The sequence below is a fragment of the Adiantum capillus-veneris genome, chromosome 7 (genome assembly GCF_014529385.1).
Source record: "Adiantum capillus-veneris isolate H3 chromosome 7, ASM1452938v2, whole genome shotgun sequence".
NCBI lineage: Eukaryota > Viridiplantae > Streptophyta > Polypodiopsida > Polypodiales > Pteridaceae > Adiantum > Adiantum capillus-veneris.
Window position 1 is genome coordinate 20,981,466 of NC_140937.1, and position 72,089 is coordinate 21,053,554.

General features: G+C 43.0%; 1 protein-coding gene across 1 annotated transcript; it reads left to right on the forward strand.

The window, feature by feature from the left end:
• Nucleotides 1-17,873: 17,873 nt before the first annotated feature.
• Nucleotides 17,874-31,475, forward strand: LOC147453533 (ent-kaurenoic acid oxidase 1-like). Its single transcript, XM_086517163.1, has 9 exons — nt 17,874-18,166; nt 21,368-21,695; nt 21,853-22,002; nt 26,204-26,458; nt 26,628-26,705; nt 26,789-26,867; nt 26,962-27,068; nt 30,976-31,097; nt 31,193-31,475. Exons 1-9 carry the CDS (start codon nt 17,925-17,927, stop codon nt 31,281-31,283), a joined length of 1,452 nt encoding a protein of 483 aa, XP_086373289.1. The 5' UTR covers nt 17,874-17,924; the 3' UTR covers nt 31,284-31,475.
• Nucleotides 31,476-72,089: the final 40,614 nt, after the last annotated feature.

Below are 72,089 nucleotides of genomic sequence, written 5' to 3' on the forward strand. Positions count from 1 at the left end.
AAAATATGGAGGAGTTATGGATATGGAAAGATATTGGAATCATATGATATGGTCCCTCCTTGAATTATTTTGGGTAAAAGAGGAAAAGGTATGCAAGTAAATAATATAATAAACGTAACCAATGAGCAGAAATCAATTTTTTGTTTTCACGAGGGTGAGGGTGAAAATGTGGGAGTGATTTGTATAAAGGAAAAATATGAGGTTAGAGTATGTACATATTGGCAAAAAATATAATTATGGTGTAAGAGGATGAAAGAAGGTGTACATAGGTTTAATAAAACACACACCTAAGTAGAAATATTTAAATAAAATACCAAAATAATAATAAAAAATCCCTATATTTAGGCCATATATACAATGAAATATTTACACACAAAGAGGCCATAAAATACTTTTTTTTTTTTTTTTGGCTCAACTAGCCCAGTGACTAGCTAGCTGAGGGTTTTTAAGAAGATATGGGAAAAGCCCCCTAACTCACACACGCCTATGTACAGTGAAATGGTAGGGATAGCCATAGCGTTTGGGTGAATTTGGTAGGGTGGAGTAACTTACTATGGCAATTATGGAGAGCCGAAAAACGGCTATCACTATAACAACTTGGAACAACTGGTTTCAAAGAGTGACTACATCATTTCAAACGGTATGATCTACCCAAGGAAGGGGGGAGTGTTTGCAGACAGTCGTCATTCACTCACTCCCCTCTCAACCTTCTTTCCCTGACATCTCAATCACCAATCTTAGGGAATGTATATATAAAGTCTTATACTCACAAAAAACAAAAATAATAAAGAGCAAGAGCAATTAGCAAACGTGTATGCACAATAAAAGTCAAAACATTGACCCAGACCTATACATTCACATCCGGTACACTAAAACAAAGACCTATGTCATTAAACACCTTTGATCCTCATCACTTGAGTGATGGAGGGTAGGTAAGATTAGTACGATAGGAATGTCTCTGTTTTAAAGTTGAGTGATTAGCAAAGTTTCTTTTTTCCCATTGATGTGCCTCCTAGAGGTATTGATTGTGTTTCCTAGTGTGTACATGAGCGTGTTGCTGTTGTTAGAATTTGGACCTTCATGGAATCTTTATCTCGACTCACTCTTCAAATCGAGGGCGACCATCGACACAAAGAGGTGTTTCTTGTCCATTAGCATTGCCCCTTATCTTTTTGCATCCATGTTTGTCTGCTTTGATTGTGATTGGTAGCATAATATTCAATGCATTTGCTTAGTACCAAACATTAAATTCAATGAATTTTTTGTCATAATCACTTGTCTAGATTTAAAAATCAAGCAGTCCGACTAAGCTAGTTTGACCAAGTTAGGTGTTAGAGATCTTCTTTTAATACCATGAGGAATGCCTTCCTAATAATCAATGGTCATTTAGGTTCTTAATCCGATTTAGGCAGCATTTTGTGAAATGTACTAGGGCTTTCTAGTGGGCTTGACCATATTGACCTTTAGCTTAAGTATTATAAAGGGAATTTACTTGTGTGATGAGCTTCGGGAGGTGTATCAGTGTTATATGACCCCCCAAAGTTACAAAATTAAAATGCTGAAAATGAACAAACAAAAAATCAAAGTGCCACAATGTAAAATCTTAAGCTAGAAGAGAAATCTCATCTTGATTGGGTACTTCACTCACATGTATCGCCTATGGTACTAGAGCCCTAGAGATTCCCAGTGTGGGCGCTTTTCCTTGAAAAGCAAAAAACCCAAGGCATACGAAATAAGCACACACATAAAAATTGAATCACTGTGAAAAGACTTTGGGGGGTCAAAGAAAAGGTTATCAGTCAGGCGATGATTTCATGAGAAATTCCTTTTATCGTAGCTTAACTACAAGGTCTTCTAGGTATAGAACATGAAATACTTGGCTCTCGCGAGTAAACAACTTAATTGACCAGAGAAAATTAAGAAGCTTACCCATGGTATTAATAGTCGATCTCTAGTGCCTTTCGACCGTTAAATTAGCGATCCCGGACTTGTTTAATTTTTTACCTTTACATCTGTTTATGCATTTGATTATATTGCAATTTAATGTTTATTGCTGACAAATTGTTTAAAATTTTGTTACCAATCAATTTGTCTGCCTAAAACTACATATGCTTTTTAATCACTTATGAGAATGCAATTACTGTGCCAATGTTGTTTGATTTTGCAGTGACTGAAGAAGGCTAAGGACATTCATCTCAAATGCTCTTCCACCTCGACGAACGAGCTTCAACTCAATAGCTTTCGAGGACGGAATCTACATCAGGAAGGGGGGCATGTTAACCCTCACGGCTCACGGACACCCTATCACCTACGACGGACGTTTTAACCTACGACGGACATTGTATTATTTATTTGGTAGAGTCAGGTACCGGGCTTGTCGGTCCAATAGGAAAAGGGTAAGAGTGATCACCAATGAGAGGCGCACTCTAACTCGAACATTCAAGGGATTAGTTGGCTAAGCATGGGCGCCCAAGTGTGAATGGGGCAAGCTCATATAAAAGTCAACTAAACCTAAAATTCACTCATTCTCTCATTTGTGCAATAGAAGAGTGCTCTTGCTCCATCTCCATCTTCTTCTTCTTCATCTCCTTGTGTGTGTGTGTATGCGTGAGAGAGAGAGAGAGAGAGAGAGAGAGAGAGAGAGAGATCGAGATCGAGCATTGCGACTACGGCACAGCGGCGGCTCCTTCTTCTTCGCGGTGAGGAATCCTCCACGAAGCAAGCGTAGAGCGGTGAGTGACACACCATCGCCTTCTTTAATTTACTAGTTTAGGCTTGTTGTGTGCTTGGAGCCATTTGTGGCTCGCACACGGTGTATCGGCAAGTTCCTTGCATTGACACATGCGACATACGCGCACAATGGCCGTCTCTCTCTCTCTCTCTCTCTCTCTTATTTGGATGAGAAATTACCAAGTATTTAAAGTAAGGGATTTGATTGTTGTATATAGATATTGATGATTCATTGACTGCTCATGAGTGCATCTCTTATCATAGAACTCCATTATGTCTTACAAAACCAATGGATCTCCATATCCCATTCCAATTTCTTCTCTAAGTAACACCTAGCGGGCCCGATCGGGGCCCTATATATATAATTCTACGGCCCCTAAATCCTAAACCCTAGACCCTAAACCCTAAACCCTAAAACCAACGGACTTTTAGTGGGTTTCCAGGTTACCCTAGACCGGATTCTTTGTGATCATGTTAAGTGTGAAAATGTAAATGTGTCAATAAGACCTTGTGGTCACACAAGATCTCCCATCAGACATTCCCTTCTATGGAAACCTGCATCTGGTTGCTTTGGACAAAGAACTGACTCCCACAGTTGTGTGACACCTTTGAACGTGTAACATGAAGCCTCACAACCCATGCTAATGTTGTTACCCATAGCACAAGTACTGCATACACAGTTGCAACCTGCTTCATGCATACCAAAATCATGAGAGCGCATCACCATTGATAACAGGCTTCATCCGTGATTTGATAACAGGCTTCATCCGTGATTTTTCCTTGTGCAACGAGCAACAGCCGACTTTAAGGACCCTTGAGATTTTTGCAATAGGCATGTTATCCTTTGAATTCAACATCATCTGCAACACTGCATTCTTTAAAAAAAACTCCTCGTTACAACCTGGTTGCTTGAAGGTAGCCAATGTGTTGCGGACATTGGAGACGATTTAGCTCTGTACAGCAGCCTCCTCTACTGAGGAATGTTCCTGGATTGCCTGAACACCAGGATGTTCAGCAACTAGATTCCAGATTTTCCGCTATACTTCTGTCCCAAAACCTTCAGTCCTCCTCTTGAAATCTATCACAATCTTGGAGGAGTTTTTCTTTTCCTCCTCATCATTGAGGGCATGATGTCCTTGCTCACCCTGCATCTGTCTATGGTCCCTCTGTTTTCTATTTCTTTCTCTCTCGTATTTCCTAATCACAGAAAGAGCTAGATCTTGGGAGTTGTGATTCATTACCTGTAATGGCTCCCTTCGCAAGTTTCTCTTGAGCACGGCAAACATACATAAAATATTAATTACTTGAAATCACTTAAATGTCATATATGCCTGCATCATAAGTTAACATTGGCAATTTACTGAGCAACATTGAACACGTTGTGTACATATCCAACATTGGAGCTAGTGGATTATTTTTTTCTAGTTCTCCATAGCTCTATGGAGATGGAAGGAGAAGGGAAAAAACTGATAGGAGGGTAGCTCAGGGCCAGAGAGAGAGAGAGAGAGAGAGAGAGAGAGAGAGAGAGAGAGAGAGATCAACTTTGATGTTAGCTTGGACATCTCATCGGCTTCGACAAAGCGCAGTCCAGGTTCAGAATGCCTGCACGAGAGAGAGAGAGAGAGAGAGAGAGAGAGAGAGAGAGAGAGAGAGAGAGAGAGAGAGAGAGAGAGAGAGAGAGAGAGAGAGAGAGAGAGAGAGAGAGAGAGATCTTAGTATGCCTGCGAGAGAGATCCACACAGAGAGAGAGAGAGAGAGAGAGAGAGAGAGAGAGAGAGAGAGAGAGAGAGAGAGAGAGAGAGCAGGAGCTAAGCATGCATGCGATTCCATGACCCCACGACTCTAGTAACCGAATAAGAGGCCTCATGTGAATGGATAATAATTGTTTATGAACATTTGAATTTGAAAATGGACATTGTCTTGGCTTTTCAACATATGCTAACAAGCACTACTACCTAGCATTGTCCCGGATAACATTAACATGCTTACACCCACCCTTCTATATGTGAAAATGTAAGAAAATATAGAATAAAATAATCCCTACTATTGAATCCATGCTACAGGAATTATTTTCATTGTAATGACCCCCCCCCCCCCCCCCCCCCCCCCCCCCCCCCCCCCCCTTTACAACAAAAAAAAAGTTCCATTGCCAGATACTACCAGCATTGCGAACACCTTAAACTATTACAACTAGTAATGTTATCACCAAGATTTCTAACATAATATTAGCCTCATGCCTAGCCGTACAAATTTTTGACAAAAAGATGTAGTAGAACAAAAAGGTTAAAACCTGGGAAGAAGAAGTAGCTTGATCCAACTCCATTTTGGCAATGAATTCAAACCACTTACCCTCACACTTAATCTCCCTCAACTGCACTGCACCATGACTATGTGAAAGTGCCCTTTTTCTAACAAGTGAAAACAAAACAGATGCCAAGGCTAAGTGGGAGAGAGAGATCCCTCACTTTAAATAATGCCAAGGAGTTCTGTGTTGGCATCCACCTCCTCTTCATGCAAAACCAAAATCATGACTAGTGATGGCCAATCCTCCTAGCTAGTAATGGACAAAATGATGAGAAACCAGCCAGAGCATGCATGGGTAGAAAAAGGCATGTATTAATTAATCAACTTTCCGGGATATAGCATCCATAAACCATTAGCTCTAGACACTAGTTGAGGTAGGAAAGTAATATCATGTCAACATAGAAGGAGTATGTAGTTACCAAGCAACGATGTGATCAAGAGGATGATGAATCCATAGCCCCTTAGTTGTAAACAGTAGCACCCTACATCAATCTTGCAGACCATTGAGGTCACCACATGTAGAGGAGAGCGGGAAAGAGGACAAGCAGTTTTGGCGGCGACAATTACTAGCCCGCCTCAAAGTCCAAGTTATGCTTAAGTGGCACCAATTACCACAAGTTAGGGGAAGGTTCCCACTTCAAGTGTCAATAGTCAAGTAAAAAAAACCTTGGTTAGCAAGCTATAACCAGAAGCAATATATGTGGAGCCAATCTCTAATTTTAGCCTTGTCGTTGGGTAGCCCATAGAGGGGATATGCATAGTAAAGTGTTACCCAAGGTCTGAAAAGTTCCGTTCATCATATGTAGGTTGATCCCAAGGGCTAGCTTATGTGCCAACCACACATATTAAATGAGGGGATCCGAAGGAGTAAGTAGGTTTGTCAAAGTGTGCCGTTAAAGGGAATCAAATGGAGATACTATTCGAGGAACTAATAGGGAAAAGAAAGGGAGGAGAAAAAAAAGATAAATGTTCAGTTTTTCATTTCTTTGTGTCATTATTTAGCATTTAGGTGGGGCAAAACATGGTTTTGCGATCTCATTGAATGGTATCTAACGTAGATACCCTTTCGAGATGCCCTCACTTTGGAACTGTAAAGTCGAAGGAGGGGATTGGTGTGATTTATTAAGGGGATACCCCTTTTGATTGAAAAACGAAAGTGTGTGAGAATCGTGAGCTTTGCACACGTGGCGAAGAGCAAGCTGAGCAAGGGCAAAGGAGGACGCGCAGGCGAATCAAGTAGAGAATGTGTCATGTGCTTGGAGAGCAAAGCGTCGGGCCACGTGGTCAATTCACGGCCCATCGAGGCCCTGTTTTTTGTTTGAAACATTACAAAGCATAGGAGCGACAGCTGAAGCGATGCGTTAGAAATATGGTAAAGTCGTTAATTGCTTTAGTTTGTGCTCCATATGCATTGCAAGGGTGGGAGCTGGACATAATGAAATACGTAGAAGGGCGGGCAAAATGTTGCGGAGAAAGGGCAGGTGTTGGGCAAGGGAACGCGTGGGTGTCAAGCTGTGCAGACATGCAGGTCGATGTTTGAGAGCCGGCACAGATTTCTCTCTCTCTCTCTCTCTCTCTCTCTCTGTGTTGCTAGTCTGAAGGCGGCAAAGAGCTCTCTCTCTTATTGCACATCCGGAGGGAGCATTTCTCTCTCTCGCTCTGCCATGTTGGGTTGAGGCCTGCGCATCACTGTTTCTATAGTGCGAGATCTGTTGTAGCCGGGCACCTACCGTACCTTCTATGAGCAGATTCTACGCAAAAGACAAGCATAACGGCCAGAGGCGTGATGAGAAATGCACGAGAGGGAGAGGCGGGGACGGATGCTTCAGTCATGCTCGAAGGCGCACAGCCCTCAATAGAGCCATCACTAAATACAATTTAATTTTTGGAATCTACATAAGATTCCGCCTAATAAGTACGAAGTAGAGCCACTAGGCAGCCAAAACAAATGGTACATACTTGTTTTGAAAAGGAAAAATTTAACAAGCAAGCAAACTCAATGCCTCGTTGAAAGGTTCGAAAGTTAAAGTATCACTAAAAGAGCCAAGTTCAAAATCATGGTACTAGTGCATTCAAGGAGAAGAAAGTAGTCCCTAATAGTTTCCATTATATCATATCAAACGGATCTAGGAACAACAAATAATCAATTCAAGCTTCATGCTGTCATAAAATCTAATATCTAACCAACCCAAATGATTTTCTCATATTAAATTGATCACTTAATGTGGGAGAATAAATGGGAACAAGTGTTAAGATATAGATATGTGCTTATAGATCTATCTCAACACGGGGCCAATAGTAAAGGGGCCCAAGTGGGAGATGGTCTATCAAGAGCAAGGCTAACCAATGGAGCATAAGACCTTAGGGTTAGCTTCATTGAAGACCTCCAATAATGTCTGTAAAAGTCCTTTGACCTTAGGTAAGCTAGGGCTGAGCTTGAGGTGGGAACCCGGCCCAAGCTCAAGGTGCTTGTCGTGCTTGTCCTGCTTGAGGTGCTTGTCATGATTGAGGTGCTTGATTAAGATGCTTGAGGTGCTTGACTTGGTGCATGATTAAGGTGCTTGAGGTGCCTTGAGAAGCTTGCCTGAGATGCTTGTGGGAACACCCACTACTTCAAGTGCTTAGTCATGCTTGATGACTAAGGGGCTTGCTCATCCAAAGTCAAAAATATCCCTACAAGGAGGGGGGCGAGCCTACAGGGGGGGGGGGGGGGGATGAGAGAGAACACACACACACACACACACACACACACACACACACACAAGGGAAGCCCCAGCTTGAAGAGGCAGCAAGGACACTTGTCAAGTTCCTCCCCATGTTGCCCTCATGGTGTGCCTGAAGCCTATTGGTTGGCCACCCAAGGGGTCCAATGATAATTTAGGATATTTAATTAATTGATTTTGCATTTATCAAGTCCTCTCTCTCAAAGGGGAAAGGGGGACACTTGTCCCAAGGCTACCCATGTTGCTTGTAATGGCTCCTGCTTGTGATTGGCTAGGCCTGGAGGGGTCCAATGAGCTTTAAGCATGAGCTACAAGGGGGGGTCGACCCAAGCAAGCTAGGGGGGTGCTTAGGGGGTATACTCACCCACACACACTCACAAACACTCTCATTGTGTACTATGCAAAGTGCAAGAACTCCCTCTCCTTCTCCAAGCAAGTAGGGGTTGAGAGCCTACACCAACACTCTTGGCTATGGAGTGCAAAACCATCCAAGAGCCATTCTTCAATGCTTAGCTTGCCATCTATTTCTTCTTCATTACTATGCTATTATGTATGCTAGCACAAGATTTATGATAAGTGAGGAACTAGATCTTTCTCGTATGAAATGTTTCTTCTTCCTCTTCCCTACCCTCATTCCCTGCTAGCTCTCTCCACCTTCGAAGGTGTTTGAGGTCTTGGGACTGAGGCTTGGTATAGTTAAAGTTTTCTTCAAGTTTAGGTTATGCTATGATGGTGATGCATGAAGCTTTCCATCTTCATTGCTTCACCTAGGTCACAAGGAACACAAAGAATGTATTGTAACAAGTCTCTCTTTATGGGAGAAATCATAATACAAATGCCTATTGGAGGGGGGACCGGCTCCACATAAATCTGGTCCTCAACTGTTGTCATGTTCTCTAAATTCTCTCTCTTGCAAAAGTATTGTCCATGCGAAGTTAACTTATTGCTATAATTATGTTGCTATCTTCAATTATGTCTACCCGCTATGCTCACAAAATCATTTCTTGAAAGTACTCTCATTAAATTCCGCTACTCTCAAATTGAATAGGCAAATTCCATTACATTGGTATCAGAGCATTTGGTTTCTCTTTTCTTGCTTAAGAAGAGAGGTCCTTAAGTAGCCTATAAATGGTTGATGTTGTTATTTATAATAGAGTAAGTGGAACTGGGATCTAATATCGGTTTTGTTAAGCCCACTATGTGGGGGATGGTGCACACCTCGGGAGATTTGGACTTAATAATGGAGTCTTTTTAGACTTGCCTACGGCTTTACCATTATTGAGCCATAAGAAGTCCGAAAGGAGCTAGCCCTTGGCAACTCTGCTATGTTAGACCTACTCCTCTACTCTATATAATTAACCACTTTGAGCCGTGGGTGTAGATACTTAAGAGCCGATTTTCAAAGGCTAAGAGGAGTGGCAACTAAGGTTTTGAACTGCCAAAGCATACACTAAGTATAAACATAAATTTTGTTAACATGGCTGACAATAATCAAGAGAGTAGAATGAACATTGATAGCTTTGATTTCGCACATGAAGGTGCTAATGATGATGCTCCCATGTTTGTGAATTATCTCGTCGCTAGGTTGCAGCAAGCTATGGGCAACCCTGCTTTGCAAGCCGAAGTTACTCAACAACTTCGTGCTTATGGAATTTCCCTTCCTCTCCCAGAGGAGAGAGAGCTTAGGAGGCCTCTTGAAGAGACCCCCAAAAGAAGACTCTCTCCCATTCGAGAGGAGGAATCCAAAGAGAAAGAAAGCAATGAAAGTCTAAGTTCTTCTGAAGAGGTGGCTCCACGAAGACGGCGGTCTAGACGATCGCCTACTCCTCCCAAGAGGAAAAGAGCAACCTATAGTCCTTCTCCTCATCACTCTAAAAGGCAAGAGAGGAAACAAAGGAAGAAAAGGGCTAGGAAGAGGTCACCCTCTTCTCCTTCTTGTTCACCTTCCTCCTCTTCCGATGAAAGTTATGGCTATTCTCCTAGAGAATACAAGAGGGGAGGACATCGCAAATCATTTCCTGCATGCCGAAGGTCACAAAAGCTAAAGAAGTTCAAGGAGGGAGGAAAGAGTATCTCTTTTCTCACCTACGATGGCACCTTTGGTGCTACCGACAAAGTGTTGGCCTTCATCCAGCAATTTGATGCGGCTTTTGGGGACGAGGGCTTCACAGAGTCCTCCAAGCTACGCCATGTAGCTATGCACTTCCAAAAATCAGCTCGTCAATGGTGGGCTAGCCTTCGTGGCAATGGAGAAGCCCCAAAGACATGGAAAAATCTACGAGTTTCCATCATGAAGCAATTTCTTCCAAGCGATACTAAAGATAAAGTTCTTACCGAATGGCGTGGCTTGAAGCTTCTCTCTCATGAGTCTATCAACAAGTATGTAGACAAGTTTTGGGATTTACATCTCAAAGCTACTGTCTTTCAAAAGATAGACTTTGCCGAGCAAAGACAGCAATTCTGTGCGGGATTACCTGAAGAGATGGCCGAATACATCAACTCTTAACGGCCTGGTACTATTACCGAAGTAATCCATCACACCATGGTTGCTTCACACATCAATTTCCATCAAGGGGCTAGACGTAATGTCAAGTCCATAGAAAACAAAGATAAAAATGATGCAAAGGGGAAATCCAAAGCTCAAAATAATTCCGAAGGCACTTCCAACAACAACAATAACAACAACAAAAATCGGTCCAAGGAGAAGGGAGTTTACAAAGGTAAAAACAAACTCTCTCCTGAAGAGCTTGAAGCTTTTCGCAAGGACCATAAATGTTTCAAGTGTGGGGAGCAAGGACATGGCTATCGTTCTTGCCCCAAGAAGAATACTTGCAATGAGACTCCTAGGGCTTCCACCATCGAAGCTCCAAAAGAGGATGCTCATTGCAAAGGATCATCACTCTCCTATGCTTGGGGAAAGGTAAGAGAGCATGATGCCTTCATCTTGTTTGACCCTGGCTCTACTCTCAACTTCATATCAATAGAGTTGGCCACCAAGTTGGGCATTCAAGCTTTTGAGATGGGAGATATAGTAACAGCTGATGAAGCTTTCAAGGGACAACAAGCCTCCGTTACTCCCTTGATTGGGAAGTTGAGGCTTCATGTCTAAAGTTATGTCGACAAAGAAGACTTCTTCATCTCTCCTCTCCAACATCAGGATGTTATCCTAGGGGCACCATGGTTTGATCGCATGGCTGCCAACATGAAGTTCCCTGAAAGGAGAATTTACTTCACCTACAGGGGAAAGAACATGTATATAGATGCTAGTGAGCGTGGTTGCACTATTCCACTTGTAAATCGTCTTTCTGTTGATAAATCAATGAAGAGCTCAGTTTCTGCGTACATGATTTATGTCAAAGAGTCTCTAAAAGCTAATAATGTTTCATCAAATGAAAATGATAGGAATCAAGAAGAGTTAGACTTGTCTACTTTTCTAAAAGGATTCCAAGATGTGTTCATCGATGATATCCCTATGGACCTACCTCCAAAACGAGGGGATGATGACCATCGTATTGAGCTCCTTCCAGGAAGCTCACCGCCTAACAAACCTCCTTATCGAGTCTCACAAGCTCAACAAGAGGAGATTATGAGGCAAGTACAGGAATTGGTAGACAAAGGGATGGTGAGGCCTAGTTCCTCTCCCTTTTGTTCTCCAGTCCTTTTAGTGCAAAAGAAAGATGGTACATACCGTATGTGTGTGGACTATCGAGCACTAAACCATATCACTATCAAAAACAGATTTCCCGTGCCTCGGGTAGAAGATCTGTTTGATAAGCTACAAGGCTCTACCTACTTCAGTAGGATTGACCTTAAGAATGGCTATCATCAAATAAGGATAGTGGATGAAGATATCCTAAAGACCGCGTTTCGCACAACATTTGGTCTTTATGAATATCTAGTCATGCCTTTTGGCTTGACTAATGCACCATCTACTTTCAATCGTCTCATGGAGAAAACTTTTAGACCATATCGTAAATTCACTGGAGTGTTCTTTGATTATATCATCATCTACTCCAAATCTTTGGAGAAACATAAGCAACATCTCCAAGTGATTTTTCAAGCCTTGAGGGAAAACAAACTTTTTCTCAACCAAAAGAAAAGTGAATTCTTCCTTGAAGAGATTCAATATCTAGGTCATATTATCTCTTACGATGGTATTCGTATGGATCCATCAAAGTTAGAGGTAATAAAATCATGGCCTAACCCAAGGAATCTACATGAGCTAAGAAGCTTTATTGGTATGTGTGCATACTATAGACGCTTCATAGCAAAATTCTCTCAAGTAGCAGGACCACTACACGACTTAACAAAGAAGAACGTTAAGTTTGTATGGACTGCTAAGGAGCAAAATGCTTTTGAAAAACTCAAAGAGAAGCTTACTTCCCAACCAGTCCTCGTGCTTCCGGATCTCTCAAAACCATTTGAGGTCCAATGTGACGCTTGTGGTAATTGCCTTGGAGCGGTTTTGCTTCAAGAAGGGCATGCCATAGCATATGAGAGCCGAAGGCTCAATAGTGATGAACGAGTCTTGGGCATTTATGAGAAAGAGCTTTTAGTTGTTCTACATGCCCTAGATACATGGAAGCACTACCTATTGGGGACTCCATTTATCCTACGAACCGACCACCAAAGTCTCAAGTATTTCATGACGCAAACCAAACTTTCCGACAAACAAATGAGGTGGGCAAATTTTCTTTCGCAATTTAATTTCCATATTGCTCACATAGCTGGTAAGCACAATCAAGTTGCCGATGCACTTTCACGACGACCAAAAGTTAATGCGGTGTCTATAGCTACTCACAATGATCTATCCTCTATGATAGATGAGTATGCTACTGACCCTGACTTTAGAGACATAATGTCAGCCCTTGCTTTGGGGAAGAAAGAGGAACCATTCACCTTGCAGGATGGTTATCTTCTCCACGGCAATAGGCTATGTGTTACCCATTCCCTTCGTGAGAAGGTTATGTATGAATCCCATGCTCCTCCATATGCAGGGCATAGAGGTATTCAACCTACTCTCCGAGGAGTAGAGACGTATTTCTATTGGCCTACCATGAAAGTGGACATACAAGAGTATGTTTCAAAATGTGTAGTATGCCAAAAGACCAAGTATGATAGAGGGAAGCAACCTGGATTACTCCAGCCATTGCCTATTCCAAATTCACCATGGGAGAGTATATCCATGGATTTCATCTTTGGATTACCCAAGTCTATCCATGGGAATACAGGAATATGGACAATAGTCGACAGGTTTAGCAAGCAAGCACATTTTATTCCTGTCAAAAAGACTATTAAGGCACATCAAATGGCAACTCTCTTCATATCTCAGATTTTCAAGCACCATGGATTACCCACATCCATCGTGTCAGATAGAGATCCTAGAATGACCAGTAATTTCTGGAAAGGTCTCTTTGAAAATCTAGGAACAAGATTGAATTTCTCTTCGGCCTATCACCCACAAACGGATGGCCAAAGTGAGATAGCCAATCTTACGATACTCGATCTACTCAAGACTTATGTTACCGAAGTAGATCAACGCTCACAATGGGAAAAGTATTTACCTCTAGTAGAGTATGCCTACAATAATACTGTACATACTTCTACGGGGAAAGCACCTTTCGAGATCATAGAGGGAAGACCTAAAAGTCCCTTGCTACTCAAAGTACATGGGAAGATCTTCGCCGCCGATGAGTATAGCCGTGACCTACAAGAATCTTTTCAAAAGATTAGGGAGGCTATAGCCATCTCTCAACAAAGGCAAAAAGCTGCTGCTGATAAGCACAGAAGAGCCTTAATGTTCAAAGAAAATGATTGGGCTTACTCAAGTTTCCTAAGGCTCGATTAAGGCAAACGACGGGCAAAAATCCTACGGGCCATCAAAAGTATTATGCTAAACTAGCAAAAAGATACTATGGTCCTTTCCAAATCTTGAAGCCCATCAATGAGACGGCTTATCAACTCAAGTTGCCCAACCATTGGCTTATACACAATGCCTTTCATGTAAGCCTACTTAAGCCCTACAAAGGAGAGCCACCAACTGAACCAATTATTGAAGACCCTCCCGAAGTTGAAGACCAAGAAGAGGTGCTACAACCCGAAGTTGTCCTTCGGCATGAAGACAAGGTACTACGACATGGTAAGATAATCCGACGGTATCTTATTAAGTTCAAAAATTATCCTTTTGAAGATGCTAAATGGATGCAAGGAGTACAACTTAAGGATAGTATGAACCTTGTCAATGCTTACAATGCTACATTAGAGTAAGCAAATGTACAACTCTCTTTTAAATGACTCATGTTTTTGTCTTATAAGACTAATCCTCTTTTTAATTGTGCACAAATTTAACTAGTATGCATGCTTAGAATCATGTTTATGATGACGACGTCTCTCAAACACCAAGTAGAATTTGTCACTCTACTTTGGGAGAATGAAATGGACTAAAGAGCAGACATGCTTGCGGCAGCTATGTCTTCCAAGCACCAAATGGATTAGTCATCCATCTTGGAAAGATGTCGTAGGGTAAAAAAGGGATCCTCTACCCGCTAAGTACGATTGACTAATGACTAAGGCTTTATCTCTTCTACCTCATAGTCGAGGACGACTATGATTTCAAGAGAGAGGTAATGTCATAAAATCTAATATCTAACCAACCCAAATGATTTTCTCATATTAAATTGATCACTTAATGTGGGAGAATAAATGGGAACAAGTGTTAAGATATAGATATGTGCTTATAGATCTATCTCAGCACGGGGCCAATAGTAAAGGGGCCCAAATGGGAGATGGTCTATCAAGAGCAAGGCTAACCAATGGAGCATAAGACCTTAGGGTTAGTTTCATTGAAGACCTCCAATAATGTGTGTAAAAGTCCTTTGACCTTAGGTAAGCTAGGGCTGAGCTTGAGGTGGGAACCCGGCCCAAGCTCAAGGTGCTTGTCGTGCTTGAGGTGCTTGTCCTGCTTGAGGTGCTTGATTAAGATGCTTGAGGTGCTTGACTTGGTGCATGATTAAGGTGCTTGAGGTGCCTTGAGAAGCTTGCTTGAGATGCTTGTGGGAACACCCCCTACTTCAAGTGCTTAGTCATGCTTGATGACTAAGGGGCTTGCTCATCGAAAGTCAAAAATATCCCTACAAGGAGGGGGGCGAGCCTACAAGGGGGGGGGGGGGGGGATGAGAGAGAACACACATACACACACAAGGGAAGCCCCAGCTTGAAGAGGCAGCAAGGACACTTGTCAAGTTCCTCCCCATGTTGCCCTCATGGTGTGCCTGAAGCCTATCGGTTGGCCACCCAAGGGGTCCAATGATAATTTAGGATATTTAATTAATTGATTTTGCATTTATCAAGTCTTCTCTCTCAAAGGGGAAAGGGGGACACTTGTCCCAAGGCTACCCATGTTGCTTGTAATGGCTCCTGCTTGTGATTGGCTAGGCCTGGAGGGGTCCAATGAGCTTCAAGCATGAGCTACAAGGGGGGGTCGACCCAAGCAAGCTAGGGGGGGTGCTTAGGGGGTATACTCACCCACACACACTCACAAACACTCTCATTGTGTACTATGCAAAGTGCAAGAACTCCCTCTCCTTCTCCAAGCAAGTAGGGGTTGAGAGCCTGCACCTGCACCAACACTCTTGGCTATGGAGTGCAAATCCATCCAAGAGCCATGCTTCAATGCTTAAGCTTGCCATCTATTTCTTCTTCATTACTATGCTATTATGTATGCTAGCACAAGAGTTATGATAAGTGAGGATTTAACTCTTTCTTGTATGAAATGTTTCTTCTTCCTCTTCCCTACCCTCATTCCCTGCTAGCTCTCTCCACCTTCGAAGGTGTTTGAGGTCTTGGGACTGAGGCTTGGTATAGTTAAAGCTTTCTTCAAGTTTAGGTTATGCTATGATGGTGATGCATGAAGCTTTCCATCTTCATTGCTTCACCTAGGTCACAAGGAACACAAAGAATGTATTGTAACAAGTCTCTCTTTATGGGAGAAATCATAATACAAATGCCTATTGGAGGGGGGACCGGCTCCACATAAATCCGGTCCTCAACTGTTGTCATGTTCTCTAAATTCTCTCTCTCTTGCAAAAGTATTGTCCATGCCAAGTTAAATAATTGCTATAATTATGTTGCTATCTTCAATTATGTCTACCCGCTATGCTCACAAAATCATTTCTTGAAAGTACTCTCATTAAATTCCGCTACTCTCAAATTGAATAGGCAAATTCCATTACACATACTGAAATCCAAAGTTAAGCCAGAGACGAAGGACCATTGTATGCATGGTAATTTGATTAGAATTTTAGAAAGCTTCTAAGTTGACAAGGAAGAATTTATTCAAGGAAATATATACTATTATAAAAGAGGGAGGGATTCTGATCCCCTCCCCCAAACAGGTGTCAAGTCCTTCTATCTCCGACAGTGTGGCTTGCAGCTCATTGCACTCAAACAGAAAGATAAGGACTGAACGAAGAGGAAGAGAGAGAGAGAGAGAGAGAGAGAGAGAGAGAGAGAGAGAGAGAGAGAGAGAGAGAGAGAGAGAGAGAGAGAGAGAGAGAGAGAGAGAGAGAGAGTACTAGTTAAGCTAAACTATAATAAGATTGACCTAGAAGAAGTCAAGTCCATACGAGCTTTCGAACAACACCCCCTTGCCCATGTAGCAAACATGTGATGAAAGTGCAACAGTCAAATATCGAGTTGCAAGTACATAGTGAAAGGACACTTTAAAGAGAAGACAAACGCAAATGTACCAAAGTGAAGTAGAGCACTAAGAGCATTGAGCACCTCTTTATATGGACACAAAAATTCTTTTTACTTCCACCTCGATAGTTCTTTCCATTTCCTTTTTTTTTTTTTGGGCAAAACTCACAATGATGAGTGGATTCTATTAACAGATCCAAAACAATTACATTCGTGTCATGTTCGTGACGAGCCATGACCACTTCAATGGATCCTAGATACATCGGTTGATGGGGGAGACATCCCTTGACCATAGATGATCTCACACATTCATCTTTGCATGTCCATTAATACGGCCTCCAAGGTCCTGTTCTGCTTCTCTGAGTTCTTTTGCTTTCCAATGGCGATGATTGTTATCCTGCTTTCTTGGACTATCTCTGCAAACTTAGCTACATCCAGGGAGTTCTCGAAGATCCGACCATTCCTTGTCTTCCAAATGTGTTTAAAGTAGCAATACCTCACGATTTGCGTAGCAATGAGCAGTGCATGGCTCTTGAACGTCTTCCCTCCCAAGAAGAGTTCGTACTTGAAAAAACCTATTTTCCACATCTTTTGGATCCATTTGCAGATCTTGCTTGCAAGACCACAGATTGTCCTTGAACAGATGAGAAAGGTCTTCGCAAGCCGTTTTACATTGCAATCGTGTAGCTGGATCAATTCTCCTAGCAAGGTCTTTCCATTTCCTAAACTCACCCTTCGCTTAGGCGCTTAAAATGTTTGAAAGGATTTTTATTTTTCCTAGATTGGAGAGACCTAATAACATGTGTAAGATCATTTTGGCCACTAGTTTTGAAAGGAGTTTCCACATAGACAAACCCAATTGAGGATCACAACGTCCATCGATCGTTTTGTGAACCCACCCATATAAGCACCAAAAGTGAAGCTACGTCCCTGTCACACATATCCGCCCAAACGTGTCGCAAATGTGATGGCAAAACGGCATTGGCTAGTAGGTATGTCCGTTAGAGCTCGAAGCTAGCTGGCCTTACCCCCTCGCCCACGAGGACACAAGCAAAACTCAGCACACAGAAGAGGTTTGAACTATACGTATCTTGCACATGCTGCACTTTGTTGGTGATCACTTTTGCGAAAAGAACTATTACACTTGTTTATCCAGTGCAAGTGCTCAAACAGGTTCTTCTTTAGCATGTCCACCGCCTATGTGTGACATAGGCCTTATCAATGGAGACGAATTAAAAGGGGCGTTTAGCATTTGATTGGACGAGAGGGGGCCTCTTTACCAAATAAGGAAGCTGGAGACGTGGGGAGAATAGCTGGCGTCTAGCGGAGCAGAATCAAGGAGCGGCATCTACAACGTCGAGCCAAAAACAGAGAGCAGGAGCGAGAAGAGAGGGACGTGCCCTTGTATATATTAAAGACTGGAGAGCTACGACTAATTTACTACAGTAGTTGAAGAGTGACGTGAAGAACATGGATCAAGAGGCAGTGGCAAAGGGTGGAATGGTGGCGGTGTACGTGGCGGTGGTGGTGGTGGCGGTGGCGTGGGTGGCGAGGAGGTTCAACGAGTGGTGGTATCTGCCCTCCGCCGTTCCGCATGGCGCGAAGCTGCCGCCAGGCTCACTGGGCTGGCCCTTCATCGGCAACATGCTCTCCTTCGTCCGTCTTTACAAGGGCGACCCCGAGGCCTACTTTCACCACCATTTCCTGTCACGGTACGCCTCTCTCTCTCTCTCTCTCTCTCTCTCTCTCTATATGGTTTTGGTACCTAGCAATCACGTCTGCAATGTGCTTCGTATTTGTGGCATTGATATATAAGTGTAAGTCACGAGCTAAACGGTCCTTGTGTTTAGTAAGGATATATACATATTTAGTGCCCTATCAAGGGCACTAATCGAAATGGGCAACACTACTTTACTCTCTCGCCAAAAGATTGGAATACCCCCCCCCCCCCCCAAAAAAAAAAAAACCCTTTTTGGTGATTGGAGAGTCCCCCCCCCCCCCGTCCATATAAGCTCCCCCCCTCGTCCATATAAGCTATGGCTAAGTTTAGGGGCTAAATGGATATACTCCTAACGCCTAAACCTTCGAACCCCCAAAGCTAAAAAGAAAGGTATCAACGAATTGTATACTACTCTCCACATGGAACTTCGAGGTCCACATTCGTTTGAACCCAATGGATGAGGCCACAATGTATAAATTGTCGCCTCCATTTTGGCAACCGAATCTCGACCATCATTTTTGGTGTGTAATGGTCAAGTCACACTTGTGGGAACCTAAAGAAAGTCCTAAAAGCAAGGCATGGAAGTAGGTCGTGCCAATCTTTTTTGAGGAGCTCATTAAAAGGAATCTCAGGGGATAAGGGAAAAAGGGGGGAAGGTGGCACGAGGAGGGGAGAGAGACAAATGCTAGATGTGATCGCGAAGGCAGAGAGAGAGAGAGAGAGAGAGAGAGAGAGAGAGAGAGAGAGAGAGAGAGAGAGAGAGAGAGAGAGAGAGAGAACTTTTTGCTATGGAACCAGTGTTCGAAAAAAATCACTTTTTCAAACATACAAAGTTTCTTTCCTTGAATTTTCCAAGAGGAAATTTTGGAAAATTAGGTTTATTTTTTAGAATTTTATCTCCTTTTCTCCTTGCTCTTCCCCAGTGGCGGGTAGAAAGGGATATTTTTTGTGCATCTATCAGAGGGAGAGGGTATAGCTAGCGGAGACCTCACCTCATCTTCTGTTGGATGTGAGGAGTGGTCTCCGCTCATCTTCTGTTGGATGTGACGACTGGACCAAGCGACAGTAGTCACGAGAAGACTTCATTGTAAGGACTCATGCAAGTAATATGGCAGAGAGTCCCTGTATGGGAAGGATCGAGGTAAACACCTTACACTCTGCGCCTCCAAGATCCTTCGGACCCACTTTGTGTGCTAGTCAGCTTCCTCTACTTGCTTCTTGATGCCTATGCAGATCTATCCATGAAGAGGTTTCACATGCCTTGGTGCGTTGGCAACATCTTCATACGCCTTAGCATGATGGTAGGACTGGGGCTTCATAGAGGACGAGAGATGGAGGAGGCTAATGGCAGACGTAGCCGGAAAACTCGAGTAGGGATGGGCTCCCATGATAAATGCAAGTTTGAACAAGTCGTCTACAACAAAAGACGCAACAAATGCTCCATACCTTAGTGTGTTGACTTCTGCTGTGTTGTAGAGGTAGCATAGGGAGATGGTGCATCAGGGTGAAGACGTAGAGAGGGAGAGGAATATGCGATGAGCGCGTAGTCGATGCAGAGCTGTTTGTGCACACACACTCACTCACTCACTCACTCACTCACTCACAGACACACATCCAACTATAGAAGTGTGGTAGTTGTGCCTCACCTTTAGCCGGGGGGGGGGGGTGTCACGTGCGCACTATAATTGCGCAATGGACATGCTTCTGCTACAGTCTAGCGTCAATCTTAGCTTAGGACCTATCCTGGCACCCTTGTGAGCCTCTAGCAAGACGTGCATGCCTAGGCATGTCATAGTTGCATACCCTCTCTTGCACATTACAACATTTTGGCATATATGCGTTTTACCGCATGTGAACCACCTCCTAGCGTTTCATTTATTAATAAGTGACTTTTCATCTTCCGAATTGTGGGCTGACTTATGAGGCTGCTCGATCCAGCATTTGGCACCCATAAATACACGTTAATAAATATTTCTCTCTTTCACTCTCTTATTGCTAGAAATGCATGGGTGTGCAAATACTCTTGACTCTGTTTGCTTCATCGTCTGAGATCCGGATTCAGAAATTGTATGTGTGGGCTATGGATTTGAGGGTCTCTCTCTCTCTCTCTCTCTCTCTCTCTCTCTCTCACACACACACACACACACACACACACACACACACACACACACACACACACAATCGTACCATAGCTTTGTTATTGCCAAACTTTTCGTGGGCGAAGAGGGTGATGAGAGATAGAGAGGGAGTGGTACCATGACGTGCACAAAAGAGGGAGAGCCAAAGGGAGATGAGCCTACAAGCTAGTTGGTTCTAGCTGAGGGCAAAGGGGAAGCGAAAGGTGAGGAGAGGGTGATGTGGCATGACTCTGGAGGGGTACGTAGGAAGGGTGAGGGAGGGTAATTGTGCACTACTCCTACAACTGCACCTTATGCCTTCTCCATGGGCATTGCGATGGTTGACGTGTCTTTAGTGCTATTAAGGTTCAGGAGAGTCTTCAAATCTCGGAATCTCCACGATGAATCCCCCAATCTCCGAAAACTAAAAATCCTTTCAAAACATTTTAAGTGCATAAGTGAAGGGTGATTTTTATTTATTTGATATACTCACAATTGTGACTTGAGAGAATTTATATTAACCCGATAAGAATACAATTTCCCTCAAGATGGGGCTAGGGTTCCATCAAAGACACAATTGTACACATAGAAAACTTACCAGATGTGTAACTCCTACCGTCTTCGGTGTTCTAAACAACTCAAAGCATGCACCCTAATCTAGTGGACAAAGCTCCCGAGATCACCCTCTATATGAATACCTTTATGTAATCTGGCCCTTAGTCTCATAGATGGGAGTAACCCTCTTTTGCCAGTGTTCTTCTGACCATTTTTTCTTCCAAATTTTGTTGAGTGGGACATATAATTTGAAGCATTTTGCCAGTCTCTACAATGAGATGTGTAAAATTTTGTCAGCATTTCTCAAGACAAGATTGAAATTTGATCGGGATTTTGGAAATTTTACAAGTAAAGAATACTGTAAAGATCAATAGTCTATGAACATTTAGCCCCTCCATCTTTGCACGTTATTGAAATATTTTCTGAGCTACTTTTTACACTAACATGTGTAAAATTTTGTTGGTTTTTCTTATTTAACATGCAACATTAGTGAATCGCTCTAAAGAAGGGAAATTTTGCAGGAATAAAGAGTGTGGTGATGGAATTTACAAGGCACATTTGTTTGGAAGCCCTAGTATTATAACTTCCACATCTGAGATGAACAAGTTTGTGCTAGCTGCAGAATCAGCCTTTGCACCCGGGTGGCCATCACCTGAGCTTGTGGGGCGTTCTTGTATGGTTATAGTGGAAGGCATCCAGCATAAACGCATGCGTAGACTATTGTTAGAAGCTGTTAGTCACCCTGCAGCTTTGAGAAAGACGCTTCGTCGCCAAGAGAACCGCTTTAAAAACACTCTCACAGAATGGACCCAACAAAGGAACATCACCCTTCGAGAAAGATTAAAAAAAGTAAGACACTCCATCTTTTTCTTTCATGTACTAGAGCTCAAAACCGCTAAAGCATTGCTCTTACATCCATTTATTTTGGAAGCCTCAAAAGCCCTATTTATGGCTTTGTTTCTATTGACTAACTTTAATCCCAACTTTATCAAAATTAAATTTGCAGGTAGCATTTGAGGATATATGTGATGCTTTCTTGGGTGTGACTTCACCACCACTTATCAAAGAGATGATGGACTTATCCATAGGTCTTATTGCAGGTTTGAGGGCTTACCCAATCAATGTCCCTGGATTCACCTACCATCATTCCTTGAAGGTACTTAACATATTTCGCACTGGATTTAAATTAAAGAGCGTTTTTCTTCAAATAACTTACAAAGAAATAACTCTCACATGCTGGTATAAGTCCAATAATAATTTGAAATTTTGTTTATCTCATAATCTCATTAAAAATAAGCATAAGAAATGTCTTGCCTTCAATACCTTCAATAAATGAGCAACAAGAACCAATGAAAGTGTTTAAATAAATATATATGTGTGTGTGTGTGTGTGAGAGAGAGAGAGAGAGAGAGAGAGAGAGAGAGAGGAGGGAGGGGGGGGGGGGGGGGGGGGGGGGGGGGGGGGGGGGGATGAAGCAATGAGTGTAAAGGTTAATAATTAGCATTCATTTTCTCAAATTCCATAGTTAATGTTAAAAATTTATTTAAAGAATCACGACTTCAAACCATCATTATCTTATTTCGAAAGCTAAAAAAAACAAGGTGAGAAGGCACGAAGGCTTGCTAAGTTAAGGCGAGATGAGGAGAGAGAGTTAAAATATGTGTCCATAATTTTATGATCTTTTATACATACTAGTAAAACGGCGCCGCTTTCGCTCTTGACAAATTTCATAAAGGCAAATCAAGAAAAGTTCTCTCTCTCTCTCTCTCTCTCTCTCTCTCTCCCCCCCTTGCCATAGGTTTAGTGTAATCCCGGCCGCCTTTGGCGGCCTCTCTCTCTCTCTCTCTCTCTCTCTCTCTCTCTCTCCCTCCCCCTTGCCATAGGTTTAGTGTAATCCCGGCCGCCTTTGGCGGCCTCTCTCTCTCTCTCTCTCTCTCTCTCTCTCTCTCTCTCTCTCTCTTTGCGTGTGCTATCGGCTTGCGTCACCGGCTTGCAGGGGAACATGACTCGATCAAGCTGCTTGTGACATCCCTTCTCCATGCCATGTTTTCCTTCAAAATGCAAGCAGATGTGATTGCATCTGGAGAGACACCCTCTCTTCACATCTGTCAAAAATAGCACAGAGCTTCTTGGCCTTGCCCAGTTGGACATATCCCACAATCAATGCCTTCCAAGAGACGATGTCCTGGTTAGAAGGCTCCTTGCGCACTTTTTGTGATTTATGAAGTGCACCACACTTATTGATACATGTCGACCAAGACGGTGCTAAGCACGGCGTTTTCTTCGAACAACTCGAGTCTAACAATATCATTGCAAATTCATGTGTAATGCCGCATGTCTTCAAGGTGCAAGTGTACGTGATTGTGTTTAGAGAGATGCCCTCTCTCTACATTTGTTGAAAATAGCCCGGAGCTTTATGACCCTATTTCTTGCCTTTCCTCCCCCCACTGTAGAGACCGAGCTTCAGACGTCTCGTTGTACCTTGTCATGTTTTCCTTTATGATTCAAGCGAATATGATTGCATCTAGAGAGACACCCTCGTTTCACATATGTGTTGAAAATAGCACAGAGCTTCTTGGACCTGCTCCAATTGGACATATCCCGTAATTAGTGCATTTTCAAAGAGACAACATCCCTGTCAGGAGGCTCCTCAATGAAGTGCACCACATTTATAGATACATGTGAACCAAGGCGATGCTAAGCACGACGTTTTCTCTCAACAACCTGATCTAGCAATATCATGGTGAATTCTATTGCCCATAGGAGCATGTTATGTAATGCCACATATGATCTCCTCCTTCTCCATGCCACGTTTGCCTTCAAGATGCAAGCGAATGTGATTGCATCTGGAGAGACACCCTCGCTTCACATCTGTGTGGAAAATAGCACAGAGCTCCTTGGACCTGCCCCAATTGGACATATCCTGTAATTAGTGCATTCCAAGAGACGACATCTCGGTAAGGAGGCTTCTCACACACTTTTTGTGCTTTATAAAGTGCACCGCATTTATTGATACATGTCGACCAAGGTGGTGCTAAGCACAACGTTTTTTCTCAACAACCCTGGTCTAACAATCAAATGGTGAATTATATTGCCCATATGAGCATGTTGTGTAATGCCACATATGATCTCCCCCTTGTCCATGCCATGCTTGCCTTCAAGATGCAAGCGAATGTGAATGCATCTGGAGAGACACCGTCGCTTCACATCTGTGTAGAAAATAGCACAGAGCTTCTTGGACCTGCCCAATTGGACATATCCCGCAATTAGTGCATTCCATGAGATGACATCCCGGTTAGGAGGCTCCTCACACACTTTTTATGCTTTATGAAGTGCACCGCATTTATTGATACATGTCCACCAAGGTGGTGCTAAGAACGACGTTTTCTCTCAACAAGACCTTGGTCTAACAATATCATGGTGAATTCTATTGCCCATATGAGCATGTTGTGTAATGCCACATATGATCTCCCCCTTCTTCTCTATGCCATGTTTGCCTTCAAGATGCAAGCAAATGTGATTGCATTGGGAGAGACACCCTCGCTTCACATCTGTATCGAAAATAGCACAGAGCTTCTTGGCCCTGCCCCAATTGCCCTACCCCACTTGAACATACCTCACAATTAGTGTATTCCAAGAGACGACATCCCGGTCAGGAGGCTCCTCACGCATGTTTTGTGCTTTATGAAGTGCACCGCATTTATAAATATATGTCAACCAAGGCGGTGCTAAGCACGACGTTTTCTCTCAACAACCTCAATCTAACAATATCATGGTGAATTGTATTGTCCATATGCCACATGCCTTCAATGTGCACGTGGATTTCTGAGAAAAACTCGAACATGCAGATGAGCTAGGAGCCTAGCTGAGAAGACATCGAAGACTCGAAGGTGGACCTGGCACCACTCTCCCCTCTCTCTCTCTCTCTCTCTCTCTCTCTCTCTCTCTCTCTCTCTCACGCGCATGTCTTGTGCTTGTGTCAACTTACACAGCCCTAGTACACTGGTCTGAAATATGCCATCAGAGGTGGAGTCAACACCTCTCTCTCTCTCTCTCTCTCTCTCTCTCTCTCTTTGTGTTGACTGCTCTCGCCTGACGCCTATGTCACCTTGCGCAGTGCATAGATAGTGAAGGTCTGGCCCACTATTCGTGGAATGTCAGGCAATCAGAGGCCTAGCTTGAAAAATATGCAAGTGGGTCCAAAGCACATGGCAAATCAGGTTATTCAAGATTGATTTGTTCCTTGGTGTCAAGAAGATGGGAAGTCCTGCTCTCCTTATCTGCACTCAAACTATCACGTACTTTTTCTTTCACCATATATGGCGGGCGAGGAACCGCTGCGTGTTTGAAGGAGATCTTGATGTGGCAAGCTTCTTAGAGATTATACAAGATAGCAGAGTGATGATCTATACGCTCGGAAGCAAGCAAGACTCGGGAGACTGGTCTAGGGCTACCCATGCCGTGTTGTCAACTTGCGATAAGTAAAAGCCTTGAACTATAGTTCACCTACTTTGTAATGAAGCAAACTGATGATGTATACGCTCGAAAGCAAGCAAGACGCGGGAGACCGGTCTAGGGCTACCCATGCCTTGTTGTCAACCTACAATAAGTAAAAGCCTTGAACTATAGTTCACCTAGTTTGTAAAGCCGATTATGATTAGCCTCGATGAGAGGCTGTAGACATCCAGTTTGTAATCTGCAGCACCTCAAGGCTCGGCTTGAGCTTGTGGTTGTTTTGTAATTTTTATGTTGTGCTTAATACAATTCACTCACAAATTGTGAGTTTTGCAAAAAAGGTATTCCACTATATTTTGCAAACATTAAGTTGTATCTACTCTGTATTTCCATGTAGCCTAGAGTGCTAGTATTGACCAAGAATACCACATTTGTAGAGCTACCATTGCTACCGTGGTTACGTGAAGTTTTCTTTTCTTGGATCCATGTGGATGTTCAACGAGTCATGAATACGAGCTATTTGGAAGTTATAGGTAGTATGACTTGAAGATGTGATGCTCTACGTGGATACTATTTTCCTCTAAGCTGATAGATGCTATGGTTACTATAGTAATTGTAGGTGGTCAATTGTTATGGGTTGTTTCCTCAGCTATGTATATGTATATCTGTGTGTGTGCATATATGTGTGTGCGTGCGTGCGTGTGTGTGTGCGTGTGCGCGCACACACACACACACACACACACACACACACACACATATATATATATATATATATATATATATAATATATATATATATATAGAGAGAGAGAGAGAGAGAGAGAGAGAGAGAGAGAGAGAGATTCTTGTAGGGTAAATCTTTCATTGAGTTAAACTGATGACAAGAAGTGGATGTCGTTGTAGTGTCGCAAAAGATTAATGGATATAATGTTCACTGTTGTCAAGCATCGTCGACATGCTGGACCAAAGTTAGAAGCGGAAGATTTTTTGGATGTGTTATTGAAGACTAAAGATGAGGAAGGGAACTATCTCACAGACCTTGAAATTTGTGACAACATTGCATCTTTTCTCCTGGCCGGTCATGAATCTACATCCTACACCATTTTATGGAGCATGGTGCTTCTTGCAAAGAATCCCAAAATACTGAGTAAACTAAGGGTAAGGATACTTTATGATACAACAAGTAAGTGTACTATGTGTGCATTAAGACACAAGGCAACCATATCTATGTGTCCCTGCTTGTTTGTGTTATGTGCATTCACTTGTGTAGATGCTTGACTTGATAGGCATGTGATACAGTGTAGTTTCACAAAGACATTGTGTGCAGGATGAGCACAAGGCACTACAATCTCAGAAAGAGGGTGATTGGTTTGCCGACCTCAAGAAGACACCGTACACGAATCTAGTAAGGGCCTTACACTTCTAACATATTATATGCATTTTTACTCTAAAAAATAATCACAATTTTTTTTTTGGGATTCTCCTCAGGTGCAAAATGAGGTTCTTCGTTTTGTCAATATTGCACCTTTTGTATTCAGAACTGTCAAGGAAGATGTAAATTACCAAGGTACATTCCCCATAAATTTGGTTGAAGAGAATGAATGGTGGCCACTACAAGTGTAATAAGGAGACATCACTTGGGGCATCTTTATGTTGCGCAGGATATTATTTCCCAAAGGGTTGGAAGGTTATAGTATGGTTGCGAGCCTCTCATATGGACCCAACCAACTTCACAGACCCACACACCTTCAATCCGGAGAGGTTTGAGGTAAACTCAACATTAACCAAGTACGTTCTTGGCTTGGAAAACAATTGAAGGTTACTTTGAGTTAATGAGTTAAGACGATGCTTAGTTGTCCAAAGGAGCTAGCTTGGTTGGTTGAGCACTCGACCGTCATGACCTCAATCATGGGTTCGAGTGCAATCAAGCGACTTTGATAGCTTTCATGAATGTGTGTCATTTTGCAGGAGATTTGTACGATCTGTCATTAAAAAAGGACAATGCTTAGTTATTTATTCAATACTCATTGTGAGTTACATTTGAATTACTGAGTTAAGACGATGCTTAATTGTTCAAAGGAGCTAACTTGGTTGGTTGAGCACTCGATCGTCGTGACCCCGATCATAAGTTCGAGTGCGATCAAGCAACTTTGATATCGTTCATGAACGTGTGTGTCGTTTTGCACAAGATTTGTCCGATCTGTCATTAAAAAAGGACAATGCTTAGTTATTTATTCAATACTCACTCACATAATGTGAGTTCTGCCCAAAAGAAAAAAAAAAAAGGACAATACTTAGTTATGCCACCTTGTCTGGCGAATAGGACCCATTAATTAGTTCTCAAGATGCCCAAGAAATCTTTCATTCCAAAGCAAAATGAAAGATATTTGCTGTCATGGCCTTGATGCGCAACTTCCCCATCGCGCCCCTCGAGCTCAAAAACTCTCTCTCTCTCTCTCTATCTCTCTCTATCTTTGCAAATGGCTACTCTCTCTCTATCTTTGCAAATGGCTACTCTCCCTCTTCTCTTCAAATTCACGCTGAGACACACTATTTGTCTCTTCTTGCCTGTTTGCTGCACCGGCCAATGAAATTCTTCTCCTGCCTCCTTCGCCCTCGCACCTGGCATCTCTCTCTCTCCCCGCACGCGGTGCCTTGCATTTCCCACCCGTCTTTGATTTCACTTGAAAAAGCATCACCAAACCGAATCTCCTATTGATTTGCCTTAATCAAGCTCAAAAAGAATTTGGCACACCCAGTAAACTCGGATGAGTGGTAAGCGATCAACGCAACGTATTCTTTATGGGATAATACATTCACTCACAGTTGTGAGTTATGCCCAAAAAGAAAGCAAAAATGCTTAGTTATATCGCCAGAAATAAAAAGACAATGCATAGTTAATGCCCTAAGAAAAAGGAGGAAAAAAAGGTTTACCATCATTATCTTTCCATGTTGCACTACTTGACAAACTTTATCCAAAGGTCTCCTAAGAGTTCCACGGGCCACTGAAGCTCGATCCACATCAGGCGGCAAAAGTTCAAGTCTAATGTCATCGGGTGCTAGCTCAGCTAGTGATGTCATAGCCTATGTGCCTAAGGTCTTGGGTTCAATACCCCCTTGGTGACCTAAAGACATGTTCTAAGTCTTTAAGGATTGTTCCCATATGCCTTCACCATGGGTGTTGGGTGTGTGCGTGTGATGGGATGCCTCTCTTCTTACCTGTGAGGCCGTTGTACATAGAGTGTGTGCGTGTGTTTCAAGTTCCTGTACTCTCTATAAATACAAAAAAGTTCAAGTCTAAATGCTCCAACCAATCACAACTCGATATTGGCAGAAGGGGGGCTCACATTAGGCGGTGGAAGGGACTCCAAAAAAGGGGCTTTCTCTCTTCCACCCCCCCCCCCCCCCCGTTCTTTCGCGTGGCGCCCGACTTTCCTCTTTCTTCCCCTTCGCCTAAATTCTCTTCGAAAGCATCGCCTTCCTCCAACTGTTATATGAACAGTAGGAGGGTGGAAAGAAGAGAGTTCAGTGCCTTCTTCTTAGAAGAGGCTCCAACTCAGCTTTCTTCCACCCAATTGATGTGAACCTAGCCTAAGGCCTTACTTGGGCCAAAAGCAGTCTACCATTGGAAAACAGTAGAGACATCCTTCATGAGCATACTTGGTAACTGAGTGCCCATGTTGGCAACAATAGAGAGATCGCAAAGGGTCTTCTTGAGTCCAAGTCCAAAGGGGTAGTGGCTTGTAAAAGAATCCACATGGAGAGTGTTAAGGATTTCATGCAATGGTTTATGCCCTTTACAAAATGAGATGGCGACTTGGCCTTCTTAGGAGGGGGTCCAACTATAGGAAATCATTCATATCATGTGCGCTCAAAGGGTATGAAAAAAACAAGATATTTACATGTTAATTATAAAGCCACTGTTAATTATAAAGCATGTAACTTCTTCCCCTCCCCACTCTCAATTGTGAGTAGATTAATTAGTTTATAAAAAATAAATGTACAACGTAACCTCAAGCTTGTGTCGAGGCTTGAGGGATTTTGTATCACATCGACAAGCCAAAAACCTACCCATATTCAGGCTATTCCATCAGAATGGCGTTAATGGCCCTATACCACTTGTCCGAGATCTTCCTTTTGCCAATGGAGACAATCAATTCCTTACTTTTTTGTATGATCTCCGTGAAGTTGGCAGTAGAGAGACTATTCTCAAAGACCCTACAGTTCCTGGCCTTCCATATTTGCTTAAAGTAGCAAAATCTAACGATTTGCATGCAAACCATTAACACTTGGCTTTTCATTACCATCTATCCAAGGAATAGGTCGTTCTTGAAGAACCATGTTTTCCAGGTCCTTTGTACCCATTTGCACGTGTTCGCTGTCAGACCACTTATAGCCGGCCACTCCTTGAAGAGGTGAAGGAGGTCCTCTCGAGCCATTTGCAACCCGAGCATCTATCATATTCAATCCCTCTGGCAAAAAACTTTACTCCGGTCGCATAGCCCTCCATAACATCTTCCAAAGGAGGATCTTCATCGTCAGCGGGCAATGTGGCTTCCAAATGTTATTTGCAATCGCCATCCACCTTGCCTCCGGCCATTGCTTTCCCCACAGCTTGTTGAGGGGGAAGAACTAATCAGTCGAGATCATTAGAGTAAGGTAGGTGTCCTTGGTTTTTGGTTTACAGAAGTGCACCATCGCCACGCTTTCCACTCGAATATGGACTTGCACACCGGCATATAGTAACTGTCAAGCCAATCCAAAACTCTGAAGACGATCAGTTTTTCAATCCCATTTAGGTGGAACTGGATAGCCAGTTGGTCTGCTCCTTTCCAGCTCCTGTTGTTGCTATCCCAAAACTCGCCAAGATGTCTAAGACCTTTATTGTTGATCTTTCTAGTTCTCTCTCTCTCTCTCTCTCTCTCTCTCTCTCTCTCTCTCTCTCTCTCTCTCGCGAACGAGCTCAAGTGGATGCTACCCGCTTTAGAGACCCAAGAGGACAAGTGAGTAATGGATTTTTGAAAATACCTTGCTACCTCTTCCTATTCCACCGCCTCCGAAGCTCTAGTACACTTCCGTACTAACTCGCCTGTAGTGCCTCCCAATCTCAAGCTGGACCACCAAGGAACGAGCAACTTGTTGTGAACTTCTAAGCCTTTCCAACTAGCCACCTTTAGAGAATAGTTTAGAGCCATGATAGCCTATGATTGGTCTTGCATAGTGATTGAAGTTAGGAATTTGGCACATTGGGCCTATGCGTGGATAACAGGGTTGAGAATCCCGATGCATCCTTGCCTCGCGACAGTCTTTCATTTGGTCCACTGCCATGGCGTTGAGTTTTTCTTGAGAAACTTACAGGTTTTTTTCTTGAAGAAACTTAGGGGCTTTCTTCTTTCAAATGCTATAAACACTTCTTTTGCAACCGTAATGCTGTTGAAATGCTTTAAAAAACCCGAATTAAAAAAAAAAAAAAAACACACACACACACACACCCAAAACAAACCCCCTTCTTCAAAAAAGAAAAAAAAGGCTTTACTTATCTCTAGTTGCAATGTAATTCTACTTCCATGATCATGGAAATTCTGCAACCTTTAGTATACAATATTTTTCTTTGTTTTTATCGTGCATTAAATACGTTCCTTGCTAGATCATCTTAAAGTTTTAATCTTATGCAGGAACACACTCTACGAACAGGACTATACATGCCTTTTGGGCATGGCCCACGGCTATGCCCAGGAAACACACTAGCTCTTCTATCGTCACGGCTTTTCTTACATATTTTGGCTACAAGTTACAAGTAAGTTTAGAATGAAGATTGGAATAATTGGACCCTGGGATGTGTTACAAAAATCCAACCTTGTATGATTAACTCATGCTTTGACTTTGTGATAGGTGGAGCCTTGTCAATCCAAATGTGGAGACCACATACTTACCACATCCAAAGCCTAAAGATGGAGGAGAAATTGTATTTGAGCCTTTATAAACCTCGCTTCTCAAATTTGTAGTTGCATAGGTGCATCAAATTTGATAGATTCAAACACCGTCTTCCCTATCCTGTGCATCCAAGTTGTGCTCATAATATTTGTAAAGCATCCTTCCTTAGCACCATACATCATGACAAATTGGCTTGAAGAAGTCAAAGATGATCCATAAAATCCTCATTATTTGACTAATACAATTGCTAATTTCCATCACTATCTAATAATGCAAGGAACATCAAACCAAGTCATGAATTACTCATAATGATTCATTTTGTCAAACACTTAAAACAAGCTACATACTGGTATTGCTCTCGAATCTTCCCAAATGCCCAAATTCGTAAGCTAGCAGTGAGGTACACCAAGCACCAAAATAATCATTCGCAATGCGCGATTGGAACTCACATCGATTTGCTATAGAGAACCTCCCCTAACCACGCCAACCAATTGAACTGCTTGTCAACAAGCCCTCCGCTAAATCTTTTAATAAAGTCCGACCTCTGCAACCCCTCCCCCGAACCTCGTCCAACTGTAGCCGCCTTCCTTTGCTCCCCTCCCTTCGCCTCGCAGGGCCTACTGCTCGTACGCGCTGTCTTCCCTGGCCTTCTCGCCTCGCGTGATAGGTTTGACCAAAGGATCTTACAAGATTCCCATCCCCAACGATTTTATGAAAATCGTAGGGACATATTCTAGAAACCACAAAATGACCTCCAATTGCTTTGTTGCAATTGCTAGCTTGAGACAATCACGTTGGCAATTACTACAACTAGTAAAGCGGCGCCACCTCCGGCGGCGGTATGGCCCTTCTTTCCCTCACTTGCCCCTCCCCCCCCCCCCCCCCCCCCCCCCCCCCCCTGCCTTCCAAGATCCCAACCCACTCATCCTTGCAGCAAGAGCTTGCAACCTGACATATGCAAAAAATTGACAGTCCGCGCTTCAAGAATCTGGTCGGGACTTTACAATTTTAGTCGGTTGCAAATTCACTAAACCTTGGTTTTTTTTGTGGACAGTGGACTGAAAGGAGGAGTAAAGAAGAAATGTTGACCATGTTTGGATGAGCAAATGATGATTAAAGCACTGATATGATGCTATGGGAATTTGTGCGTTTGTGATGTGAAAGTACTTAGGAGGGGAGTCTTTTGACAACTTTCTCTTTTTGTTTGATTTTTGAGGCCACTCAGACGCCTGGTTTGAAAACAACAGTGACGTCCCTCTCCTTCAGCACGTAAGAGTTTGCACGAGTCTACCTCATACATAGCATTTGTGCAGTGGTTGAAGCATGCTGACCCGGAGAGAGAGAGAGAGAGAGAGAGAGAGAGAGAGAGAGAGAGAGAGAGAGAGAGAGAGAGAGAGAGAGAGAGAGAGAGAGAGAGAGAGAGAGAGAGAGATAAAATAGTCTTATGAGAGTAGCCTTTCACTGCAAAGCACGACGGTGACCTCTGTGGTCGTCCTCGAGTCCTGAATGTACTTCCCCAGCGTCATGTCTCCCTGTTCAATGCTCAATGCAAGTCGTCTCACTTGGTTTTCGTGATAGCAATGGTCATCGCATCAATTTTTATGCACGGAAACACAATTTTCACAACCTCTCTCTCTCCAACGCAAGCAGTGTATGTGATTTCTCTCTTGCTTGTGTATTGTAGGGGGGGGGGGAAGCAAATCCCTTTGGCAATGCCTTTGGGCAGGTAGGGGAGCGTCCATGAAAGACAGTTTTGAGAGAGAGAGAGAGAGAGAGAGAGAGAGAGAGAGAGAGAGAGAGAGAGAGAGAGAGAGAGAGAGAGAGAGAGAGAGAGAGAAGAGAGAGAGAGAGGAGAGAGAGAGAGAGAGAGACGTTCAATGCAACCGAGGAGATGTTGCCTTGCTTGCTTAGTGTGCCCGCTGTGTGTGTGTGTGTGTGTGTGTGTGTGTGTGTGTGTATGTGTGTGTGTGTGTTGTGTGTGTGTGTGTGTGTGTGGTGGTGAGAGAGAGAGAGAGAGAGAGAGAGAGAGAGAGAGAGAGAGAGGAGAAGAGAGAGAGAGAGAGGAGAGAGAGAGAGAGAGAGAGAGAGAGATAGATAGATTTTATTATCGTCCTCGGAGGTCAAATATGACCTATGGGACCAAAGTTACATGTGATGTAGTATGTGTATGGCTGATGAGTGACTCTCGATGCTCCAAAATTGTAGTGATGAGAGTCGCAATGGAGAGCCCACACTTTGGCTGGGAGAGGAAAGTGTGTAGGTCTAAGTTATGGCTGAAAATGTGAGAGAAGCAAGTTTGGATGTGATCAAAAGCTGAGCACTCTAGTAGTGTGTGGTACTCAGACTCTCGAACTTGCAGTGAGCATAATGTGCACAATCGATTTGACTCTTCTCCATTGCCCCAACGCCCTATCTCGCATCGAAGGAAATGGGAGCTAAGCCGAATTGCTGCGATAGTGCGTATCGCGGACAAGGAAATGGGAGCTAAGCCGAATTGCTGCGATAGTGCGTATCGCAGACAAGGGAATAGGCTCAAGCATGTAAGTGTGAGTACGGTTTCCTCTCTCAGCGAAGAACATGGTTTTGTAGTTGGGGGCAATATAGGTGGTGTAATGTATGAAGCGTGACCCACCGGATTTCTCCCAAGCCGTAATACATTGGCGTTGTAGAAAAGCTTCATTCACTTGAGAGTCAATTGAAGCATCATGTAGCAAGTGTAATGCATCCCATCTCCCAAACCACTTCTTTATGTCTTGCATCCATCCTGTGCTCAAGATCTTGCTTTTATGCGTCTTTTGAACTTTTTTGCTTGCTTCCCATGCAATTGTAGGAAGTCGATGTGAGGGGTTTTGACGCATCTTTATCATGTACTCCACAACCCTTTCCATGCCCATAACCTCAATTGGAAGAGATCCCGACTCAAGAAGTAGGAGCATATATGGTGTTTGTGTCTTAACTTGGAGAAAGTTTGTAAGAAAACGCTTTTGGACATTCTCAAACTCTTTCCAAGTAGACTTTGAGATGCTCCCGCCCCACACTTCAACTCCATAAAGAAGAACCGGTGTCACCAATGCATCAAAAAGATACTTCTTGAGAACCCAACACTTGATGTTTCCCGCATTACACATGTTCTCAAATGCATAATATGCTCTCTTTCCCGCTTCCAAACGACGCATAGCACATTCATGCCACTTGTGATTGGATGGAACCTCAAGGCCAAGGTACTTAAAGCTCTCAACAACTTCAAGTGTCTCGTTGTTGTACACAATGCATGGCTTCTCCTTATGGTTGGTTTTCACAAGCATAACCTTTGTTTTGGATTCATTTACAATCAGCCCACTATGCAAGCAAAAGTTCTCAAGGACAACCATAAGCTTTTGTGCATCTTCTAAAGTGTGTGCTAGAAGTACTACTACATCATCCGCATACAACAAAAGCATGATTACCGCATTGCAAATAGTGACCTCTTCAATGCCTTCTTCTTGCATAAAGTCAAGTACCATTTGTTCCAATTGATCGATGCATAGACCAAAGAGAGTTGGTGACAATGGACATCCTTGTTTAACCCCAATAGTGCTTACAAAAATTTCTGAAATTTCTCTTCCCATGCGCAATTGACAAATCACCTTCTCATAGATTCGAGAAACCGCAAGCATAAACTCACTTGGCACTTGGAGTTCTTCCATCCTTCTCCACAAATTGTTACGTGGAATCATATCAAAGGCTTTTTTAAAGTCCACAAAACAACAATACAATCGCTTGCCTTTCAACCGACTTTCCTCCATGAGAACACGAAGAGTGACAAGATGATCAATGGTGCTATGGCATTGACGAAAACCCGCTTGTCCCTTTGCATGCTTGTCATTCTCTTCAGCCCAATCACTCAATTTCATTTCCATTATGCACCCAAATAACTTTGCCATAAGAGACCCAATCATTATAGTCCGGTAGTTGCTTACATTTTTTACATCCCCTCCTTTATGCAAAGGCTTAACCCAATTAGTACTCCAATCATAAGGCATACCATGTTGAAGTGCAAGGTTGAACATATCACACATCCACTCATGGGTAAAATCTCCCGTCCATTTGATCATCTCCGGCTTGATACCTTGAAGATCTCCCGCTTTGCGAGTGGCCAACTTTTCAAGCCCACCGCATACATCCTCAATAGTAAAAAAAGACGGCATACATGGGAGTGAACCATAAAATGGCATTTTTTCAGTATTTTCTTGCTCATATAATTGGCTACAATGTGTGTACATATCCACTAGACTCAAGTTACCAAAATTCTCAATCCGCTTGCCTCTCAAGTTTCTCCAAAATCTTCGACATGCATGTGCCTTTTCTTGGACTTGAAATTCTTGTTGCTTTACTTCCCATCTTCTTCTCTTCTTTTGAATCAATGCCTTGTATGTATGCAAATGACTTTGATAGTTGTCTTTGTCCATAGTTGCATCAAGCTTTATCAAGGACTTTCGAGCATCTTGACATTCTTTATCAAACCACCTTTTGCGTGATCTATCTTTGTTGATACCATGGAGATGCTTTATGGCAAAGCATTCTTCCGCACAAGAACAAATAGCTTTTTTGAAAGCTTCCCATTTAGTTTCCAATGGTGCATCACATTGAAGCTTTGTCATCCATAATTTTTGCTCAACCATTTCAATGTACATTGGTGCCCGTTTGAAATCTATACATAGTGATAACTTCTCTTTTCTTTGGTTGAGATTATCATGCTTAGTTGCTTCTCCACATGAAAGGTCAATACATAAGGTGCGATGGTCAGATTCCGGGGTCCATTGACCAAACATAAAACTCTTTATGCGATACATGATGGCTTCAGAGAGTAGCATATAGTCAATCACACTATCCCCATTATGTCTTCTACATGTAAATCCATTGGTTCCACTCCACAAAGTACACCATTGGCAATGAGCATACCCGTGCTATTACACATGTGTAAAAGTAACTTTCTATAGTGATCAGGCTCTTTCTCATCCATTGAAGTACGATCATACAAGTGAACTTCCTCCAACTCCCTTGAAATGTATGGCATATCAAATTGTTGAGTATCATGTTGCAATGTTTTTGTGCGAGCATTCATATCCCCAAATACAATAACATCACCTTCACCTTTGAAATAAGCAATGTCCTCTTCCAAATCAGAAAATGGTTGATCTCTATCCATGCAAGCATAAAAGGGAGAATCATGATGAGGAATGTAGCAACCGGCTACAAAAATGGGTGCTCCTTTTGGTGTCATAATTTTCAGCCATACATAACGTTTGTACTTGTCATCTTTCACAATTGATACAAAATCTTCCAATCCTTTCTTAACCATACATGCTAACCCTCCTTGTCCTCTTTGTTGCTTGAGATTCTTTGGCCACATCAATGAATGTACATTGTAATCCTCCAAGCCGTCAATCCTTTGTGTATCATGCTCCCAAGTTTCAACAAGAAGTACAACATCGGCTTTGCTTGTTAGTTCATCAATGCCAACCCCCACATTCCATGGGTATTCATTACAATTCCAAAAGAATATTTTCAATTGTAACTCGGTCTCATAGGTCACGCATCCCTATTTGCTTGAGAGACTTGCCTCCTCCTTGGGCACATTTTCTTCATGAGAGATCTCCTTGTTTTTATTATTCTTTTCCTCATATGCCTTGCGACGCATATTTTGTTGCTTAATAGTGCGATCTTCACATACAAAACATTTTGTATCCCTCAAATAGATCCAACTATTATCAAGGATAATCTTTCGCTTGGTCTCATCCGGCATGGTGCATACAATTGGCCGTTCTCCCGAGCGAGGAGCTCCTTGCTTCCCCACTCTATGTGCTCCATAGACCATAACTCCGGACATGCCAAAGTGGGTTTTGAAGAAATCTTCAATAACAATGGCAAGAGAAGGAGGTGTCTCTAACTTCTCTTCGGGAATTCCACGAATAACAATGTTCTTGGAACGTCGCTCCCGTTCTTTCAACTCCTCCACATCCACATTCTCAACATTCTTTGTTTGAACCATAGCTTGCATGAGTGAGGAATTAGAAACCACATTGCTACCACATACATCAGCCAAGACTTGTTTGTGCATACATTTTTCATGTCGCATACATCCCGGCTCATAGTGTCAAATTTCTCCTCTTTCAATACATGGTCATGCTCTACTTTGCTCATCCGCTCCTTCAAAGCATTCAAGTCCACAAGAGAGCGTTTACATTCCTTGACTTCCTCTTCAAGTTGCATCAAACGTGTTGTTTGCATCTCAAGTGTCCTCTTGAGATTTTCATTCTCAACCACAAGTACCCTTAGTGTGCCATTCTCCATTGCAAGTGCTCGTAAGTCTTCGCCTTGTTTGTTTACGGTCTCTTGCAATGATACCAAGTACGCCATGATCATGGTTTCCGATGTCGTTGGTTGGGTGGTTGTGTTGCTATCTCCACACTTAGGAGATTTTGGATCACTTTCCACAATGGTTGTGGATCTTGTTGAAGAAGAAGAACCCTTGCGAGTGCCGGAAGACATTGTATGTAAAATAGGAGATGAGAATCAATTTTGTTGAACCTGTTCACTTCGGAAATGCTGCTACAGAAATGCCTTCCATAACTCTGAAAATTTCTGTCTTTACATCAATGCGTAGAGGACTTCGTGCTCTTCGATTGAGGCTATAGATCACCCAAATCGGAGTTCGGATGAAGAAGTTATGATCAAAAGAGTGGACTGCTGTCTACTAGGTCAAAAAACGGCTGCACTGAGAGAGAGAGAGAGAGAGAGAGAGAGAGAGAGAGAGAGAGAGAGAGAGAGAGAGAGAGAGAGAGAGAGAGAGAGAGAGAGAGAGAGAGAGAGAGAGACAGAGACGTTCAATGCAACCGAGGAGATGTTGCCTTGCTTGCTTAGTGTGCCCGCTGTGTGTGTGTGTGTGTGTGTGTATGTGTGTGTGTGTGTTGTGTGTGTGTGTGTGTGTGAGAGAGAGAGAGAGAGAGAGAGAGAGAGAGAGAGAGAGAGAGAGAGAGAGAGAGAGACAGAGACGTTCAATGCAACCGAGGAGATGTTGCCTTGCTTGCTTAGTGTGCCCGCTGTGTGTGTGTGTGTATGTGTGTGTGTGTGTGTGTGTGTGTGTGTGTGTGAGAGAGAGAGAGAGAGAGAGAGAGAGAGAGGAAGAGAGAGAGAGAGAGAGAGAGAGAGAGGTCCCTATAGTACTTTTGGGGACTCTCGGGCGCTTATTATGTTACCAAAGGCAAGCTAGATTGCATGGTGAATGCAGTTGAAGATAAGGCAACTACATGATGCCTCGATAGACTCCCAAGTGAATGAAGCTTTCCTACAACGCCAATGTATTATGGCTTGGGAGGAATCTGATGGGTCACGCTTCATACATTACACCACCCATATTGCCCCGAACTACAAAGCCATGTTCCATCTCCACTGTGGGTATCCCTTAACTTCCCAACATTACTGTTCTCTTGCTATGTTGGGCCTCTTCCAGGTCGTGGGCTCCAAATGGGTCGCTAGCAAAATCCATGTGGATGCTTATCCATACCCTTGCATGCCATCACCATTGGCCCCTTCTTCCATATCAGAGCTGAATGTGTGCACATCGACATCACGATTTTTGCGGCTGGGGATATCAAGCATTCGCTCATTGTGGGGTTCCTCACCAAATCTGACGACTACTACGATTGAATCATCATCAACACCACAATCTATGGACAAATTTGAGAGAAATAGTCTCTTACCTTTCAACGTTGTCACACAACCACATACAAAAGAACCCTCTACCATCCCTAAAATTTGCAAAGACCCATTGCCAACAACAACCCTAGGCCCATTGTCAAATTTAATACGGAAAAATCCCCATCTCGAGTTGTTGAACGGCTCCTTAGCAACAACATTACATCTGCCTCATAGCCATCTGCTTCCATTGTTAATACCTTCCTCCATTTACCCAATCTACCCACCATCGCTACAATCACAATCACCATCAGCTTTGCAATTGCCCTGTCCACTTTTGCTGACATTGTACTGTCCAGATTAATATTCAATGTTATCTTCACACACAGACATTGGATGCACACATTTCCACACACACAAAGTCGACCCGCCCATTTCCTCTCTGGTTTACACCTCCCACACACACACACACACACACATACACACACACACACACATTCTCTCGCACTCTCTCACTCATTCACATACACAAAGCCTACTTTTCTCAAGCACACGCAAAATACGCTCTCCACCCAAGCCTGCTAACTGCCCGATTCCTCTGTGCATGCACCCTTTCTTGTAGCCACGGCTGCAAGCACAACTGCATGTACAGACATGCACACAGAAAAAGTTCCAAGCTAGCTCTCATGTATGCACACAAGAAAACCTACGCCAATGTCCCGCATAATGGATACAATCAAAGAAGGTCCGGAAGAAGGTTTGAGCTTCCAGGCGACCCCAACTCTCTGTCTCTCTCTCTCTCTCTCTCTCTCTCTCTCTTTCTCTCTCTCTCTCTCTCTCTCTCTCTCTCTCTCTCTCTCTCTCTCTCTCTCACACACACACACACACACACACACACACACACACGGTTAATGGGTTTCCTTCTCTCTCTCTCTCTCTCTCTCTCTCTCTCTCTCTCTCCATCAACGATTCTCTCAATTCTCTCTCTCTCTCTCTCATACTCACACAGATGACATTGGTAGGGTTCTCTCTCTCAACGGAGGGACCTGCAATCCACCTCAGTGAGGGCACCTCCTGATCGCCACTGGCCATGCTTCATTATCATTGCCCTCGTCATCGGGTTCCACACTGTGTGTGCTGAAGGTGAGGCTCAAGGAGGATCTGTTGGTGAAGTTAGCAGTGGGCGAGGCGGACTGTGCAACCATAGCATTCATGGCGACCTTGTCCTTGGAGTCAGCTCTCGCAACTCGCTCCTGATTCCTGAGTCCCAATGTTGTATTGATAATAGCACCCCCCGTCTCTCTCTCTCTCTCTCTCTCTCTCTCTCTCTCTCTCTCTCTCACTCTAAGTGTATCCGTGCTCTCACCTGTCCACTATTTCACTTCATGTAGGGCACATGGCACACTGGCTTGGATTTTGAAAGCTGCCGGATGAAGTTTGTGCTGACACGTTGTCGAGAAATTTGCGGTCTTGCCAGGAAAGCATCGGGCTTATGGCTGTGAGAGTTTGTGAGAGAACTCAACAAAAACTATATGAGGGAGTTAAACCATAGATGCCATGAAGACTAGGGTTTGGAAAGAAGTGCAATCAAAGAAGACCCACTCTTTCTCTCTTGCACTCACACACACAAAGAAAGAACACAAAAGAGAATGTCAAAACAACAAAAAGATGAAAACATCAAGGCTATGGTCATATCGTATCATGGGTAGTATGAAAGGGTTAATAGATGAGTTAATGGAATTCAATCTTGGCTGACCAAATAGGGTACGAATTGTTCTTTGGAATTGTAGTTTTGTGCTTACCATAATATATATATTTTGTCTAGTGCTTGGGATTAATTGTGTTTACAAATCCTCTTGGTTCATAGCAAGATAACTATGCTTACGTCAAAAGAAAAGTTATAGTCTATGAGAGGTAGTATGATGGGATCCGGTGATAGAAGTATTTCATTGAGCCTTTCTGGGCCAAAGAGAAACACTATACATTGTTGAAAGTGTATTTTATGGCTAATCCATACGTTAATTCTAATAGATTGTTTAGAGTGAAAGCGATAGAAATGAACATCATGTGGGTTATTCATCTAGGATAGTATGTGAGAAATATAGATATGAGAAGTTTCCCTCCCAAGCCCTATTCTTGCCCGTAGGCAATAAGGATACTGCGGGGAGAGATGTACCTGTAGCAAAGAGAACCTAGAATTTGTAGAGAGGATGAATTACTAAGAATGAGAGAGATAGGTTTGGTTAAGGAGATGAATTAGATACACACACACACACACACACACACACACACACACACACACACACACACACACACACACATATATATATATATATATATATATATATATATATATATATATATATATATATATATATGTATGTTGGATTAGAGATGAAAAAGAAAACAACAAGAAATCAAGAAAACATCAATGTAGAACACATCTTACTTGACAAACCCTTCGGCACCATTATTGATGGAGAGACAAGAAGAGTGGATAATTTCACTTTGATTGATGCACCAAATGCAAGACCTTCTTTGATTAGAGTTGATCTTCCAAGGTTAGCTTGTTGCAAGAATGACTAGTCTTCTTCTAGGAGAAAGTGTAGACTTAGGCTTATGTTAATGACTAAGTACAATTTGGCATTACTACTCCCTCCCTCATGAATTCCTCTCATCAATGACTTGAATGCTTGAGTTCTTTTCAAGGAAGAAGAGGTCTCCTTTTATAGGTGAAGGGAACCCTCAAGGGTTTACACAAGAAGAGAGGAGCCAGTGTGAAGAGAAACTGGAAAAGTTGGAAATGAGCTGTCCCTGCATGATGTGGGCAGACTAGGGTCGAGTATTTTGATCATATCTCCTCAAAAAGTAAAAATATGGGCAAAAACTTCAGCTCATTACCTACGACTTCCTTTTTATATGCATTTTCCAATTCGGATTGGAACCTTGTGTAAAAAATTCATCAAAATAGGATCCATTTCTGGCAGCAAAAGTCTTCCTGTGGTCCCCTTAGCCTAAACTTTCATTTGATTCCAAAGGACACCTCATGCCATATGAAAGCATGACATTGCTCCTTGAAAAAGCTTTATAATCATGCTTGCAATAATGCATTAAAATAAGTGTATCTTTGAAATCATGCCACCTAGTGTCCCACTAGGATTTGATTTTCCCCTAGTAGCTATTTAAAAAGAAATATAAGAAAAATACATAGAATATATATATATATATATATATATATATATATATATATATATATTGGAGTTTAACCTAGATATAGGATCTAGCTAAGGTGTGAGATGATAATGAGATAGTAGAAATAAAGAATCAATGCTTTTTTGCCCCAAGTTAAAGAGGCGGAGCTATTGACGCTTTTCCCATAGTATTTTCTGATGGTAAAGTAAGAATAGGTTACCCCTGAGATAAATAATAGGATGAGGTAGAAAGCATATTATTATGCTTAAATATGTATATGTACATTATAGGAAATATAACTATGTATCTAAAAAGTTACAAGATAAATCTTGTAGCATGCGTTCCCACTATGTACGTGTCACAACATGACATCCACCCCCTCTAAACTTGCACATCCTTCGGCATGTGCCAGCCTCATGGTAACTTGTGAAAGCAATTGTATCCCCTGTCATCCCATGACCTCCTCCAGGATCATATGGGTAACTCAAAAACTTGTATTGTACTAAGCATTGAGATTCTCCGCATCTTTTAATTCCTCTCGGATCAGATGGAATTGCTATATACATCTGTCTCCAAAACATTTGTAACAAATCTCCATTATGCGCAAAATCTTCATGACGAAGAGACATAAGTTCCTCATCCTCCTCTTCAAAAAACACTTCCAGGCTTCTTGTAATATACTTGAAAGATTTTTGAAACTGCACTTCAACCTTCTCACCAACCTCTAAATCCATATGTACCTCTTTCGCATAGAATTCTGAATCTGCATCTTCATTCTCAAAAGAATCCTCTAGATAGCCTTTCTCAACATCGAGAGAAACCTCAGAAATATGCATGGTAAATCTCTCATCAATTCTCTCACCTTTTACAAAATACCTCTCCAGCTTTACATCATAAAACTTTGCATACCTCTCAAATATGGTGTCTAATTCCCTTTCCAAATCATCCTGGTAGGTATGCTCCCGGTCACTTGTAACCGACTGCTCAAAACCTCCTTGGAGTTAGTCTCTGACACAATATCTTCACCCCTTCTTCCTTTTTGACCCATCCCTAAATTATCTTCAACTGAATCATGTCTCCACTCATCTAGGGAGAACCCTTCTTCATTACATGACTCTGGTGTCAGCATAGAGCTAGCATCCTCTTCTTGTTTCAAGGCATCACCATGTATACCCTTCATATCCATAGCAGATAGATGCTCACAAACCTGCTTGCAATTTATACCTTGTGACACACGACCTAAATCCCTTTTATGCCTCAGATATTGTTTGCATACCTGCAGGCAATCGAAATTCTTAAAACCCTGTATAGTAGGCACTTTATGGCAAGCATCTTTATTTGCATCTTCACACAGATCAGAAATATCATCCCAATCACAGACCATATTTGAAGAGGTTTCTTGCTCTTCTACTCTATCCTCTGATGTCACTTCAACCTGTATAGCATTCCCAAACACTTCTCTATCTTTGATTTGTGAATCTTGAAGATTCATAGCTTCATCTGCAGAACCCCAATCCTCATGCAGAGAATCTACATCTGTCATTCCTGCAAACACGACTTCAAAAAATTAATCATCATGAATATGCAATCCAAAATCAGCTGCTGAAGACTCTAAACTTTGCATAACACCTTCCTCTACCATGGAATTGTGAAAGCTTGCTGCATCTAGCTCTAAATAAGGCACAATTTCATGAGTCATTTGCATCACATCTGCTACCCCATATATACAAGACATACAAATTACTCTGTCAATGCACTCCTCTTCTTCCACCTCGTCTAGCTGAGGTACTTCACAATCCGCAATACTCACAAAGGAAGAGATTTTCAATCACCCCCTCTAAATTAGCACTTCGCAGCTAGGCATATCCGTTTGGGTAGTACCACATGCATCAAACTCGCATAGGAAAGCATTGATAATGACTTCTTCATCCTGGTATATGTCTTCAGCATAGGCATCCAGCTCTTCTAAACTTGGTAAAAGTTCCTGGATCTGCTCAAAAGTAGATTGTAGCACATCACTAATATAGCCGTCTTCCACCTGTTTTCCCTTCACATCCTCTGTCAAAACCATAGCATCCTCATCCTTGTATATACACTCTTATGCATCTTCAAACAAATCAAATGGAGCGTCCAAATCATCTATCATAGTCAACGAGTTTGCATCATCCTCTAAGTCGCTTTGAGCCGTTTCAGGCGCCTGGATAGCATCATGAGAGTCATTATCTTGAGATACGAAGGTTACAAGACCCAAACGTGCATAAATAGCTTCTACTATGTCTGCTTCATCTGCATACAATAAATTTGCATCTTGCAAAAGATATGCATCTATTATTGCTTCTAAATTAGCCTGTATGGATGTGTTGACACTTGCATGGCTTACAGGAGACACCAACTCTAGCTCGTCACATCCACTTCCACTCTGATCCATCTCTTGGTCTTGATGTTCCAAGCATACCTGTGTTATAGCTGTAGAAAACTCATCCCAGTTGCTTGCATATACACTTGCATAGTCTTGAACTTGGTGCTTGAAATCATCACTCACAAGTTCAACAAATGCTGCAATCATCCGAGCTTCTGGAATTGCTTGAAGCCTCATCTCTGTCACATAGCACTCAAGATATCCTTCTGGATCATAGCCTTTGAATATATTAAGCTCATTATATACGAATTTCCTAGTGCTTTCAATCGCTTTTTGAATCCGGTCTTCTTCTTCAAGCCATTTGCATCTGTCTGCAAGCTCTTTCATTTCAGCATATAGCTGCTCCACTTTGCTAGCCATCTTTATGTACTCTCACCCTGGCTTGTTCACGTCGGGTTCACCAAAAATATGTAGAGAAATTTGCGGTCTTGCCAGGAAAGCACCGGGTTTATGGCTGTGAGAGTTTGTGAGAGAACTCAACAAAAACTATATGAAGGAGTTAAACCATAGATGCCATGAAGACTAGGGTTTGGAAAGAAGTGCAATCAAAGAAGACCCACTCTTTCTCTCTTGCACTCACACACACAAAGAAAGAACACAAAAGAGAATGTCAAAACAACAAAAAGTGAAAACATCAAGGCTATGGTCATATCGTATCATGGGTAGTATGAAAGGGTTAATATATGAGTTAATGGCATTCAATCTTAGCTGACCAAATAGGGTACGAATTATTCTTTGGAATTGTAGTTTTGTGCTTACCATAATATATATATTTTGTCTAGTGCTTGGGATTAATTGTGTTTACAAATCCTCTTGGTTCATAGAAAGATAACTACGCTTACGTCAAAAGAAAAGTTATAGTCTATGAGAGGTAGTATGATGGGATCCGGTGATAGAAGTATTTCATTGAGCCTTTCTGGGCCAAAGAGAAACACTATACGTTGTTGAAAGTGTATTTTATGGCTAATCCATACGTTAATTCTAATAGATTGTACAGAGTGAAAGCGATAGAAATGATCATCATGTGGGTTATTCATCTAGGATCATTTACATATGAGTTAACACGATGCATCATAGTTTGCAAACTATGCAAGGAATCTCTATCTAAATCTGGCACATGATGCAATCTATTGTTAAGCTCATTCTCTGTATCAAAAAAGTACAATTGTGCAAAGCGAGGGATCTGATCCACTCTTTTGCATGGTGTCATGGACCCAATATTATGGTAGATGGCACCGTGAACTTTAAAAGTGTACACACCTCTCCCTCGCGTAAGTTGCTCATCAACATGAGCACCCAAAGAAGCAAAAGCCAATACATTATTATATGCTCTGATGTGTTTAAGAATTTTTTTTCTCTTGGTAGTAGCACCTTGCAGCAATTCTTTAAGCTCCATTGGCGGATCACTAAAAGGAAGTAATTTGACTTTTCTTGATAAGCAGCAATACTTACCTATAAATGTGCATATAGACCTACCTTCAACCTTCCAAGCACATGCACCACAAAAGGAGCACACAAAATCTAAGCCACCCAAGTTGTGGACCAAGCATTTTTCATGGTAGAGGGCAAGCATAGAGTCATGCTTCAAGATTGTTGCATTTGGATAAATGCAACGAATAGATAGACAATAATGCTCAATTTTAGAGAATCCTCCTTCTTCAAAAACAATGCAAAGATGTTGTTGACCCTCCCAATTGTTGACAACTCCAATAACGGAGGTACTTCTAAAGGTCTAGTGCTTTGAGCATTTGTAGTACAATTTTCAATATGCATAGCCATTTTTTTTCCAGAAAAGCGCGAGGTGAATTATATTAAGAAAGCAAAGAAGATTACAAAAGACCTGGGGACAGGGTTAGTGTAAGATCGCAAAGAGTTAAATGTACAATCTAAGTTGAACAGTCTTACAAAGATATGCATAGCCATTGCATCCATTTGTTGACCACCATGGCTTAAATGCATGATATTCACACAATCTTGTAAAATACCCAATGGGATCCACTACAAAGATTGTTGAGCCCTAGCACGTGCTGTTTCTTGCCTAGCTTTTTGAGAAATGTTGCACAATCTAGCTCGGTGTGTGTGTCCTAGGGGACCAAACCCGTGGTCCGGACACCATCTGTGTTAAATAATTTTTTTTAAAGAGTAATCACTTAGGGTGACTGGTTTAACACCAACCAAAAGGTTGTCAATAAATTTGAGTCTTCTAAATAGGACGATTTGCATCTATCTAATATGAGTTACCAGTCTACTTGTCCCTGACCATTTGTGTCACATAAGTTTCGCATGAATTACTTTTCATTCCATATCTCCTTTCCTCCCCCTTTCGCTAGCTCTCCCTTTTTCTTTCTAACCCTCCCTACATCTTTTTTTGTTTTCCTTTTTGTTTATTCCCTACCCCTAAAACCTTCTTTCCTCCCCTCCTCTCTCTCTCTCTCTCTCTCTCTCTCACTCACACACACACACACACACACACACACACACACACACACACACACACACACACACACACACACACACACACACACACAGATCTTTTCATGCATGTGTTTATGAGAGAGAGAGAGAGAGAGAGAGAGAGAGAGAGAGAGAGAGAGTACAATGGTAAATTGAAGTATTGCTAAATCACACACACACACACACACACACACACACATAGAGCATTTCATGCATGTGTTCACGAGAGAGAGAGAGAGAGAGAGAGAGAGAGAGAGAGAGAGAGAGAGAGAGAGAGAGAGAGAGAGTACAATGATAATTTGAAGTTTTGCAACATCATTAGCTAAAAAAAGCATTACATTTTAGGATAGGATGTAGTAACACCCCCCTGTGTGTTAGGCATGACAACACGACTAAGTCTCCTACCAATGGCATTCAAGCGATTAATTGCAATCTTTAAGGTCTTCATCTCAGATCCTATATCTGCTACATGCGCTTTCAGAGCTTCAAATTGCTCCTTGTGTTCTTTAAAGGTCCTAATCTCAGACCCCAAACCTATTACATGTGCTTTCAAGGCTTCAACTTGGTCCTTGTGTTCTTTGAAGCACAAAGACAATTGTTGCACAACCTCATTCTGAAAATTTTCCATGAATGTATAGAGTTCATGTTGATTGATTTCCAAACATGCAGTTTCATCCTTGATACCTTGCAATGCCAAAATCACCTCCTCTCGAAAGGTGACGTGGTCTTCTTCACCTTGAACTTGTTTGCAAACCTTTTGTAAGTAGTTTTTGTGCTCTTGTTGGATAGCTTTGTTGCGTTCACAAAGTCCATGAATGATTTGTAAACGCTTTGAAGGACCCTCTCAGTTCAATTTCCCCCCTGATCTGGCCAACTACTTTGCGGCTCACACACTATTGTGCTCCGGAGGTGTAGGCATAATGACTTCATTTATATCATGATCTCCTTGAGAAACATTCCCAGACACTACAAGAGGCTATTCATATTAGCGACGCTCACACAACGACGCTAAAAAAAACATTTTTCCGGCGTCGCTATGAGCGTCGCAAATTTACAAGTAAATTTGCGACGCTCATAGCGACGCCGGCTGGGCTAAAAAAAATAACAGAGAGCGCCAAAAACTCAGATCTCAGATTTGAGTTTTTCGGCGCCCTCAAGCAAGGAGCAGGTAACGCTCTCCCTCTCTCTCTCTCTCTCTCTCTCTTCTTTCTTCTCCACACACACACACACACACACACACACACACACACACACACACACACACACACACACACACACACACACACACACACGAGGAGAGGAAGGAGAGCCAGGTATGCTCCTTCCCTCTCCTCACTCTCATGTTCCCTTCCCCTCTTTCTCTCTCCCTCTCTCTCTCTCTCTCACACACACACACACACACACACACACACACACACACAACACACACACAATAGTGTTTTTGAGAGAGAGAGAGAGAGAGGAGAGAGAGAGAGAGAGAGTGAGAGAGAGAGTACAAACATAAACCAAAACGACACACCACATACATAAACAAAGAATGCACACACACATTGAGAGAGGAAAAGAGAGAGAGAGCATGCATAAACAAAAAACGCACACATTGAGAGAGGAAGAGAGAGAGAGAGAACATGCATAAACAAAAAACGCACACATTGAGAGAGGAAAAGAGAGAGAAAAACATGCAATAAACAAAAAAACGCACACACATTGAGAGAGAAAGAGATAGAAACTAATTTAACGTCGTAGGAAACTAATTAAAATTAAAAGACCTAAAGATCTAGCCGACGAGGAGTTGAACTCAAGACCTATTATTCAAGAGGGAAATGGCATAACCAATCTATCATTACGTGGCATGGGTGATAGAAAGGTTATACCATTTATCTCTTTTTATTGGCACACACATCCACACACGCGCACACACACCAGAGAAGAGAGTTATAACGTCGTAGGAAACTATCCTAAAAGACGTTAAAGATTAGGTTAGATGTAGACTTACGTTAAATTAGATTTAGGTTTATTTAAGTTAAATTAGATTAGATTTAGGTTTATTTTAGTTAGATTTACGTTTATTTACGCTAGATTTAGATTTACGTTATATTAGATTAGATTTAGGTCTCCATAGACTGCGATGCCTGCATGAGCGGGTGAAGAAAGCCCTCAATGGAATATAGGGTATTGCTGCCTTCACTCATGGTGGGCTCCGTCGATCCAAAAGTACTGGTGAAATGTCTTCAGAAGATAGGGAAGAAGGTGGATCTTCAGGGCGGCAAGAGTCACTACATCCCCGACAATGACCATCTAGACAACCTCTAGTCATTCAACAGCAACTTCAAAGTTAGTAACAAGAGCAAAAACGGTCCAAAGGGCCAATTGCTGTCGTCAGATGTGGATGGAGATGAGGCAACGTCACCGCTGGAAGTTAACTCTCACATCTTTAGTGATGAGAATGCCAACTCTTGCCGAGTTATGTGAAAAATTATGTGTTAAATCAGTTTTAAGGTTCTTATAATCCTTGTTAGTTTAGTTCTTTGTTTTTAATATAACATAATTTACGTTATATTTAGATTTATGTTATATTAGATTAGACTTAGGTTTATTTAGGTTTACCCACACACACACACACAAGAAGAAGAGAGTTTTAACGTCCTAGGAAACTATCCCAAAAGACGTTAAAGATTAGGTTAGATGTAGACTTACGTTAAATTAGATTTAGGTTTATTTTTAGTTAGATTTACGTTTATTTAGATTTACGCTTATTTACGTTAGATCGAGTCCACGCAAGAATTACTTACGGTTTAGGGTTTAGAGTTAGACGAACAGTGAAAAGATCTACTGTGAAAAGTTGTTAAGATGCTGTGAAGTGCTACAGCTAGAGAAGAGGCAAAGGGGTTTTGTCCACTACATGCAGTATCATGTAGACGTGGGTCTGTAGATTTCTTGTACCCACAAATATAGGTATTGACCAATAAAGACGAGATTATAACCCGATGGTTCTGATCTCCATGCACCTCTAGACCGAGGTGTGCGGGGATTGGACATGACGAGAGAGAGAGAGAGAGAGAGAGAGAGAGAGAGAGAGAGAGAGAGAGAGAGAGAGAGAGAGAGAGAGAGAGAGAGAGAGAGAGAGAGAGAGAGAGAGAGAGACGAAGAATGCCAATAGAATATTAAATTTGTTGTCCAGGTTATAAGATTTTTATCCTCATTATGAGTAGTGACGAGCATGTGGGACCGTCCAACCGAAACACCTATCTCTCAACGAGGGTCTTATGTCCTTGTAATCAATGCAAGCATGCTGTGCGACGGACAAGACGTGTTTCTTTGCAGCACGTTCGCGAATTTGGCGAGTTCGATCCATCTATTATAGATCGAGTTGTTGCCAATTATAACTCGTCGGACTCTGACGCTGGCCAACAAGCAGCAATCTTGCAACCCAATAGACGTGTTCGCAGGCGCTTTGGTCAAGCAGCATATGTGAGGCCACAAGATGTAGCCTCTGACAGCTCGGGGGATGATCATGCAGAGCACATTCCCAACGAGGCAATGTTTGAGCCCGAGATTGATGAAATGATCAAGACGACCATGGATTCAGAAAGGCTTATCTATGATGATATGAAAAGTGAAGCCGATACGCCATTGTATAATGGAGCACGTATGTCTAGATTGAAAGCACTCCTGGTTCTTCTCAACATGCAGGCAAAGTTTGGATGGAGTGACACTAGCGTCACAGCGCTTTTCAGGTGATCTATTACAATTAGTTTACTTTAATAAAACTCTAATGTATAATGATCTGATAGATTTTTACACGACTGTATCGTATTTTTATGTTGTGTAGATTGCTTAAAGAGCACATACTACCAGCTGACAATGTGATGCTAGATTCCCGAGATGAAGCAAGAAAGATTTTGCGAAACTTGGGGATGGATTACAATTCTATCCACGCTTGTCCTAATGACTGCATTCTTTTCAGAGGGGAATACATAGACATGGAGAAGTGTCCGAAATGTGATTCCGAAAGATATCGAGTAGATCTCCACGGGACAAAAATTCCACAAAAGGTTTTGCGACATTTTCCTCTGCTTCCTCGTATCAAGCATTTCTTCGAATGTAAGTCCATGGCCGCCCTAGCATCATGGCATGAGGAGAATAAATCTTCGGATGGTGTGCTACGAATTCCTGCAGATTGCGCAGCCTGGAAACATATAGATGGAACATGGTCGGATTTTGCCAGGGAAGCTCGAAATTTGCGCTTAGGCCTGGCTATGGATGGCGTAAATCCATTTGGTCAAAGATCAACATCTTACAGTGTATGGCCCGTTGTCATCGTCAACTACAACATTCCCCCGTGGTTGACTACGAAGAAGGGGCACCTATGGCTAAGCTTGATTGTGCCAGGGCGATATAAAGTGGAGAATATGGATGTGTATCTTCGTCCACTATTGGAAGAGCTACAACAATTGTGGATTGGCATAGAGGTGGTGGATATGAGCCGACACACAGGACGACGGAATGCTTTGATCAGAGGCATTCTAATGTGGACCATGCATAACTATCCCGGGCTAACAGAATGCTCAGGTGATCTATTGACACTCCTCACTCAGACACTGTAAATCTTGTTTTTTCCCATAGTTGATCTATTATCATGTGTATACATGCAGGGCTTCAAACAAGCAGATACAGAGCATGTGTCACATGTGGACCTAGACTGAATGCACGTAGGGCGCCCTCACTGAAGAAGCAAATCTACGAAGGTCATCAATCGTATCTTCCAGAGAATCATGTGTTACGCGACGGCTTTTTGGGAAGAGAGCCACCAAGGATGTCTGCACAAGCATGGTTAGAGCAGAAGGAGATGTGCGATGACGGATTGCCTCTAGGGATGAAGAGACTATCTCTATGGTACGAGTTACTATACTGGCCCCGACTCATGATCAATCACTTGCTTGATCCAATGCACATATTCAAGAATGTGGGTAATCTACTATGGGACCATCTGACCGGCAAGAAAGATACTTTGGGAGCCAGAGTTGACCTTAGAAATGTGGATCGTATGGAGCAATATTAGCCGCAAACAGCGTCTGATGGATCGATAAAACTCCCTAAAGCACCATGGATTTTCACAGGAGCCCAAGAACGCAAAGTAAAAGAGACCATTCAATCTTTGCGGACCCCCACTGGCGTAATGCACTCGCTCCGAACGTGTTTTACTAAAGAAGGAAAGCTTATCGGTTTGAAGTCACACGATTGGCATAAAATGTGTCAGGTACGTTCATAGTGGACTTTAATTATCATTGCATAAAATGTGGACTTTAATATCATTGCTGCACATAATTTACAGTTTATTTTACCGGTTGCCATTGAGGGATGTTTGTCTCTCGACATCCGTAACACAATCTACAAACTTGCAAAGCTGGTGCAATGGATCTCACAAAAGGAGATCAACGTAGACTCCATACCATTCGCCAAACTAAATACTGCGGAGCTTGTGTGCATGTTTGAGAAACATTTTCCTACTACCATGCTAACCATTCAGGTGCATCTTCTTGTTCACATAGTTGATGAGGTGGAAATAGCTGGCACAGTTCATTCCAGATGGATGTTCTTCTTAGAACGTTTCATGAAAACGCTGAAGGGATATGTGCGTCAAAAGGCACATCCGGAGGGTAGCATGGCAGAAGGTTGGTTGGTATCAGAGTCCCTAGTGTACATTGGAGAGTGGCTAGACGGATTTGATAAAGCCCGGGGCACGCTATGGCGAACCATAGATGATGAGCGCATATCTGGGATTGTCATGTGTAATCTCGGTGTTGAGAAGAAGATGACGGAAGATCTAGAGGCTAAAATCAACCGATTTTGCATGCTTCACAATCCAGTGATGCAAAAGTGGATTTCAGAATATGAGGATGCAAAGCAAGAGCGACAAAGGGCACGAATTGAGTGGAGACGGGGAAGACGACCACCGATGCACTATCCGACGGGTCTGGAGAGCCTACCAACATTCATGAGCTTAAGATGGTTGCACAACCAATTGAAAAGCGCATAACAATGCGGTGACGAAGTGACTGAGGAAGAGTGAGAGTACTATCGGGGTTGCGCGACCAAGGTAAGTTTGCAATGTACGACTAGCTAGTGACTTTATTTCTAAACGTTTGAACGGCCACTCATAATCTTTGTTCGTTGTAGTATAAGTCATACACAGCAGCATGGTGTAAAGGTCGACATTTTAGGGTGGAACAGATCGACAAAAAGCGTTTTACTCAAGATTGTGGAATCATGGCAAAATTTGAACAGTCTAGTCGACGACGTTCCTCTGATGCAGATCCTGTGGTGGCGGAACTCACTTACTTCGGCACGCTACAAGAGATTTTGAGGATCGATTACAAAGGATTTTTTGTCGACTTGTTCGACGTGCAATGGTTCAAGATAATCATGGAGGGTCGCAACGCTACTGTGCGTAGAGGAGAGTCTGGTTTTCTTGAGGTGGATTCTACTAAGAAGTGGGCTGACCTAAGAGACACTTTCGTACTACCCGAGCATTGTGAACAAGTAAGTATGTAAATAGTTAACATCCCCCTTTTACAAGTTATGTGCTTGAAAGCTCTCATGTAAGTTATGTGGCTCTGGCAGGTAATATTTCATCCTACAAAGTCTACATCAAACTGGTGGTACGTCATAGAGGTAGCCCCTCGTAGTGCAAGGACGTATGAAGGCTACCATGTGCCAATCACAATGGCATCAATGGAGGAGATCAGAGAAGATGCTGAATCAGAAGCCGCTGCGGTGGTGCCAGACGAGCATCAAGATGCTACTACTCTATATGGGGTGCATGCAGAGGAGCTACAAAATGAAACAGAGGATATGTGTTTAAACGGAGAGCTCTATATAGATATAGGAAGTTATGCTGAGTTATGCGAGGATGAGAGAGAGATCTCTTAAAGCCACAAATATTGTATTTGAACAATTTTGCTCCGTGTTGTAAAAGCTCTGGCTCTCTAAGTACCTTCCATGGTGTATAACGCTCTTTTCTACTCGCCCTCACATCTTTTGATTGAAAATTCTGAGTTTTCGACTTGCCTCTTCTATCACTCAATTCATTGCGTCATTGTATTTATATGCGTCATTACAGGGAAGACAGGGAAGACGACCACCGATGCACTATTCGATGGGTCTGGAGAGCCTACCAACATTCATGAGCTTAAGATGGTTGCACAACCAATTGAAAAGCGCACAACAATGCGGTGACAAAGTGACTGAGGAAGAGTGGGAGTACTCTCAGGGTTGCGCGACCAAGGTAAGTTTGCAATGTACGACTAGCTAGTGACTTTATTTCTAAACGTTTGAACGGCCACTCATAATCTTTGTTCGTTGTAGTATAAGTCATACACAACAGCATGGTGTAAAGGTCGACATTTTAGGGTGGAACGGATCGACAAAAAGCATTTTACTCAAGATTGTGGAATCATGGCAAAATTTGAACAGTCTAGTCGACGACGTTCCTCTGATGCAGATCCTGTGGTGGCGGAACTCACTTAATTCGGCACGCTACAAGAGATTTTGAGGATCGATTACAAAGGATTTTTTGTCGACTTGTTCGACGTGCAATGGTTCAAGATAATCATGGAGGGTCGCAACGCTACTGTGCGTAGAGGAGAGTCTGGTTTTCTTGAGGTGGATTCTACTAAGAAATGGACTGACCTAAGAGACACTTTCGTACTACCCGAGCATTGTGAACAAGTAAGTATGTAAATAGTTAACATCCCCCTTTTACAAGTTATGTGCTTGAAAGCTCCAATGTAAGTTATGTGGCTCTGGCAGGTAATATTTCATCCTACAAAGTCTACATCAAACTGGTGGTACGTCATAGAGGTAGCCCCTCGTAGTGCAAGGACGTATGAAGGCTACCATGTGCCAATCACAACGGCATCAATGGAGGAGATCAGAGAAGATGCTGAATCAGAAGCCGCTGCGGTGGTGCCAGACGAGCATCAAGATGCTACTACTCTATATGGGGTGCATGCAGAGGAGCTACAAAATGAAACAGAGGATATGTGTTTAAACGGAGAGCTCTATATAGATATAGGAAGTTATGCTGAGTTATGCGAGGATGAGAGAGAGATCCCTTAAAGCCACAAATATTGTATTTGAACAATTTTGCTCCGTGTTGTAAAAGCTCTGGCTCTCTAAGTACCTTCCATGGTGTATAACGCTCGTTTCTACTCGCGCTCACATCTTTTGATTGAAAATTCTTTCGACTTGCCTCTTCTATCACTCAATTCATTGCGTCATTGTATTTATATGCGTCATTACGTCATTGTATTTAATGGTCTTTGCGTCATTGTCTACTCTATTCATTCAATATTAAGTTTAAATATTCGTGTGTTTAATGCAGGTATGGATGATGAGGAGTTTCTTTCTTCTTTGTCACCGGAGCAGAGACAGTGGTACGTGGAGCGTCATCGCTCTGGCGCATCATCGCGCGTTCCTACTCCATCCGCATCTCCCTCTCTTTCGGAGCATTCGGTGCGCTCTGAAGCTTCGGTGTCGACGAGACGATCTTCACACTCGTCTAGACACCAGCGCTCTAGTGGTGGCGGTGGCGGTTGTTGTGGGGATTCCGCCGCCGATGCCTCCACACCACCTCGTGTTCGACGAGGCTCTTTACCCCCCCCTTCTTTGCCCGCCCCGGCCCCACACCAACCACAACATCGCCATCTACGCCAGGTTTTTCGCGGCTGACTGTTCCTAGCAGCTACACACCTCTACCTACTCTGCGAGTAGCCACCCCACTCGACACTCCTCGCTTCGGGGCCTAGACGCCGGTGGAGACACCTGACGCCCATACCCCCATCGACACGCCGCTAGAGCCCCTGCCAGGACACCCAGGTTCACGCGTCACCGGCCAGAGGGCTTGCCTTACTCCGTCGACTTCAGCGGCGGCATCATCATGGATGATGACGGCAAGAAGGTGATCTCGCGCATGCGTGGTCTTTGCTCTCAGTTGTTTAGACACTACATACTAAACAAATGGAGTGAAGTACCAAGTGATTTAAAAGACAGAGTCATCAACATACTTCATGATGAGTTTCCCGTTCCAACACGGGATCAACGCTTCAATGAAGACCTGATGAAGATTCGAATGCGCGAATACTGCAAACACAAGCGTTCCGAAGTGCAAAAAGCAATCAAGCATGGGTGGAACAGGCCAGATTGGCTGGCCAAAGAAGATTGGAAGAATGCGAAGAAAGCAGCGCGCGAGAATCCCGACAAGTGGAAGCAACAAAAGGATGCAGCCAGAGCGCGAGTAGAGGCAGGGAGCTCGCACCACTTGGGGAGCGGTGGATGGGCATCATTTGAGGCCGATTTTGTAAGTGTTTTCGCATTGCTCTTTATGTTCGATAGTTTAGGGTTTATGAGTTTTTTAATTCTAACATAATGAAATCTTTGTATGTTTTGATAGTGGTCGATGACAGGACGTGATCCCACACCGTACGAGCGCAAGTACGCAGGCAAGAAGGGCTTAAACGCCTTGATGGACATTCTCAGTTCTCGCGGCGTCATGGTTAGTATTAGGGTTTACTCTTTTCTATTTTTTGTATTGTTTTATAAATGTCGTTATAAGTTTATACTTACTGAAAGCCGTCTTATTGTCTTTTTTTGGCAGAATCCGACAGATACGCCGCTTGGACGCGATGAGACGTTTGACTAGACGACGTCAGTTTAGCCGTATCTAGATAGCATTAGTTTAGGGTTTCTCATAGCTTATGTATCATGAGACGGATTTTATACGTCTTTTTGAACCATGTATATTATTACATTTGTCACCGCAGTTCATTTTGCCAATCAATTCTTTATGCCTATGATGTTGTACAATTGTCATTATTACATTTGCCAATCAATTCATTTTGCCTATGATGTGTACAATTGTCAATTTTACGCTTGTCAATTTTGCAAACAATGCGTCTTGTGGGTGACTATTTTGGGTCTATTATCTACCCTTGCACTTTTTTTTAAAAGTGAATCAAGTACAATATGGTTGATGGGTGGCAGGGCATTCAATGCCCTGTCACCAAAAAAAATTTCTCTCGGGCGTCGCTATAACCGTTGCTATTTATGGCTCTGGAGCGTCGCTATAAGTGTCGCTATAGACTTCTGTGTAAACGTCGCTATAACTGTCGCTATGAGCGTCTCTATATAGCGACGCTTATAGCGACGCCTATAGGTCGCATATAGTGACGCTCTCGTAGCGACGCTATTAGCGACGCCGGGGGTTATAAAAACCCAGTGTATTTCCGTCGCTAACAGTGTCACAAGAGCACACAACCTCTTGTAGTGAGAGTCGGAAGAAGGGCTATTCATCACTGAAAGAGAATAGATGCATCAATTAATTGCAAGTGATCATGAAAATGTATGCTGGTAACAACATGTATGGTTAAGTAGAAACAAATTATGATGAAGTGGAACAACTTAGTCTAAAAAGAGAGAGACACTTGTCAATGCATATAGCATGAATATATATACAGAGGGAAATAGATAGATAGACGGCTCGGCCATGCTCTCTGGAAACAGTTGCACCTAAAAGAACTGTGGGGAAGCCCGCTATGTGGCAAATTATAATTAATTTTAAACCTAGTCATGAGATTCATATAACATGGATATATATAGAGAGAGAGATAGAAAGATAGATAGAGAGAGGGGGGGGGGGGGGGGGGGGGGGGGGGAGAGACCACATTCGGCATACATATCGACTAAGGCACTGCCAAGAATCACGCTTTCATCTAGAGAGATGTCCTCACTTCACATCCACTAAAAATAGGCCACAGCTTTGTGGCCCTAGCCCTATCTATTGTTGGAATTGTGCTTCACTTGCCATGGTCCCACTTAAAAATGACCAAGTTTTTCATATCAATGCATACTCAACCCGATTACGATATCCGTTGGTAAAGGCTTTGACAAAGATTACATGTAATTAATGGCTAAGCCTTGCATACTCACCACTCATCATTGATTACAATAACCATTGGTAAAGGCTTTGACAAAGATTACATGCAAATGGCCATGAAGTCAGTGTTGCACCTCTTTTCCAGTGTCTGGGAAAAATGTGTCTCAGGTTAATATTGTGGCGTTTTTTATTTCAAAATGCCGGCTGAAGGCAAGCGCATGAGAAGAAATTATGCCCCAACATAGAGAAGAATACTGTTAAAATTTTTTAAAAATAATTTCCTCTTGTCAAATTCAAGAAAAGGAATTTTGTATGTCTAAAAAAATGGTCCCCAACAATGCTCAATGCCTCAAAAAGTAAAACCCTACAAAAATTAAAAACCCTACAAAATATTGTTGAGTGCAGAATATCTCTCTGTCTTTCTCTCCTCGACTCCACCATTGCTCTGCCAAGGCCTATATGTCTGCGTTAGTGATAGCAGAAGCTCTGTCATTGCATGCCCACACAGGAAGAGCCAGTGCGTTAGTGAAAGCGTGGAGAGTTGAGTGGAGAAAGGGTAAGCTTATAGCTAGCTGTGACACCTGAAAGGTGGCAGCTGCCTGCATGAGGTGGAAACATGGACATGGCCACTAAAAGAGATGGAGCAGGGAAGGAGGTGAACCTGGTTGGGAGCCAGGGTGGAGCAAGAAGTTTGGGAATGCTGCCAGCGATGCTGCTTGAAATTGTGCTCGAGTGATCAAAGTATTCTATAATGACTTCATGATGCTGGAAGCATTATCTATCAAAGGTCACTCTCTCCCTAGAAACAATTCTAATCAACATGACCAACATGCTCCTACCTCATCCTCTACAACTATCAAGACTGTTCCACTGGATCGACCTTTTTGTGATAAGCTGCTTGTGGTGACCTCTTGTTTTTGTTGACCTCTATCCTATTATCGACCTCCTGGGGACAACGTCATGCTAGGTAAGGAGCCTTCCCCAACCTATCTCCAATCAATGCCTCTTACTCTTTGAATCTCTCTCTCTCTCTCTTATTTTTTAAATGTTTTGATCTCATATGTCATTTGACTTTGATTGAAGACGTTCATATAATATATGGCCTTTTGAAGACGTCAATATAACATTTCATTTCTCTCTCTCTCTCTCTCTCTCTCACAACATGCAAGGCTAGTTGAGCATTGACGTCCCCTCCAAACTCCTCCCGGCTTGTTGAGCATTGCAGTCGCCTCCAAACTCCTCTCGAATCAACCCTTGAATGCTCATTCTGGCTGCTCCAAGCAGGCCGAGCCACATGAAGCGCGCGCGCTCACACGAGGGGGAGAGAGAGAGAGAGAGAGAGAGAGAGAGAGAGAGAGAGAGAGAGAGAGAGAGAGAGAGAGAGAGAGAGAGAGAGAGAGAGAGAGAGAGAGAGAGAGAGAGAGAGAGAGAGAGAGAGAGAGAGATAGATAGATAGATAGATAGATAGATTGTATTATCGTCCACGGAGGCTAGATATGACCCACAGTACCAAAAACAAACATTACAACGGATTTGACTAAGCAGAGGATGATGACGACGATCCATATCAGTTAAGGACTGAGGGTCCATTGGGAGGGTAAAGAGGAAAGGGAAATGGGAAAAACAAAAAACTTAGGGAGGGTCAGCTATGGAGAGAGCTAATTTGAGGTTTTGAAATTCTTGGATGATGGCTTTACCACCTCGGTAAACTGCCCATTTACCTTGTTTGCGAGCTTCATGTACCTTCTTGAGCTCGCTTGCTTTGGCTTTGAGTTGGTTTGTGGTTAATTCTTCGGTGATCCAAAACATTGTTCCCTTGAGGAGACGGGATTGGCGTAGTAGCTTTTTCCGTTCTTCTTTGCCCTTGAAGGTGAGAATACAATGTTCGAGTGGCACATGCTTGTGTGTGTGATCCAGGAAATGGTTTCAGGATCGATGTTGATGGGTTGAAGAATGTTATTGAATTTGGTGATTGCCTCTTTGAAAGTGTCCTTGCTTGTGCACTAGGGTGCGTGGAGTCCTCCAAGGGATATGTGTTCACTACGTGAGCCGGGCAGGCGTCGGGCCTCTGGCTGTGGGAGATGTGAAAGAGAGAGAACAAGAGACACTGATGCAACTGACTTTGGCAATCACCGCAATCACCAATCAATCAATTAATACATTTGAGTACAACTTAATCTTTAGCCAAGGCGGGCTGTTAACAGCACCGCCACTTGGATCATCTGCTTACTAGGAGTTTAAGCTCCCGCTTTACAAAATTAACCGGGCCGTTAACGACACCGGGCTTAATAGAATAATTAATCAAACATTAGCTGATGACAGTGGAGTAACTTATGCAAACTTTATCTCGACTCATTGTCTCAATCTTCAAGCTTCAGAAATGATATGCAGCTTCCTACTCTGTTTGCATGCACTGCCTCAACTCCCGAAGCTCGATCCCCTTTCAACTCGAATCCCATTGCTTCTGCTCCCTCGTCTTGTTGCTTAACCTCAGACTCCCCGAATGCTTGCCAATTACGACATCTGCTCTTGCCGAGGTTCCCTCGCCTTATCTTTCCCTTGTCGAGATCAGGTTACTCTTGAGGGAGAGAGTTCCTTCTTCCTTTACTAACCGAGTAACCTTGCTTGTTTTATTAGTCAAGGATGAGAGCGAGAGAGAGGGAGAGAGAGAGAGAGAGAGAAAGATCTTTGCTTGTCGAGGATGAGCCGCGAGCTTCTTCCTCTTCTGACCCTTCGACTCCTTGCTCCTCCTTAAGCCTTGCCCTTCCTTAACTCTTTGCCAAGCTTTTTCCTCTTCTTGTTATCTCCTGCCCGTTTTCTCTTCTAGCTCATTTTCTTGCCCCCATTTGCTTTCTTGCCTTCGTTTTCTTGATATCTCCCGCATGCAAAAGGCATCCTATTAATAGCTCTCTTCCCCCTTAAGAAATGGCGCCGGCGTCATTGCGTAGGAACGCACATTGATGACGTGGGAAGGGAAAGGCCAGCCAGCGCGGAATCCGCCGGGACTAGCTTCGAACACGTGCACCTTGGCATGCTAAGGATTTTGCGTTTCTTCGTCGGTTTCGTTTGAGCGCCACATTGGCCTGCACGAGCTCATTTCCATCCACGCTGCCTGCGCACCCCTTCTACCCGCCATCTCCTTCTTTTTATTCTTTGGTTTACACACCCACTAAACTTAGGGTGGCGATTAGATTAATGCTCTTGGGCGGTCATTGACCCGCTTGCCTTGGGCGGCCTATGCTTGGGCGCGGCCATCGGGCGAACACAGGCTCACTTGCCTTGGGGGCCCATTCAACTTTCTTTAAGGTCATGGGCTTTGACCCTTCATTCATAAAGGTACCACATTTCGCATGCAAGTTTACCAAGGCACCGGAAAAGTGAGAATTATCTGCACTCAATGCACTCCACGAGACTTCAATTCAGACAATAATCTCACCAAGATCTTTTTGTGCTTTCGTAACGGTACCACATTTCGTACACATATCGGGAAAAGCATTGCTAAGCATCGTATAAGGCATACTTATCAGCAGCCAAATATTCATCCAAGTACCGCATTTGGCCCGGATCTAGCCATCCATAGCTTTCCTGTCATTTCCCTATTTGATATTTCCTGTCATCAATGTACTACAAGAGATGGCATACCAGGCATGATACTCCTCAAGCACTTATTCTAATGCATTGAAAACCTTGGATGCAGCTCAAAACTTCCCAGATGGCACTCTGTACGAGCGGACTGAACTGGTATAGAATCGGTCCTCGGTGAATCTTTATCGGCCAATATCTTGGCGATCGGGACTCCGATCACTGATCTGAAAAGACCAACGCGCTCCTCAAAGTGAGCATTTCAGGCCCATACATTTATTTCAATTCTGTCACCTTAGCTGCAGTTTCCCAATCCGTTACGGATCTGCCATCGACTTGAACTTTAAACTGCCATAACTTCTTCATCGTAGCTACAGTCGACGAGCCATAAAGACAGGCCAGTAGAGCACATCAAGCACTGCAGTTCTAGGTCATAATATCTTATCTGTGCCCACTTCAAGCATAATACATTTTAGCATCATTAAGGCATGTTTTGGCCCTTTTAAGCTGCATCTGGCATTCATTAATAATTAAACTTGTCATGTTAACAAGCCCTGGTCACTGACCATTAAATGTGTAGGCTTCAAAGAAGCTTAGTTTGCATTTCTTTGCTCTTTTTCTCTACATGGCAGCAGAGCTGCACGACATCCACCCCCTCTGAACCTGCACAGCCTCCGGTCTGTGCCAACTGCACTTCAATCTGTATCTGCTAAAGGTACCTTAAGTTCTTTCCATCATCAAACTCACATTACTGGTAAACATATGAAAAACAAAATAAGGCTTATACCCTATCATCAATGTTCTAGCTTAAGCATTAGGTAGCTGCCTATCAAAAATCTTTGAACCGTATCTACCGTATCTTCAAAGCATTCAATTATGGAAAACCTGTTTAATGAACCCCACCAGACTCAAGTGCTCCTGTTCATGATGCACACGGCTTGACCATTAAGCTCGCTTTAAGGAACCCTATCAAGCTCAAGTATGCCTTGCTCTGTCTGCACACGGAACGGCTGTCAAGTCCTTTACCCCAAGTTCTGGTAGCAGAACCAACTCAAAAGATGTGAAGATACTTCATCAATTGTCCAAAGAAGTCAGTTGGAAGCGAGCCATGTAATCTTATTGAATGCATAATGAGAAACTCTTTTGACTTAGCATAATCTAGAAAACAAAACCTGTTAAGTATGGAGCCTGATTTACCCCTTGTAATTTTCTGTGGTAAAAGCGCACATTTGTAAGGCCCCCATTATGAGGAGAAGCCATCGTGTGTGAAGAAAAATCACTCGTCGTCGGAATATTCTTTTTGCCAGAATATTATGACCGGACGGCGGCCGGAAAGTGGTTGGAAAACGACTGGTCGGTTGGCGGTGGCCGGTAGTCAATGACCAGTGGCTGGTGGTCGGAAGTCAATAGCCGGTGGCCGGTGGCCGAATTCAAAAGTGGACTTGTCTTCTCAAGGACGGCCACACATGGGCGGATTGAAAGGTTCGATTTGGACTTATCTACACAAGGGCGGCTACACATGGCTGCCTCTCATGAGAGAGGGTAGCCCTTTTGGCCTATAAAAAGAGGCCATTTCTACACACATTTCATAGTGTGAAGTTGATGCAACAAGGTGAGTGTGGGGTGGTGAGAGTGAAGCAAGGCGGGAGCTCTATTAAGGGTATAATCCCTTTGTAAACTACTTCTTCTTTTGAAGTACTAAAGCCATTGAGTGGCTGCTTTCCTATGGATGTAGCCCACATTGGGTGAACCACGTATATCGTGTGTACTCTCTCTCTCTCTACTCTATAATCTCGTGTGTGTGAAATCTATCTCTCTCCATTAAGTAATCTACTCAAATATCTATTTAGCTACGTCATATTTCCTAACAAAACCTTGTATCATGCAGCCTGCTACATTAGCATCTGGTATCCTCTGCATCTGCAACTTTGCACTTTAGTAACCCCCAGGATCAAATGGGATAATAAGGAATTGCCCAAATACTAGAGCAACATAATATCCACATGAGTATACATTTCCTGTATCAATCAACATCATCAAGCATTTTTGGTGCAAATATGCTACCTTTGGTTCAAATAGTATGCAATTACTATGCATACTTAACAACATCCATCCATATTGAATTTGCTCATGAATATCCTTAGAATCCCCTGGATCAAACACCATTGAGATCACATAGCATTAATGGGCTCCGCAATATACTAGAGCTTCACCTGAAGCATAGTGCAGCACCCACATCCCGTAAACTGTTGGCAACTTAAGCTCCTTACAAGTAAGCATTAACGAAATCTGACTCCCTTTTACTGGTAGCCAAGACATCACTGACATAAACATCAATAGAAATAGCATCCAAATCCAGCTACATTTGGCACATTGTCCAAGGAAATGAAAAACCCTGTTCACTTTATGTAGTATCGATGATGATTTAGCATTATCACCCCCTCTAGCTTCATAGCCATCACGAAAAACCTTGGGAGTCTCTGGACCTATATCATCAGATGAATTTTTATCCGTTGAAATTTCAACTTGATCATGGAAAATAGCTTTATCATGTAGATCTTCATCCATAGCATCCTTGGGAAAATCACCCTTAGAAGTTTCAACATTCATCAAAATTATAGGAGTTATCTCCTCATGCAATCCATATACAAGCATAGATGTAGAATCTCTATCGATAACCTGTTCACAATCAACATGATCTAAAAAATCTTCATACTCATCAATATCACCCTGTGCTTCCTCATCTGTATCCATGTTTCTTAGCAATACATCATAGCATTGTAAAGGATCATCTGGAACCCCCTCTGAAGAGGTACACGCATCAAGAAGCTCTTCTATACTGTCATGATCATCTCCTTCAAATCTAGACAAGAAATCATTAATTATAGCATCTTTTTCCATGATAATAGCATCTGCAAACATATGGTTAGTAGCAACCATAGGTTCATTGACATCCTCAGGTTTATCCTGTACTGGGTCCACAATCTTGGTCACTTCATCAGCTACTATGTATATAATAGATTTATTTATGCACTCATCTGCACCAAACATGTTGTCCTGTTGGGCTATAGTGCTGATAGTTTTAGTAATATCCTGTAGAGGCTCATCTGCTTGATGAACTCCTTGAGAATAACCCATGTCAAGGTCAACAACTTGCGAACCACTTGCTGTATAGTCTATGTCTTCACTGGAACCATTATTAGAGGTAGCGTCCATGCGAGCAATCTTTGAAAAAAATTCATACAGGCCTGTTTTAGCATCAAATTCATCGTTTATCTTTTCTTCGTTGCTCAAAATATAAAGCTCCTCTCGAACTGAATCTGCTACTTCCAGCTCAACATTTTCTTTGGCTTTACTTCTTGTAGAAATATGCTCCTAGAATTCATCATAGTTGAGGATCTGCATCTGATCCCCTTCACCTTTACTGAAGACCACCTTACTTCGTTCAGTAATCTCCTTTATTTCCTGATCTAGAATCCTTGAGCTTTCGTAAATAAATTCCTCTGCAAAATACTCCCACCGTGTGGCATATGCTTCTGCCAGTTCTTGAACCTGCTTTTTAAAATCCGAGTTTACAACCTCCTCAAAAGCTGCAATCATCCGATCTTCTGGAACATTTCAGCTCGTCATCTCAGCTTCGTAACATGCAATAAAACCTTGTGGATCAAATCCCTAAAAATTATAATACTGCTCCCGAACAACATCAAGTGCTAGCTCTACAACATCATCAATCTGCTTTTTTATCTACATGGATTTTGCTTCCTGTAGATACCCCTGAACCAATTCCATCATTTTTGGCAAATCTGTAACTGCCAAATTTTTATCAAATCCATTCAAACTGAAATCGTCAATAAATTGCTTCAATTGCTCTGGTATCTCCATCTTTACCTCCCGCCCCGGCTCGTTTCACGTCGGGCTCACCAAAGATGTTGGGGGATATGTGTTCGCTAAGTGAGCCGGGAAGGCGCTGGGCCTCTGGCTGTGGGAGGTGTGAAAGAGAGAGAACAAGAGACACTGATGCAACTGACTCTAGCACTCACCGCAATCACCAATTAATCGATTAATACATTTGAGTACAACTTAATCTTTAGCCAAGGCGGGCTGTTAACAGCACCGCCACTTGGATCTGCTTACTAGGAGTTTAAGCTCCCGCTTTCCAGAATTAACCGGGCCATTAACAACACCGGGCTTAACAGAATAATTAATCAAACATTAGCTGATGACAGTGAAGTAACTTCTGCAAACTTTATCTCGACTCATTGTCTCAATCTTCAGGCTTCATAAATGATATGTAGCTTCCTACTCTGTTTGCATGCACTCCCTCAACTCCCAAAGCTCGATCCCCTTTCAACTCGAATCCCTTTGCTTCTGCTCCCTTGTCTTGTTGCTTAACCTCAGACTCCCCGAATGCTTGCCGATTACGACATCTCCTCTTGCTGAGCTTCCCTCGCCTTATCTTTCCCTTCCCGAGACCAGCTTACGCTCGAGGGAGAGAGTTCCTTCTTCCTTTAATAATCGAGTAGCCTTGCTTGTTTTATTAGTCAAGGATGAGAGCGAGAGAGAGTGTGTGTGAGAGAGAAAGAGTTTTGCTTGTCGAGGATGAGCCGCGAGCTTCTTCCTCTTCTCGCCCTTCGACTCCTTGCTCCTCCTTATGCCTTGCCCTTCCTTACCTCTTTGCCAAGCTTTTTCCTCTTCTTGTTATCTCTTGCCCATTTCCTCCTCTAGCTCATTTTCTTGCCCCTGTTGGCTTTCTTGCCTTCGTTTTCTTGATATCTCCCGCATGCAAAAGGCCTCCTATTAATAGCTCTCTTCCCCCTTAAGCAGTGGCACCGGTGTCATTGCGTAGGAACGCACGTTGATGATGTGGCAAGTGAAAGGCCGACCAACGCGGAATCCGCCGGGACTAGCTTCGAACACGTGCGCCTTGGCATGCTGAGGATTTTGCGTTTCTTCACCGGCTTTGTTTGAGCGCCACATTGGCTTGCGCGAGCTCATTTCTCTCCACGCTGCCTGCACACCCCTTCTGCCCGTCATCTCCTTCTTTTTCTTCTTTTGTTTACACAACCACTAAACTTAGGGTGGCCATTAGATTAATGCTCTTGGACGGCCATTGACCCTCTTGCCTTGGGCGGCCTATGCTTGGGTGGCGATCGGGTGAACACTAGCTCACTTGCCTTGGGCGGCCCTTCAACTTCCTTTAAGGTCATGGACTTTGACCCTTCATTCATAAAGGTACCACATTTGGCATGCTAGTTTACAAGGCACCGGCAAAGTGAGCATTATCTGCACTCAATGCACTCCACGAGACTTCCATTCGGACAATAATCTCACCACGATCTTTTTGTGCTTTTGTAACAGCACCACATTTCGTACACATATCGGGAAAAGCATTAATAAGCATCGTATTAGGCATACATATCAGCCAAATATTCATCCAAGTACCACATTTGGCCCGGATCCAGTGCCAAGCCATCCATAGCTTATCGTCATTTCCCTATTTGATATTTCCCATCATCAATGTACTACAAGAGATTGCATACCAGGCATGATACTCCTCAAGCACTTTTTCTAATTCATTGAAAACCCTGGTTGCAGCTCAAAACTTCCCAGATGGCACTCCGGACGAGCGGACTCGACTGGTACGGAATCGACCCCCTGTGAATCTTTATCGGCCAATATCTTGGTGACCGGGACTCCGATCATCACTGATATGAAAAGACGAACGCGCTCCTCAGAGTGAGCACTTCAGGTCCGTACATTCATTTCAATTCGGTCACCTTAACTGGAGTTGCCCAATCCGGTACGGATCTGCCATCGACTTGAACTTAAAACTGCCATAACTTCTTTACCGTAGCTGCAATTGACAAGCCCTATAGACAGGCCAGTAGAGCACATCAAGCACTGCTATTCTAGATCACAATATCCAATCCGTGCCCACTTTAAGCATAACACTTTTTAGGATCATTAAGGCATGTTTTGGCCCTTTTAAGCTGCATCTCGCATTCATTAATAATTAAACTTGTCCTGTTAACAAGCCATGGTCACTGACCATTAAATGTGTAGGCTTCAAAGAAGCTTAGCTTGTATTTCTTTGCTCTTTTTCTCTATATGCTGCACGACAACGCTTCAACACCGTGGGTTTTTGCGAGTAGGACTTGGCTTTCTATCTTCATCTCCTCTAGCTTAAGCAAGTGTTTTTTGAGTCGCTCATTCTCTCCAATAAGTTCCTGAATCTGAGATTCAAGAGCAGTAATCTTTGCTTCTTGATGAGTGGCGGGATCCTTCTTAGGCGCAGCTGCCACCGCAAGGAAACTCTTGCGTGTGCTGGCCATTGGTGTGCTGAAGGAGGCCATTGGATCTTCAAAACTTCTCAGCTTTGTTGTGCAAGCAGGCCCAACCATAGGAACCAAGCTCAAACTGTGTTTGATGTTGCTTAAAAGAAATGAGCAGAAAACGGGTCTGGAGGCTTAAAGGGTTAAGCAGGAAAATGGTAGGTAGGTATAAAGGGTGAATTTCCAGGGCAGCTCGCCTAAACACAGAAGCGAGTCTCTGCAGCTCGTCCTAATGCCGGGACGAGGACTATGCAGCTCCAAAAAACGGGGCTTTGCAGCTCGTCAAAACGCCAAAACGGGGTCTGCAAAGGTCGAAACTTGGATTGTGAGGTTCGATGGTGTGCTCGTTGAGTGCAGGACCGGGACAGTTTCTGTTGGCGGGACAGTTTCTACTGGCAGGACAGGGCTGAGGGATGTAGACGCCCCCCCCAGGGGGCTGTCATTTGCCCTAGGGGAAGACTTGGCGACTAGGGTTTCAGTTACGAGAGCTGCAGAGAGAGAGAGAGAGAGAGAGAGAGAGAGAAAGAGAGAACCTGATGCATTAATCCCACCGTTCCTGCACGCATTCCCGCTGTGATCAGCCCTTGTCTCCTACAATGCCATCACTCTTCAGCTGCATACCTGCAATGCCTTGGCAAGCTCATATGCCCACGTAGCATTATTAAAATACCCTATCAGAGCGGCAACATCCTATGTCTCCCCTCCTTTTTGTAGCTGCGTGTTGCAGTGACGACGCGTGCTGTAGAGACGCTCTCTCCCCTCTTTTGTAGCTGGTGTTGCTTGCCAAGGCACTGGTCCGAGGGCAACAAACTATCTCTCCTCTTTTGTAGCTGCGTGTTGCATTGACGACGCGTGTTGCAGAGATGATGGGTGTTGCTTTTGCCAAGGCACTGGTCAAAGGGCAGCGGTTGCTCCAAGTAGGCCAAGCCCCATGAAGCGCGTGCACAGAGAGAGAGAGAGAGAGAGAGAGAGAGAGAGAGAGAGAGAGAGAACCTGATGCATTAATCATACAGCTCCTGTGATAGGAGTGCCTAGATGCAGCAACGTTGATCCTTCAAATCATACTTGGACAGGGTTGAGACTCGACAGTTCCTTCAAACAATTCAAATTAAAAGTGATAATCTCTATGTGGCAAAGGAGAGGGAGAGAGAGAGAGAGAGAGAGAGAGAGAGATGGTAGAGACAGCCAGCTTACCTTGCAAAAACGTCGTAAGTAGCAGCAGCGTCCCATTTCGCTGATATAGCTTTTTATAGCATAGCACAAAAGGTTAGTTGAAGGGTCATTCTTGCATTGTCTTGTTTTCTTGCATTTTCTTGCAAAATTGTCTTCTCAGGTCGCTATGGGACTATGCACAACCGGAATAACCATTTGTAGCCACGTGGTTGCCTGAATTCTTGTGACCTTTCACCTTGGGTTGCATGTGAAAGTATGAATAGATTAGGCTTTCCTCTCTTACGTACAATTGCCATGGAATCTTGATAGAGTTGTTGCATGTACCGAGGTCCCCCCACAAAAGATGAAGGCAATACAATTCTTCTTCCAACATTAACACCCATGTCCCCATGCGCATTGTCACTGGAAGAAAGCATGTCTGCAAGGCCTTGATACACTTCTGCATGAATTGATCTCTGATCGTTTCTAAACCATAATAACCTTGACTCCTCCATAGTATTGTAGGCATCAACAATGTGCTGTTGCAACAATCGTCCTCCACGTAAAAGGCATTCTATGGTGTCACTCCTAATCTGCAACGTAAAAGTGTAGTATTGTTTTTATGTAATAAATTGTTGCTCATTGGGAGTTTGCGGTATATCTGGATGCCACCCATCCTCTCGATTAGGAAATAATAGAACATATAGTAAAGGCATATATGATTGATGTAGGTTGGAGATCCTTTTAACCCCCCCATCACGATACTGCAATACAATATCACAATGGCCGATGTTGCTCTCATCTCCGTGCCCTGGCATAATTGCTGCAACCTCAGATCCACGTGGAGCTAAATATTGCCAACCATTTGTACGCTTTTCAGTAATGACCATCTTCATGTTTGGGATTCCTTCATTCCCCATTGTTGTAGAAGAAAACCGAAAGGCATTTGCATATGGGTTAACACGATGCATCATAGCCTGCAAACTATGCGAGGAATCTCTATCTAAATCTGGCACATGATGCAATCTATTGTTTAGCTCATTCTCTGTATCAAAAAAGTACAATTGTGCAAAGCGAGGGATCTGATCCACTCTTTTGCACGGTGTCATGGGCCCAATATTATGGTAGATGGCACCGCGAACTTTAAAAGTGTAGACACCTCTCCCTCGCGTAAGTTGCTCATCAACATGAGCACCCAAAGAATAAAAAGCCAATACATTATTATATGCTCTGATGTGTTTAAGAAATGTTTTGTTCTTGGTAGTAGCACCTTGCATCAATTCTTTGAGCTCCATTGGCGGATCACTCAAAGGAAGTAATTTGACTTTTCCTGATCTCGCAACTCGCTCCTGAGTCCTGAGTCCTGATCCCAATGTTGTATTGATAATAGCAACCCCCCCCCCCCCCCCCCCCCCCCCCTCCGCCCCACCCTCTCTCTAAGTGTATCCATGCTCTTGCCTGTCCACTGTTTCACTTCGCGGAAGGCACAATAGCCTAGATTTTGAAGCTGTCGGATGAAGCTTATGTCGACACGTGACTGAGGGGAGGGGCCGGAATCCCTTCCCCCATTATAGTAGTTTAGATACCATTGATTCCACTTATACCATCACATTTGGCAATGTTGTGGGTTAACCACAGTTATGTAACCTTACCACCAGTGCTCAAATTGTAATTTCCAACACTGATGGTGATAAACAAAATAGGCAAATATCAACTCTTATGTTGTCATTACCAACATTTACCGTGGTAAGTGGCATAGATGACTTGTTTTGTGACTTATGGAGTTTATCTAGTATATAGTGAAAACAAGACTCGTAGTACGTTTTAGCATAGATGAAACTCATACTCGTAGGGGGTACCCAGCTGGGGAAAATCGGAAAAACAATAGAATCACGCGAGATCCATTTTGAAGCTGAATGGGAGGTGTCGAAGTTTGCAGATAAATGTCCCGATAAATGTCTGAGCGAGGGGGGAGATGCGAGGCAAATTCGGCTGCTCATGCTCCAGCTGCTCTGCATCCTGTCGCGTAGGGAACTAGCAGCTATGGGGACGCAGGAGGTTCATGCTATTTTTTATATGTAGGGAATTGTGCTCAACATTGCAACACCTGCTGCATGCTGTGTTGGCTACGAGAACATTGTGAGGTTATACCGTAATTATGTCGCGCGTTCGAACTTCTCATCCTCCTTTTACAGTGAGAGAGATCTCAACTTAGAACTGGAATCTGAGGAGTATCCGATGAATATAATATCAGCGGAGCCAGTAGAATAGCCTAGTAAAAGTGAATCCCACTAATTAATTAATTAGTCCCTTAGATTCCCATCCGAGAATTTGAAGGCAAAATGCGCACTTGTCTCCATCATCGTCTTTCAGACAGAGCCGCCCTCGCCATCGCGACTCTAATGTGATTTTCCCTTTTCCCTTCCTTCGCCATCGCTACAGGCTCGTCTCTCTCTCAAAGGGGGTCTCCCCTCACCCAACCCTACTTAGGTTTAAGTCTTGTTTTCCTTTTCTTTTCTTATCTTCTACCCTGCTGACGGACCCTCAGTCCATAACTGATATGTATCCAATGCCCTCACTTAAAAGGCTGTGTTGTAATGTTTTTTGTCTCCGGTCCCATGGGTCATATATGACCTCCGTGGACGATAATGCTCTCTCTCTCTCTCTCTCTCTCTCTCTCTCTCTCTCTCTCTCTCTCTCTCTCTCTCTCTTTCTCTCTCTCTCTCTCTCTCTCTCTGCACCATGCCTTCGTCCCTACACGCCATGGCAGCAAACCCTTTGCGCGATCCCTCCCTCTTCCCCACCATTCGTGCTTTGCCTCCACCTTCACCGTCATACAACAACTCACTGCACCTTCTCCCACTTACCTTGCCCAACTCCCGGAGGTACCTTCTCATTTGCAAGGTTTTGCTTGGTGCAGACACATCCCGAGCCGCCTTCACCTCTGTCTTTTGCTGCGTGCACCCTTTGCATGGCCTATACTACAGACTAAGCACTTGCTTTGGTAGCTGCCCCTTTATCCTCTGCAACATGAACCCTTTGTTCTGCACTACGTGGGCACACTCAACAACAGTGCCTCTGTCCTCTATTGCCAAAATACCCCTTAAATTG

What these genes read in the sequence shown, in the direction of transcription:
- LOC147453533 (XM_086517163.1), top strand. Translation starts at nt 17,925, where the DNA reads ATGGATCAAGAGGCAGTGGCAAAGGGTGGAATGGTGGCGGTGTACGTG. An exon ending in CCTACCATCATTCCTTGAAG is followed by an intron (nt 22,003 to 26,203) that starts GTACTTAACATA and finishes ATGTCGTTGTAG; the next exon opens with TGTCGCAAAAGATTAATGGA. An exon ending in ATTTTGGCTACAAGTTACAA is followed by an intron (nt 31,098 to 31,192) that starts GTAAGTTTAGAA and finishes ACTTTGTGATAG; the next exon opens with GTGGAGCCTTGTCAATCCAA.